Source organism: Agelaius tricolor, unplaced genomic scaffold (assembly GCF_023055355.1).
Source record: "Agelaius tricolor isolate 1412-34295 unplaced genomic scaffold, bAgeTri1.0.p SCAF_4, whole genome shotgun sequence".
Classification (NCBI taxonomy): Eukaryota; Metazoa; Chordata; class Aves; order Passeriformes; family Icteridae; genus Agelaius; species Agelaius tricolor.
The window spans coordinates 2,348,070-2,420,158 of record NW_027269264.1 but is presented as its reverse complement, the minus strand read 5'-3'; the positions used below and the strand labels follow the sequence as shown (position 1 = coordinate 2,420,158).

Sequence of the window (72,089 nt, the reverse complement as noted above, 5' to 3'; positions counted from 1 at the left end):
TTCCTTCAAGCACACATTATCAGTAAAAATTTTTCAAGCTGTTTTTAATTTTTTTCTCTCAGGGTTTGCTCTCTAGAGAAGTAAAGAGTTTGCTTGAAGTGAAAAAGAGCAAGAGTAAAGAAAGAAGTAAAGAGTTTGCTTGAAAAATAAAAAAAAAAAAGAGAGGAAAAAAAGAAGAGAGAAATATCTTCTATAAATTTAGGGGAAAATAATTTTAAATATCTCTATAAAATGGGCTGATTTGTGCAAGACTCCTCTCTTCAAGAACTCATTTTCATCTAAAAATATTTCAAGAGATGTTTCCTGCTTAGATCTAATTAATGAAGGAAAAAATTTTGAACATTTTTGTACTATAGATCATGACACTCTGTAGAGTTTAATGGCTGGTTCTTCTGTGCAAGCATTTGAGTAACATTGTTGATTTTAAAATCATTGCTTTACTATTTACCGTGGCTGGAAAAATAATTTTTCTCTATCAGTCTTGCATGGTCATATAACCTTAATTCACCCCAAGTTAAGTCCTAATGGAGGGAATGCATTGTGCACATGATATGTATTAGCAAGTTATACTGTAGATTATGGAAGAATTTTAAGCCAAGTGTGGCTTTTCTCTTCCCTCTCCTTTGTTTGCTGTCACCTTTCTAGCTTAGGATTTTCCTGTGTTAAATAAGGCTGCTGGTTAGCTCCCTTTCTGCCAACAGCCTAAGCACAAGGGCTCTTTGCCCATAAAATCCCATGGCAGTCCCATGGATACCTCAGTAAGTAGCGTGCTTCTAGATTGTCTTCAGATGTAAAAATTCCCAGATCTGCTTCCACCCCAGCAAAAAGCAGTACAGCTTCCTTTATATTATTGGCTCGTTATCTAAAACAATCCCGTGGTAATGATCCAGATGTTTGTCTCGGTTTTACCTTGTTTTCTGTTGTGATGTTTGCCATCATGGAAATCACACAATTCAGAACTTGCAGAAAAGAAAGGGAATCTGCATCAACCTCAATTTCTTTGTGCCTCAACTTGGTTTGTAGCCCTCTCACATTTGATTGTGTCATTAACAGCACAAGTAAAATCACAGAAACCAGCACAGATTACCAGGTTGAATTAGGAGATAAACCTGAATAAAACAGCACAGCGAATATATGTTGATATAGTAAAGACATTAAAAATTATCTTTCATTTCTATTACAGCAAATCTGAGGTGTCACTACACTGGATTTTTCTTCCTAATCCCTGCAGTTTTTACATGTGTAGTAAATTAATTGTCAAAGTACCCTGAGTGATGGCTTCATGTAAATTTTTTCTGGAGGGAGGGGAGCTGTTTTTCACAAAATGTTCAACCTATTCAACCTACTTAGTGAGGCTGAGATGATGCAATCTATCCTCAAATCTGTCACAACCATAGCTGTAGTCATTTAAAATAACCAATCCAATCATCCAGCTCTTGATTGTTTGATGTTCTTTCTGGCTTTACACTTTTGATTAAGAGGCTCAGCAAAGAGGTGAAGTTGCAGAATAGCAAAGGGTTCCTTGACCTAAAGAACTTGAAGTCAGCAGGTCACTTATAGTGACTGTGATTTATTGAACAATAAACACAGCCTCGCCAAATCTCTTTTCTTTCCTCACTGATCTATTTCTGTGGGCAACATATTCTTGTTCAGAGCACACATGCAGTGAACTTTCAGAAAAATTATTCAGCTTCAATTTAAAATAAAATGTACCTGTGATTCTGCCTAACTATAATCACGTATTTTAATAGATTCATCATCAGAATTAAATAAACTAATAATAATAGTCCATGCTACTGAAGAATGCAATTATTCTGTACTAAAACAAAGAAAAACACTAGATCTCATTACATTAAAAATAAAACTTCAACAACAAATCTGCTATGGAGAGAATAATGTTAAATTTTGGTCAGAGAATAAAGAACATTTTTTCTTGCATATATTTTTTGTTTAGGTCTTGTGCCTAGTACAAAACCAGGGATTTGCAATGAGAGAAGAGAAACATGCCTTTTGAAGCTAAAATATCTTGTGGTTTTTTTTTGTGGAGGGCATTAAAAAGAAAATAAAGGAAAGGAGGGAGAAAAGCAACAGGAAAAAGTCCTAATTGCATGCATCGTTTAATTTGTAACAATTTTAAGAGATAGGTTAAGCTAATCACACATAACTGAAGATCTAGGCCTGATTTAAGCCATGATTGTTTTATTCTTTTTTGCCTATCATGTTTTTCTTAGTAGGTGTCTCTAGTAGTCAGTAAGTAGTCAGTAAGTAATCTTACTCATCTGTGTAACTCATGGATGTCACACTCTCTTCCTTTTATGTATACAGGTACACATGCAGGCATTCACGCTCATTCTCCCTCTCTCTAATCTTTATTACTTCTTTCTTCTTTAAAGATTCAGACTTTTTAGAAGTGAAAAGAAAATGCAAAGGTAAGGGAATAAAGAGATAAAGTTGATATCTTGTAAAAACAAGAAAGAAAATTTCTACCAGGAAATCTTACTGCCTAACTTTAATAACCTTAACCAGAACATGCATGTGTCACATATAAAATTTTCATCAAATTTACTTTTGAAATAAGTGTTTAATTTGTTTCTGGCTTCACAAAACTGCATTTTGCCAGGCATTAAACCAAGGTAATCTTCCATATGATAGGTCATCTGACTGTTCTTACACACGGTAGTACTTGGGACTTTTTGACAATCTTTACCCTGCATTTAAAACTAAATGCACCATAAAGAAATGAAAAATAAGCTTATTTTAAGCAAAGCCTTTCCAGATGAGATGGATGACTGCTATTCTGCTTCAAGAGATTTCATCCAGCATATCCTGCCTTGGAGAGGGCGATTGCGCCCTCATTGCTCAGCTGCCCCACTCTGGGGTCTCTGTGAGCCCTGTGCAACTTCAGATCTCTAATAGGGTGAAAACCTGACTGTGAAACTTGCAGAGCAATTAAAAGCCCAAGAAGATGAAGACCACATTTTGTATTCCATTACTGACTTAACCATGATCAAAAAGGATGTATATATAAAAAGATAAACAAAGAATGTCTTTAAATATCAATTGTCTAATAAAGACAATCATGTTTTCAGCAAGGAACTTCAGGGTTAGAAGCTCAAGCTTTGTGTTTATTTGTTTACTTGCAATGGAGTTTTAAATGAGTACAGCCTGATGTCGAAAGCCAGTAACCCAGGGGCTGGCACCACATTTTGTCCAGGGCTTTTTTTTAATGTGCCCACACATGTCACTGCAGATCTGCAGTGCCTGAGAGGAAAGGTACCCAACACCGTGCTGGGACCATTTATGTGACATAATTTATGTTTTTAACGCTCTTCCATGGTACCCCTGTGTTTCCAAATGCTTAAAGCTACTAGAAGTAAATGATTTCTTTCCACTACAGCTCAAAGCGCCAGAAGGCAGGAGAAATTTAAACACAACTAAGATCAACATTGTGAGTTTACTTGGCTTCCACATCTAGCAACACAGTCATAAATTTCTTAGGCTTTTTATTTGAGAATTTAAAAGGTCTTTTAGATTCAGCAAGTTTTCTGTAACAAGGTTTCTCTATATGGCTTGTAATGTTGGAAATCCCAAGACTTGCACTGGCATTGTATTTGATCAGAGGGGTCACTATGCGGCCAACTACTTTCCCATTCAAGTGCTGCAATGGTGGCAACATCAAAATATTGAAAGCAACAAGGAATGGTGTCATTTCAGTTCCCAATCTGCTTCTTTCAGGTATTGTTCATGCTTAGTAGAAATAGCTTCTTTGTTTAAACATCAGAATTTTTGTCCTTGGAACTACTTTCATATGGTGCCCCTGTTGGGTACAGACATATCTAAGAGCCTTATGACTGACTTTGCAGTACTTAAAAACCCAGAGTACTCTAGAACAGGGACACTGTCATTGACAGGAAATAAGTGGGCATCATTTTTGGTAGGGTCTCTTGATGTGACGAGGATTATGAAAGATTCACATCACATTGATGGTGGCAAACACTGACTTGTATCTGTCTGTGTCAGTGAAGCACACAGCCATCCAAACACTGATGGTTACTTTGCAGTCACTGAACTGCAAATCAATGCAAGCTCTATTGCTGCACATCATATAACCAGAGATGCTGTTTTGTGGTGTCTGTGGTAACAGGCAGCTTTTGGATGGCCAGTAACACTGGTTTAATTCTATCAAAGAGCCCTTTATTATTGTAAGTCCATGCAAGCTCCTTTACCCCCAGTTAGACTACGTTTTCCTCCTTAAAAAAGATTCTGTTGTTGAAGTCAGTGAAGTGTTTCTCCCAATTTGTGTGTTAAGCAATATGGAAAGTATTTCTCAAAGGGTCCACTATTGTTTGCTGTGAGTGACTTAGCCTCCTAAGGAAAGACAATGCCAGGTTTTTGGGCAGCGTGAAGATTGCCTCAGCAGTACTGTCAAAAAATATGACAGTAATGATTCTTCCCTCCTGCCCTGGAAAAGGGGAAAGATATTCCAAATATAGATCAACCTTATGCCACTGAAAGTTTATAACTGCCTTAGATAATGTTACCTCAATTTCTGCTGGTCTACTGCTGTAAAGATCACAATTCTAGAGCTACTAGATCAGCATTACCTTGTTACCTAAGAAATAGAGAAGTTTTTAAAAATTCCTGAAATCCTTTGTACACCCCCTTTCCTCAGCCCCCTGCTCATTTACTGAGGTACAAGAAAACTGAGCCTTGGAGCTAATTTTTGTGATCACATCCCCAGGCTTCCTAAGGCCCAATGTGCAATGAAAAGGTTCAAACAACAGATACAGGAAAGCACAAAGATCATCCACCAGCATCCATTAATTTTGTTCACCCCAATGGCATTGACTTCACTCTCGGCTTCATGAGTCATCATTTATGATCTCAGTAATTTACTGCAGTGGGCATCAGATATACCACAAAATCAATGAAAATGAAGGCAAATTCAGAACTAAGATCAGGACCTGTAAGTCACTAATGTTCAAAAATGATGGAGTGAGAATTATTGCATGGATTCCTATCGGCCTCAACTGTCCATGGTATAACTTGCCTGAGTGCAGCAATGCACAGATTCTTTATTGTACAGGAATCAAGCTGCAGTCACTGCTGAACCACCTGGCCTCCTTAGCACTTAAAGATGTACTGCAAATCAATTATGAAAATAGAGTTTAGTCCATATTTATGGGCTGAATGTCCCTACTAGCCAGGCTCTAGGGGACATTCAGAACAGAAATACATTTCAGCTGCTCCTTTAAATAATTAGTTTTCCTCTGTGAAATCCTCTTGATAATGCTTGGTTCCCAGCAGATATGTCTGAATTCATCATCCTGTGGTACTGCAAGTACAACGAATTGCAGGGTAATACTGGTGACACTTAAATGTCTTCTATTCATGAAAAGTGTGACCAGAAAACAAAATTTCATTGTGCAAAGAAGGCACACACTATCTCTATTGGATAATTTTACTTGTCATTCCATAAGGCTATTCTCAAAAGACCTCATTCACTGCTTATATTTCTTTTTCAGATAGACTTAGCAGAATAAAGATGTTCTTCATAAATATTATGTTAGAATAATTTGCAAATATTTTTTAGAGCAAAGAAGTGATCAAATTAGGCAAGTTTTGGATATGGTATAAGAAATGGAAATTCATCAGCCATGAGGCCAAGGAACAGTATAGCTGCATCACTACAGTAGTGTTTGTCCTTGCCAGGAAAGCTGTTCCCAAATAACCCTACTCCTTAATGAGGTTACTTAGGAAGACAGAAGCAAAGGAATTATTTGAGAAGATATTTCCTAGAATTTTACAGTTTCTTCTGCTGCCGGAACAGAACAGAGCATGTTCAAATGCTATCCACAGTACAAAAGACTGGTCAGTCACTCTCTCCTCCTAATGCTAAGACCCACCTGGGGACCTCCTCATAGAACAGAACATGCCAGGAAAGAGGGCAAGGGGATCATGGTGAATCAGGTGCAGGACAGATGCTTGTTTCAGAAAGAAAGAAAGAAATGGGAAACAGATTAAGAAACAGAAATGGAAACAGCTTAAAGAGCACCTTTGAAAGGTGTAGGCAGTGGGTTGGAAGAAAGCTCTTCCATAGGTGGAAAGAGTGTACTGTTAGGAAATAATTTAAAAGATAATATGATGGAAGAAAATGTCTTAAAATCCAGTTCAAAGCCTTATTTAACTTAATAAAGCTTAAAATAGTCCTTCAGGTTGTGTCAGGGAGAGGTGCACTGCATGGCACATGCCACAGTTTTACCTCCATTTTTGATCTGGATCAGGGATGTGGCTGGAGTGTGCAGAGGCAGAAAACCCAAAAGAAGGGGCTGAAGTAGGGAAAAAGGGTCCAAAAGTTCCTGGACCCCACTGCATTTCAGAGTCAGATGGGACATCTCTCATGGGAACAGGGCCCTGTTAAAACATCTCCCAGGTTATATTGAGCCTTATCATTGGAAGGGCTTTGTTGATTCTTCCCCTGCAACGACAGTATATTAAGGAAAACAAATTTCAAATGAAAGCAACATAAGCACAGTACTTTAGGAAACAAACTCTTTTCTCTTTAATAATTTGGATGCCAGATATGTTACAGAAACTAATTAGATCCTTAAACCTGTTGTATTCTAAATAAAATTTAAAAAAAATAGACAATAGGAAAAAACTGAAAAGCAAGTCCAGAGTCAGTTATCAAAGGACATAGGACAGAAGGAACTGTCAGCTGTCAATTTCCCTTGCAGTTCCTCTTTCATGAGCAGGGAAAATCCCACTGACTTCATTGAGATTTTATGCTCTCAGGGTTATGCTGCTGCACTCATTTGTCTATAAGACAATAACATTTCCTGACTCAGTGCCTTCAGTCCATCTTATTGAAAGTCATCCACATGATTCACAAAGTCATTGTGATAACCCCAACAGCAAAATTAGGTTGGTTCATAATGCCACAGAACTGTAAGGGATGCTTCGATTTATATCCTGTGCCCTAACTGTAAGATCTCTGTCCAATATTTTGAGATTATTAAGGATTTTCATAAGGGAAAACAGGCATTGGCAAAATCACAGTGAGAATTATCCTTTTGCCTTCATTGAAGGCTACTTTTCATAGGAATTAGCTTGCTGCAGAAACAAAGAAAAAATAGAGAAAAGTACTCCTTGAATATTTTTCTTCCAAGTTCTGTTTTAAAAAAAAAAGATAAAAGGGAGTGGAAACAAATTATAATCAATATGTTTCATTTTGTACTGCAGAAAGGAAAATGACTGTTAAGAGCCTATGCATAACCTTAAGCAATACCAGATGTGGTACAGAGAGAAGTATTAACTACTACTCACAGTTTGGGGTTTCTTTCAAGACAGTTAAGAACAGGTAAATTTGATGGGTGAAAGTGTTATGCCAGAAGGAGCCAGTTAATGAAGCAGAGTCAGACCTGTCAAAAAGCAAATACAATACGGGGCTTATGCAATTTGTAAAGCATTATGTTAAACCTTGGACTGGCAATTTGAAACAAGATAAAAGTAGAGGTTATTTTTCTCAGTTTTAATCCAGCAATAGGGAAGTTTAATACAATGCTGTGAGGATATGATATAATCACCTTCTCAGCCCCAATCAGACCAGCAGTGTTCTGTTCTGTTCTGTGACCCATCCATTTGCCAGGAATGATCCAGAGGGCTGAGCCTATAAATTCCACATGGTGTGAAAAGGGGCCAGAAAAAATGCAGTGTAACCAGGCTCCCTAAAGTATTTTTACCACCTACAGCCCCCTTTTCTGGGTAAGCACTGTGGGAGCTTTCCTGAAGTGCATTCCCATGTGACCTAGAGGCAATCAAGACAGAAAGATCTGCAGGCATTTTGAAGGTTCTTTTAATTGTTTTGGTTCTTTGGGGGCTTTTCTTCCCCCTACCCCCCCCCGCCCCCCCCCCCCCCCCACTTTATGGGAGGTGAAAGATGTTGCTGTGTTAAAGTTGTATTGTGGTTTGGACACTGCTCATGTGTGATTCAATATTCTGAAGGACTGGAGAGTGCTACTACAGTGCAAATACTAAATTACAGCCTCTACTGTGATGCATTATTCACATGTCATGCAGTGAATAGTCCTTCATTTTCACCCAGGTGGAAATCAGCTCAGACAGTGGTTAACAGATTCTTCAGATCTGTCTGAAGCATGGGTTATCACAAAAATAAACAGCCATGCAAATCTTCTCCCATACCAAGGCACAGAGAGTTTCTAGACAACTGCATAAATTCTAGTGTGTATTCATCCAGACAAAATAAAACAGCAAAAACCAAAAATAAAAATCCAAACCAGGCCCTTCTCTTAAATAGCAGACTTCTCTGGACAAACTTTCCCCTTTTCACTAGTTCTAGATTGTGTTATGAAGTCTACAAAAACAGACTCTAGGGAACGATCCTTCACAGACAGTCAGCCAAACTAAATGAGGAAAGGTTTTTGCCAGCTGTAATTTTTCTGATCTGTGATCTGTGCAGTATATTCTAAAAAGCCAAAAATATCCACATACTCTCAGAGGATAGGTCAGATCTAGATGGAAGGCCAAGAAAACTCCAAAAATTTCAACTTCAGAGCTAGCCAAAATAGGGGCGTTCAAGTTTACTACATCTCCAGTTTTAACATTCAATTTCTTCAAAACCCCTGTCTGCAGCCCTCTCATCTTTTCTTCTCTCCCATCCTGAGTGAAACACTGAAGCTCCCACTGCTTTTAACAAATGGCAACCAAAATCAGGAAAACCTCTAACAGTGGCTGGGCATAGAAAGGGATGCAAAACTGCACAATAATGCAAAATTAGAGTAACTCAAATATGGCTAGAGAACAGCTTGTAAAACTTGCTAAATGACCTTCTGTAGGACAGCAGTCAGTGAGCACTTCTGTTCCACTCCCAGGGCTTTACTCACCCTTACTGGTGGTACAGCCTCAGAGACCTGCACCAACTGTGGACTTGGCTGTACATGCAAAGTCTTTTAAAGGCTCCTCTCATTTTTCCTCTGTAATTTAAAAAATGCACCCCAGTGCATTTTAATACTGTTGCAGTAGGTCAGCAGCCCAGCAAAACACACAGAATCCCACTAAATATAATGAATTGGAGTCATCATTGCCTTCATATATATTTGTGACAGGCCTGTATTTGTGTGGTCCTGCTTCTAGTCAGAGGAAAGTACTAAATAATTCCTGTGTATTCACATAACTTCACCACTGCCAGAGCTTGTTTACCCACTGACCACTCCCAGCATGTTACGTAGGTTATATTTCTTTCAAAAGGTTCATTTCCTATCTTTTACCTCATGTCTACATTTGAGAAGTGATTATTCTAAATCATGTCACTGAAGTTGTTATCATCCTCCCAAATTTTATTTAAAAAATTTTGGAGGTCTTTATACAGGAAATCGTATCTACATGCTATTCAAGATATTCAGCCTGAATCCTGTGGTCCTCATTCAATCTTTATCCTGGCACAGCTTTTACTGAGGTCAATGGGCTTATAGCCTGAATAAAGACTAAAAGCTGTGAGATGGGGCCCACTGGGCAAAATTACTAGAGATGGACAAATTAGTTTGGATAGACTAGCATTGAAACAAAATATATGTTCAAATTCTAGACTGAGCCGAAGCCAGTCCTTTGCATTTAGCTGTGTGTATAACTTTTGTGAATATTCATATTCACAGCTTGGGTCCCTACATCCTGGCCTCCAGAATGTGTGAATTGCTACAGCCATCCTTGCTTCCCACCATGGAGGCCCCATCGCAGGAGAAGGCTTCCTCCCCACAGGAGTTCAGCTCAGTAGACAGGCAGCTCCAGGGCATGAACAAGTCAGCCCTTACTGCAGGGTTTTGGGTTGGTCTTCTCCCTGCAAAAATGTTGTTTTAGAAAGCCTTAAAAAAACCCACTGTCTGGATTCCTACTAAAGAGGGATTGAAGTACACCTCTCCTAACATGGCTGCTGTGCTTGCTTCTCTTCCACATTCACACAGTTCTGCCACACCCCTAGAGATTCCAAGGCTGTCTTGGGAGGTCTCTTCATGCCTCTGCAGCTTGCAGCCTGAAGCAGGAAATTTGCTTTCTTCCAGGCCAGGGCACGGGAGGGAGCTCTTCCCTCCACAGCCAAGGCACAGAAGAGTCAGAAGAGTCTTGTTGAAGCACTACCAGGTTGTGCCAGTGTCAGGTGTCAAGAGATTTTTACTGGCTAAAGCAGCATGCACACACTGCTTTGTCTTTCATGGTTGTCATTTGTCTGTTGAAGAGGATATGTCTCTGCCTGCACACACTTGTCTTAACTTAGGATGGAGGGTTGAACCCTAAAGCCTTTATTCATGTACTCACCTTTGCACCCAGGAGTGGAGGTGAGACTACAAAATTCTTCTACTGCTGGTAGGACCTTCAAGACAGCCAGACCTCTTCACAAAAAACTAGGAAATTCAGATGAAGTCTGGCTGCTGTGAAAAGTCTATTTTGTGACCAAAATGTTTGGACAGGGTATAGGAAAACATCAGACCTGTGAATATGTTGAAAATCAGTACACACCATGGCCTGACTTTTGCCATTTTACTAAATGTTACACTACTCCATCTGTGGACTCTGTGGACAAAGATAGCCAGGGTTAATTTTCATGCTCTCTTGTTGGTGTGAAAGAGCATCAGATCATTTATGTAATTTCTAGTTGGAAAACTTTCTTTAAAAGTCTGATTTTGTGCTTGAGTGACTGGAAAACATTAATTAGTATTTTTGAAAATATTGGAGACAAGTACCATGGGTTGATTTTCAGATATTACAGATATCTGGTGATAAAATTTAAAAATAAATAATGAAGCATCTCCTCCAGATTATTTAAACTGCAAAGGCAAAGGTACCTGCTATATATTTACACTGTCAGCCACCTAGGCATTACAGTGGATTTTTAATGTGTTTCATCAAAACACTTAAAGGCACTTTTTAAAATATATGACCCACTAAATAAAAAAACATAGGACGTAATCTTCAAGGCACACTGATTAATGCAAAATTGACTTGAGCAAATGCAGCTTATGGCCATAGTCCAGGAAGCTCTCTTCATGCTAAAGAGTTTCATACAATAGTTTTCCATTTTCAAAATCACATCAATTTTTACTTACAACATTTTGAAAACGGGTACAGCAACTTTCAATCAACTGTCCAGCAATAATTTAAATCCCTTACTATTAAATTGCAAAAGTTTGAGTCATGGGAATAGGACAATGGTGTAGAGAACTGATTTCCTGACTGTCACCAACCGAGGCCTGTCAACTGCTGTGCAGTATTGCCTGTACAGAGTAGAGATGAAGCAAACCAAATTATTCACTGTGGATAAGTTACGTGATTAATTTTTCTCTTTTCCTTCTTTTTTTTTTCTGTGTTTCTGATTTCTTCAGATATTCTCATGACAGATAGACTAAAAGTATTTATGCTGTCAAAACTCATAGTAGGATTTGTGCTGAAATACCCATATGTCAACAAATGCTAAATGAGTATATTACAGTAATCAAATAATATGAGAGACCCTCTGCTTTACCTATGCAGCACCACCATGGGGAAAATAGCTGCAATTCTTTTCTATCATTATTTCCTGTAGTAATATTTGATTGTCAACAATTAAAAGCAGACACTCAACTGCTGGGTATAATGCAAGCAGGCATAAACACTGCCTTTCTCCCAAAAGAAAGACTTCAGTTTAAAAAAACCTTAACCACCATGCAAACACTGGGAAAACATAGCTAAATATTTCCTGAATACTGCCTTCATGCAATAAGAAAGCCACAATCAGGGTGCATGCACCCTGTGCCCAGTGCTGGGCCGTCAGGGCTGCCTGTGAAAACACCAGCAGCTCTGCAGGCTGCAGCATGAGGCTCAGCCAGGGGTGACAACTGGACAACTGTCTTCTAATTTCCACCTGTGAAGGGAAAATTAACTGAAATGGAAAAACACAGCACCTACTCTGTGTATTGGCTGGAGTGTCTTTTGATGATACTGGCACAAGCACTTCACAGAAAGAATGTTTTTCTTGCAAAGACATTTAGAAGGTCATTTAGTGTGTGCATTCTCACAATGTTTTTTCAAGAAGCCTTAAAAATGGTAGAGGAGTTGGTATTGCCATATTTCTCCCCACCTAATCTCATGTTCTTCCTCAGCTTTGGGTGATGCAGAGGGCTGAAGATATCTGTCAGCTTCCAAGAGGTCATGGCTGCCTGGTTGCTCCTGGTAGAAATCAGAGATAGGCAACATGGAGGTGTTATTTGAGGCACCTCACCCATAAGTGGATCAAAAAGCATTAAAGGTCTTATGAAAGCACTCACCACAGAGAAAGAAAAGAAAAACAGGAAATGAAAAGAGAAGCAGAGAAAATAAAATTTCACATGAAGTTTTCAGGGTTCCAGCATCAATATTCTTTTTATAAGACAAAAATGTTTGAGAGCTTTTTTTATGAAAAGGAAAGCCTGTTTTATTGACTGATGAAAGCTTTATGATAGCTCTATGATTTGGTCTATAATTTCTAAATTGTTCCTAAACTTTTCCCTTCAGAGAGTCTCTGATGGCAGCCTGGGGAACAGCCTCTAAGGCTAACAACATCCTTCTGAAAGATGGGTTGTGGTGTAAGCACAGCTGTGTCTTGCTCATTCAACCTGTACTGAACACATAACATAGGAAAAGATGTGGGCAGTGTGATGCTCAGTGTGGCCTTGCCAAACAGAAATGATGTTCCTCTTGGTAAGTGGAATTGCTGCAAGGTTTGGTTTGCCAACAATGTTTCCCATGCAAGAAAAGAGACTCACATTTTTCTCATGGTTTCTATGAGTGAAGAAAGATGGAAAAAGTTGAGGCCAGGGCAGGTGAACTCTTCTAAAATGAGGTTTGCAACGAGGCTTAAAAAATCATACAATCATAAAATATCCTGAGTTGACAGGGATCCATAAGGATCATCAAAATTGAGCTCCTGGCCCTGCATAGGACAACCCCAAGAATCACACACCATGTGACTGAGAATGTCGTCCAAATTCTTCTTGAGCTCTGTCAGGCTGATGCTGTGACCATTTCTATGGGGAGCCTGTTCCAGCGCCCACCACCCTCTGGGTGAAGAACTTTTCCCAATATCCAAACTAAACCTCCCCCGACACAGCTTCAGGTCATTCCCTCACATCCTGTCACTGCCACCACAGAGCAGAGATCAGTGCCTGCCCCTCCTCTTCCCCTCACAAGGAAGCTGTAACTGCAGTGGGGTCTCCCCTCAGTCTCCTCTTCTCCAGCCTGAACAGACCAAGTGACCTCAGCCACTCCTCACACGGCTTCACCCCAAGGTCCTTCATCATCCTCATGGCCTCCTTTGGACACTCTCTAACTGTGTTGCGGTGCCCAAAACTGCACACAATGCTGAATGTGAGGCCACACCAGTGCAGAGCAAGACAATCACCTCTTTCAGGAATTTTTCATTAACTACCAGAATAATCTTCTCTGTAATTTTACCAGCCACTAAAGTGAGTCTGACAGGCCTGTAGTCACCAGGGTCACCTCTCTTGCTCTTCTAGAAACAGCTAACATGCTCCATGACCAAAGCAACATCTATGCAGTTGGGAATAATCTGTTATCTTGTGAAATACAATCTGTGGCTATTTTTGAGAATGAAACTGGCTACTTTAAAACTGATGGAAGTATCTTATATGCAAGCAGCACGTACATTGGGAGTGTAGCAGCCTACAGGGTTGCCCTGTGTGGGGATCAGGAGAGCTTTGAAACCCTAAGTCTGTAATGAAGAACTTGCCCTCAGTGGGTCAGGCTTTTCAAAAAATCATGCATAATCATATTATGCTCCACAATGATTCACAACTGCCTCTGGCAGTCACTGAAATAGACTGGAAGAACGATCTTGACTATCACAGCCCAAGTAGTGGGTGGGAACCAGGGGTCATTCCATCAAAACCCCTTTCTCAGCTGTGCTGGATCACAAGAACTGAACACTGGAGTTGCGACAAGAGCTACAAAGATCCTCTTTGCATAAAATGTGTTTAGACCCCCTTACTGTCCTGCTACATGAACAATTCTGAAAAAATGGCATGAGACTTCTACATGGCTTCAGAAAATGAGAGGGGGAGAGAAGGCAGAGATAGTATATATTTTTTCATTTTCCACTGATAAGTTTCCAGTCCATGGGAAACCATCAGGATATTATTTTGTGCATGTGTGGTGTGAGAATAAAGACATCTTTCTTCACAATGAAAATGCTTTTTTTTTTTTTGGTACTGGCACAGTAATAGATGTGTCCTCCAATTTACCCCAGTACTGTAATCTTTTCCTCTGGTGATTTGTGTGTTCTTCGGGGTTTTGAACTTATGAAAAACTGGTAACGTTGAGCATATTCTACTCATTATTTTATACAGGGAGGTTAATGAGCGTATGCAACATGATAACTATGGCAGAGGACCTTTGTGGGCAGTTGCCAGCTCAAACACCAGTTGATCCAGACCAAATAAAGTTGTTCTTTAGCATCTTGAATTATATGATGCACTTAGGAAAAAAAAAAAACATTTCCCTTGCAGAAAGTAGTTTACAAAGGTTGTGAGATTTCCAGGAGCAACTGGGGACCCCTAGGGCATGGCTGATGCCTGGGTGCTGAAGCACAGCACAGATGAAGACTGAAAACTGCAGAGCAATAGAGTGTTTGGGTCCAAGGCTGCAGCCACAGAGGCTTCCTCCATCTCCACTGAGCAGGGAAGTGGTGGGCCTGTGCTGTGGAAAAAGGTCAGGGCTGTCTTTCTGCCTCCCTGCTGTGTATGCACAGCACTAGGCTCTGAGCACTGCTTTTGGCTCCTCTGAGTTCAGGGAGGAGAGCAGTTTTCAGCTAGTCAAGAGATTAGTTTTTTACCCCAAGGTCATTATTACCTTTCATCCAATAAACCAGTCTTCATTTCAATGTAGGACTACAAACAAGAATTAAAGACTCTTTGGTGCAGCTTGGTAAGTGCACAGGACGGTTCTTATGCTTAAGATAGCAGTCTTGAAGCTCTCTCTAAACGTGGCTTGGACTGCTGCTGAGACACCCTTATGTTCATTATTTCAATGGGGAAAAATGAGCTGGAAGTAGCTAAACTTATATAATGTTTTTCTTTCCTTCCCCTGCCCCCATTCTCTCCAAACCTTACATTCTTTTGTGTTGTTCAAGTTCCCCAGTGCTTTATATGAGGATTCAGAAGTCTGGTTCTCTGGAAACAATTGTTATGTCAGCTGACATTAACACAGCAAGCACTTTAACTATTTTTCCAACATATCCATCAAGTTCAATGGCCAAAACATTAATTCTCATTAAGCTTCAACAAAGTTTCTCATTTTCCTTTAATTCTGTCACCATACTGCCTCCATGCAAGACTGCTTTACAAATATATGCAGTCATTTAACTAAAAGAACTTATGAAAGCTTTTTTGAGTGACTTTATATAAGTCACTGAAAATAAAGCCCATATATTTGTGAGTGTTCTAGGCCATTTATGACACAAATTTGAGCCTCTCCTGTTCTAAGCTTTAAAAAAAGGCCTATATGTTTTAAATAAGCCAAAATAGTGAAACTATATATTGTTGTTACTAGCTTGGAAACCAGGCATACCCCTCCAGAATTATCAGAAAATATGAAGAAAAAATAAAGATTAACTCAGCTGCTGAAACATGGATCAAAACTTTCTTGTTGCCTGCAAGGGCAAGGACTACCCCTAAAGATTCATCAGCTGGCTTCAGAAGCCTTAGTTTTGGTTTTGTGCTTACTGGACAAAAGAAGACGTTGTTCAAGGATATTGAGCAAGGACATTGCTCATGAGAATACAAAAGATGGAGTGTTACTCTTTTTTTAGTCATTATTAAGCAGTTATAGATATGTATCTCTCAATAATGAAGATGGGCTACTCTAATGTCTCAGAGTTGTAACTGAGCTGGTCTAAGGCCATAACCTGTATGAAACCTATCCACTAATAAATAATAGAAATCCACTATAAGATATCATAGTTTCACAGTGGGCAGAGGCTAAAAAAATACTAATAATATCTCAGCTATTAGTATAACAAATGATAAATGTTCCCATTTTAGAAGTATAATGCAGTAAATGTATTAAGCAGTGTCTGTGTTTTCTTTTTAAATGAAGCATGCAGCCCCATCCCACTTACCAAACCACATTTTTACCTTCAAATATCACCCAAAAATGTGTGTAAGAACTATGGCTGGGGAAGCAAGATGCTGTTCTTGCCCCTAGAGAGAAGAATCACGACAGATTAACTCCCATGTCCTTTCTGGGTGTGCTGAAAATTTATAAAATAAATTCCCACTAACATTAAGAGAGGTTAGTATAGGCAATTGACCTTGTAAATCAAGAATAGAATAGGGCCTATAATGTATAATATTTTGAGGTATTTATCACCTTGCTGAGGCAGACAGGAATCGAGCATGTAAATCGTTGTAATGGTAACAGTAATTCTACATCCCAATGCCTGCACATCAGTGAGAGTTCCCCCAGGGCTGCAGGGAGGGTTTTCCCTCTGTACCCCTCACGCTGCCCCAGCATGGCTCAGACTTAGGGCTGGTGGTCCATGGAGACCAAAACAAACAGGACAAAGCTGTGCACTGAATTGCATCCTCTTTCTCATTACTTCTGCAAGTGCATCTCTAATTCTCTATGCCTTTTGATCTGCTCACCAGTTTTCTCCAGATTTTTTCCCAGCTCTGCAGGATTTTCTTTCCTAAGGAGAAGGTATATTTAGGTTATTCTCAGTTCAATCCCATATCATGATAGAAAAATTACATGAGCCATGGCTGCATATATATTCAAAAAATTTCAAAACATTTGAAGTGGGATAAAATAAATAATCCTGAGGCAAATGATATCTTGAAGTCTCCAATTCTTCTAATATATTCCAGAAATGCACATTACTTTAAGAATACATTGCAACCTTCAGATAATTGTTAATGCATGTAAGTGTTTTGCAGGAAAAACGACATTTTGTGTTATCTGCAAAAAGCCCTTTTGAGTAAGAGTCCATATCTCCAGGTATTTCTTTTAAAGGGGAACAGTTTAATAAAAATAACAAAGCTAGAAACCAAGAACATTAACTTTCACTTTGCCTAGCTACATGCTAGTACTCTTGCTGTAATTATAACACAGAGGTCATTCCAAAGGAATTACCAGCCTTCAAATGATATGAGACAATTATTCTCCAGGGAGTCGGACAAATTCGTAAGACAAATACAGTTGAAATTTCAGACATCAATCTCTTTTTTAACATAGCATGGGAACAAGGGAGCTGTGAAATGTAATTTTACCCTAAGGCCCAACAAATGATCGCATTAAAATGATTTAAAAAAAAGACTTCACATCTATTATACCTCAGAAGTGAATGTAGTGTTAGATTTTTCTAAGGCTTCCTGTGAATAACAGAATTTAATAGAATCAGTAAAGAGCCCTTTACAGATGCCCGTGTTTCTGCCTGGTGGGGCTGTTGCAGGAGGCAGCCCTGTGGCACGACGTGGGGAGCAGCGTGGTGCCACCAGCCTGCTCCCACTCCCCAGGCACGCTGGGCCCTGCCACACCACCTCCCTGCTGACACCTACTGCTTGGGGTAGCGCTGCACAAGAGCGGATCCCCCAGGTTAGCTCTTTTTGTCCTGCCCAAATGTTCCCCAAACACGAGGAAGCTGAGCTGGTCTCATGCACACCTGTGGCAAGAAGTTGTGCTGGGTGGGAGCCTCATTTCCCTGATACTGACAACCACAAGGGGAAATTTAAAGGGAAAAGTACTTACAGCCATCTTGAAGAGCTTTCACCCATTGTGAACCCCAAGGACACCCACTAAAGGTGCGCATTGCCTGGGAATGCAGGAGGGGTGATAGAAACCCAAAAGGCGACAGCTGTGGATCCACTGCTTTTTTTATACTTCAGTCCATCAGATTTACATTGCTTCCAATGAGCTTGGTTTATCTGGAACCCTGTATGGCTTGAGCCCATCTGGAAGACAAATCTGGAACTGGTACCACTTCCAATATTCATGTGCAGAAAGCATCAAACCCTTCTGTTCCTGCTTGTAAGGAGTCTCTCGAGCTGTCTTCTGCATTTGCACAGGGCTGGTCATGCCAGCATGGATTTGAGGGCTGCCTATTTGAGCTGGGCAGGATTTAGCCCAGTATGTGTGCCACAGCCAAAGTGTTGAAGTGGAAAATGGATATTAAGGAGCTGCTCTTTGGTTAGGGTTTGATTTACAGAAACCTATAACAGTCTCATTCTTCAGATAAGTGCATTTCTCCAACTGCTATTACTCAAGAAAACAGGCTCCTTAGAAATCTTTACAGCTGACACATTGCAATGTGACCTTGCACAACTTGGCAGTGAAGCTCTGCATGTTTTTATTGTATTTAAATAGCACCATTAGTTTTATTCATATGAGGAAGTTAAAGTTTAGCTTCAGTGACATTCTGGCACTGCACATGCACTGAGTCCATGTGTGCCCCTGTAGGGGCAGGGTTTCTGAGGAGCAGAGGAAAGAAGGGTTGTGTGAGGAAGAGTGCATAAGTTTGTGCACACACAAATGTGCATGAGTTTTTTTCCAAGGATGTATTCCTGTCCCTGTGACACTATATGGTCAACAGCTGCCTGAATGATCCTATTAGGCACAGCCTCTGCAAATATTTGTGAAAGAATGCTTCTCAAATGGAAGCTGACAAATTAATGAGAAATGCAGATGCATACTGGAATAAATGAGTGCAAAAGTAGAGCAGCACCTGTCTGTTTGATGAGGATGGTTGACAGGAGAGCTGTGCTGAGCTTCTGTGGTATTTAGGGTGAGGAAAGTGATCAAAACTTCACATTTCCATTTACCAGACCAAAATGTTTCATTCTACTCTCACAACAGTTTTCTAAGGTAAACTTTCCCAAGAGATATAGTGAATTGTAAGGAAAAAATTAGAACACTGGTACGATGAGGGATAGACATCTCAAAGCTGCCATATGATGTCTCACCAGCAAACACTTAGTCCACCTTATTGTGGGAACACTTTGAGTGTCTAGGCAAGTTCCCAGAAGAATACAAAGTTATGAGTCCCTTATGCTGCATAGTTTCCTAAGTTAGCTTTAAACTAACAGAGTATTGTATTATTAGTCAGGCAAAAATGAAGGGAGTAACACACACAAGTAAAAAAAAAAAAAATCCAGACATGCATATACATATTTCATACATACATATATCTTACCACATGACACAGGTGGCAAATCATTCATCGTTTGCCTCCTGTCAGCATTTTATTTTGAGGGCACAGAAAGTCCAGTGTACTGCCGTACACCCAGTAGCCTTGAAAGCTGGGAACAAAGAGTTCACCTTTCGTCCGTGAGAAGAACCAAATGAAAAGTGAATGTCACTGTATGGCAACAGCAGAACACATGGAGACACAAGAGTGAGGTATCACATGAGGCCCACAGATGATAAAATTTTGTGAAGACTTCTTTGTAGTAAATCCAAAACTAAGTTAGCTAATCTCACCAGGTTCTCTCGCCCATGACAAGTAAGCTTCAAGATCTAAATAAAAAACTGTCATGCCTCCTCACTGCTGATCAGGAGGACTATAGATGATATCTTTACTCTTTACTCTTCCCATCTTTATCTGATTCCTAAAGTATGTCTCCATTGCACACTCTCATTTGTTTCCATCACCTTTTGCTCTATTCACATCAAATACTTGTTTGCCATGAGAGGGACTGGGAAAGGGGAATTACCTGAAACACCATTCTTACAAGAGCCAGAGCCACATATGTCCATAAGAACTCCAGAATTCAACAGAAAGCAAAGCAGTTTAAATGAACAGATTTTATTATTTATTCTTATAGAAAAAGAGGAAAAACTGAAAAAAAAAAAAAAAGATTGAAAGACTGATTTCATTGTAAACCAGTACAAACAGATTCAAAAACTGCTGTACTTGGATCAAGGGTGTATCTAAACCATAGTCAACCCAACAGTTTAATTTTCAAAACTTGGCTTTTAACATTGGAGGCATGAGATCAAGCCAAGATACACTGCCAATAAAAGGCTGGAGCTCAAAGCCAGTGTTGAATTACAGAGCCCAGAAGGTTTACGGAAGTGTTTAGTGAAAATTGTTTGCAAATGGGTTTAGAAAAAATTTCTCCCTCCTGCTGGCTGTTTCAGGATTTGACCCTCTCAGACAAACTGAAGAATTCTCTTCCCATCAACCTGGCAGGGATACATAGGATTTACATGTGGGCAGGCAGGATGCTTAGTGCCTAAACCCATGTCCTCAGATTAAGCTAGAGAATGTTTCTGGAAGATATGGTTAAGTCAATGCAAGTATTCTCCAGCCAAAGGGACCACTGGGCCCTATCCAAGTACAGCTAGATTAAATACAAAGCCCCCTGATAAACAAAAATGAGGTTGCATGATCTAATGGTCCCTTCTGAACTGAAATATTCTACCAAGACGGGAGTATTTAGGACTTTTTTTCCCATTTATCCGATGCATTGTTAATTGGAATAGTTCTACAAGGCATAGGAATAAACTATGAACACAGAATTTTGCCCTGAGCAACAAAGATTTGTATTTGATGTCACAACTTTGTTTTTGTACCTGATATCCATTAAAAAAAAAAATCATGGGGCCTGCAGGAATTGTGCTAATCAATGGACAGTAAATTTCTACTTTTAAAAAGCTTTGTTGTCTCTGTACCCAGTGCAGTCATCCCATACATCAGGACTTGCACAGAAATGCATTTGACAGTACCTCTGCTCTAGAAGAGCCATGGAATGAGGTTGCTATTGTTAAATGCAGAACCCCAGCTCTTTTTAGGGCAGATGAGAATAGAGATACACAGCAAGATAAACAGCTCTTAGGGGTCACAGGGAAACATATTTTCATCTCACTGAGATACAGTGATTTCTATTCCTTTGGTCAGTAGTTCAGGAAGGTGCCTTTTAGTAAAATTAAATATGTTTGGCTTGTAAAAGCATCTACAGATTCCTGATTGCTTCCCTCTGGTTTCTAGTGAGTTTTTTGTTCTGTTTTGTGGTTGTTCTGTTGTTTTGGTTGTGTGGGGGTTTTTCACCTGGAATTTTGTTTTTGAGATTTTTCGCTCTCTTTATACTTACTGAGCTCATGTATTTAATTTAAACTTGGAGAAATACACTAAAAACCCAACCTGCTCCTGCCCTCTAATGAAAGCCCCAAGTTTGGTGCTGTGTCTAACATTCATAAGAGCCCATTCACTGTGCTGTGAAGATAGAGACCTTATTAACCATGCGTGAGGTAGCTTCTGCCAAGAGTCCTTAGGGAGTCTCTCAGAAGTGCTGACATAGCTCAGATCAAGGGTTCTCTATGAGAATTTTTTAAAATAACTCTGGGGATTCTCTGAAGTATTCAGCTGGTTGAGGAGGTACTATTGTTTACTGCTTATTTCTCTGTATTTGTTCTGCTAGGACTGTTAAGAACCCATTTGTTTCTCAATATAAATTCCCTAGGATCCAAATTAATAGAGTAGGACATTGCTGTCCTACTCTAATAGCAATAATGCAATAGGATTTCTAAGTTTCTCCAGTTAAAGCATGGCTGGTCCCAGATATGCAAAATTCATTCTTACTTGTGTCCTTGTATATCCTATAGGGAGATGTGTTTCCAGCACTCTGCCAGTGTGAATTACCAGTCTGATCTGATTCTTTCCTCATTTTTCGTGAAATTCTCCACTTGGCACCAAATGAGCAAGGAGTGTCTAAGTTACCGATATTTGTACTTCTTAAGCCAGACAAAGTGCTAACTAGGCTGGTAGCACTGAACAATCAGCCTGGCATCTGTCATCAGCCACCTCTGCATTACTTTGAGGGATGGAAACCACTGAACATCTTGTTTCATTCTTAGCCAGGTGTGCAAAACAGGGTCTGTAAACTCTGTGGTTTTCACCCAAGGTGTCACCAAAGTATCTTGGGTTTTTCACACTGACCACAATCTAAAGGGTCCTCCTAGGAACTCAAGTGAGAGTTTGGAGGGATGAGAGGTGAGCACTAGAGCTGCAGACTTCTGCTGCAATCCAAGAAAAGTCATATGACTATTAAATCTCACTAAAAGTCACAAAAACTTCACCCTCCTCTGACCCTGGACAGGATGAAAAATACATCAGAGACGACTTGTGCACAAGCAACAGTAGCAGGCTTTGAAAGGCAAACATCACCTGGAGCCACAAAGCTGAAATACATCCTGATGATCACTGCGTGGTGGCACCGGTCTCACCACATCCTTCACCTTGCCTGTGTGACACTCAGATCACTTCGGTAGCAGGCTCAGCCTCCTTCTCCAGGAAACCAGTCCTCACTGAAAAGAAAATCCCAAGTCAAGAACACTCTTGAAAGTGAGTAATCAATGCTGAGCTGTGCCGGGCAATCTCTTAAGCTGAAACCTTTTAGTCTAACAAAGAGTAAATGAGACTGTCCCAACAACACTCCATCTGTTTAAAGCCAGGTGTGCACCTAAGTACTTTCCTAAATAATGGATCTTAAGGAGACTGATAATGGTTGAAAGAGCCACACACTGATCACAAGCATGTTCTGCTAACACAGCATTTATTCTCTCCTTGAGTAAAGGAATGCTTGTTATTAAATGAAGGTTATGTTTAAACTTCAGCAATGGGCTGGCTGAGCAGCTATTGCTGTTTTACACTGGAAAACACATTCCATGCTTACCTGCAGTTCTGTTCTCTCTAATTGATTCTTTCCTAAAGGTATTTCCCACTACTCCACCTCCTTCCTTTGCTCTGATTAACAATTGTAGCATGATCTCATCAGCCCTCGACAAGTATTGATGGGCCACAGTATCATGAGGCTAATAAAGTGTGTTACCCAGTATTTTCTGGTGACACATAAAAACTCCCTTATGAAAGACACAGGAGACAGAATATGATATAAATGCTTTTCTAGTAACAGCAGAGTACTGTGGGCTGTGCAGTGCTGGGTATGAGCACGTTTTGAACAGAGCTCTATGTGGCAGCACTGCCCAATCACATGATGGGGGGAGGCAGGGGTGAGGGTAATAGGGACCCCACTTTGATGTAGCCAGGACAGAGGAGATGAGGTCAGGCAGAACCCAGAGAGCTTTGTGCAAAAGCAAAACCCCCAGGCACCCTCCCTGAGTGCTGCCCCAGCACCTGAGCAAAGCCTCTGAGGAGAGCAGACCTCTATGATGTTGTGTGCACTACCTCCTCTTGTGTTCCTGTTTTCTTTCTTGTGTTGCCCTTTTTATCCACATTGCTCTATTAATTAAATAACATCATTAGAGCACGGTATTAAACATTTGCTGTGCAAGACCATTCCTTCAAAAAGGGTGGAAACAAAAATGACCGGTTTTGCTCCTCCTCCTATTTACAATTACTCCCTGAGCATCTGTCAAACATTAAACAATAAGGGTAAAAAAGGCCAAATTATTTTCCTCTCTCTGCCATGACACAAGTGTCAAGCCCAACAAAGCCACATGACATGAGCACAACTTTGTCAGTTCAAGGCCAAAGCCAAGCCTTATTCTCACCTCTCTCCTCACCTGCTGACCACTCTGGAGTCTCAGCTGCACTGGGGCTGGTGGATGCTGGGGAAGCATCCACCATGGGAAAGGGTGATGAGACAGCCCTCCCAAAGACTGGGTGAGTACCTGGCATCTCTACATATACCCTGTTTGCTCCAGTCTCCCAGGGGCACTGTGCTTGGCAGTGGTGTACTCATGGAGTTCTGAGGGAAACTGGGCTGAGCCACTCTCCCCACACTCCCAGTTCAGGATGAGCCTCACAGACACACTTTGCAAGTAACTCCCAGACTCAGCTTTCCCCTGTCTTCATTTGCCAGTGAAATGATGGCTTCTTATTTTTAAAAAAGTGTAGATCCTGAAATTCTCATTATTGAGTGTAGGGCAGAGGAGTGTCACAAGGTTAGCAAATCTGGGGCTTGCCAGGGCCATTCTTTTAATGGAAGAAAAGAGAAAGAAAAAAATCCAGCAAGTGGTACAGCAACAAAGAAAATCCCTTTTTGATCTATCAAGCCTCTTTCTCCAGCGTCTGTGAATGCCTCACCTCCTGCACAGTCTCTGAATATAAACTTTGCCCGGCACACTCAGGGTAATCTTTTCACATCATAAAACTTATAATCCTCTTAAAGTGGTTTCGTAGGGTTTGAGGTATGATGCACTTATCAAATAACTGAAACAAATAAATCAGCTTATTTAGGCTATGGTCAGTGTGTGTGTAGCTCTGTGTGCGCAGGGAGGAAGCCAGTGCCATACCAGCATTTGTATACATTAGCAACAAAGCTGTCTGTGACAAGCTGTCCTCTGCACAACTAAATATTTAGTTGCATATCATAAGTAACTTCTTAAGTGATTAAAGAGAGAGGGTGCTCTCTGTCCGTGCTGGCGCGGGGCGAGCAGCCGGCAGGCGCGGCTTTGCCGAGGGAGGCAGGGAGGGAGGAGGGAGCGAGGCTGCCCGGGCACACCCGCGCTCCCTCCCCGCAGGTTCGCCACGTGGGGACAGCCCCGGCTCCGGCCAGGGGGGCACGGCCTCAGACGCGCTCTTCTGTCACCCTTCTCTGCCCAGAAACTGGCTCTAAACAGGCTCCAAGCTGATTTCTTGCATATTTGTACAGGGTTCAAGTTTTCAAATATTTCTTGCTAGGTTTTATTGGTGTTAGGGCAAGGTTTATTTTTAACGTGCCTGTATTTATGGATTCCTGAGCTTGCATATTTCTTGCATGTGCAAAATTGAATTAATAAAACTATTTCATGTTGAAGAAATATAGAATAGGTGTGTCCTGTTTGATATAAAGACATTGTGGAAAAATATTTGTAAATTCAAAATAATTCCTTTGTACAATTTAACTTCAATCAACAAGCTAGAAAACCCACCCAAAATTTGCTCCCAGTATGTTTTCCAATGTGTACAATAAATGCTTTCTTCAGATGTCTCAAGAACCATCACAGCAGCCCTCACTTAAAATGTTGTCGTTGTTGGAATATAGACACATGCTTAACAGAATATCTTTAATTTGCTATTTCAGCTAGGGAGAAAGAGAAGAAAGCCAGCCTGTTGTAGGGACGAGGGCTGAGTTTTTCTGTGTGGGATCTCTCCTCTTCCTGCTGCATCCTGTCCATTCTCTGCTCCTCCTCCCTAGAAGATATTCCAGCTTCTACTTACTCTAAAGAAGAATACTCCAGAGGCAATTTAAACTATTTTTAGGATTTTGGATGCCTCTTCTGTTTCAGTATGTGCCATGTGCAAGAAAAGGGCATACCATGATCAGGCCATTATCCCATGGGGATGAAGTTTTGGGTCTGATGGTGACAATGTCCTGCATCCCTCAGGATATGGGAGCACCTGCTGTGTCCAACACATTTTATTTTGTCTCCCAGCTGCTCTTTGCTGTCCCATCCCTCCCTCAGGTGCCTTGGCCACAAAGGATGCTCCAGCTCTGCCAGAGCTGTCCTGGGTGTCTGGGCAAGAGATGCTGCAGGGTTTGGGAGTAGCTCTCATGGGGAGAGCAGTGGCCCAGCCCTCCCTATTTCTTGTAGAGATGTTTGTTTATAATCAGATGCTGAAAATACAAGACAGTTTTAGCTACCAAAAAAACCTACAAGAGTTTGCTGTGTTGTTGATGACATAGAGAATTTTTAAGACCTTGTTTCCACAAAACACTTCTCAGAGATTTTGTTACTTGCATCTGGGAGAGCGGCACAAGGACAGAAGCATCAACATCCTCTTTTCTAGTACATGTTGGGTTAATAGGAAAATTAAAGCTCAAGTAAATATTCACCAGAAAGTAATTTCAGTCTGTCATGAAAATAATCTACATTTATAAGTTATCTAAAGTAAAGTGAGCCATATTAGCCTCCAGCAGCTCTGAAACCATTATGAATTATTGAATAAGTAATCTTTTTTTTTATAGTTATTGACATAATAAATATATTTGCTTGAAAACATCTGGAGCTGCATAGGCATAGAAGTATTTATGAGCCTGTGCTCTTTACAGCACTGTTTTACAGGGTACTGTCAGCTGTGGAGGGGAAACAGGAGGAAGAAGGTTTCACCTCTGATGTTCTTGTCAGCAGATACAGTGTTTCAGTCAGCCCCATCTCTGCAGGCCATCATCTCCATGGACCAGGAAATAAATAAAAATATCTAGGTGAAAATGGTGTAACTTGATTTCCGTTTTTTTTTTTTGATGATTCTTTAGTGTCTGACAAATAGACCTGAAGTCCTCCATACTGCTAGAGTAACAAAGAGCAGCTTAGTTAACATTAATTTAGTAACAGAGAGCCTTAAATTAACATTAATTTGGTATCAGAGAGCAAGCTTTAAATTGCCACCAGATCATTTCTGGAGGAAATGAAAAAATTATAGAGTTTCAGGCCCAATTGCACTGTCAAAGTGATGGGAGATGTGTCAGGCAGAGTTTAAAATCTTTGCATGCAGCAGAGAGGAGCAGTGGCTGCAGTCTCATCACAAGCTGCCACTGCCGAAGACACTTTGCCAAGGGTTGGGTGGGACCTACTGTTCCACAGAACACAGAATCTTCTCAGCTGAGGGAGATCTGCTGGGACAACACTGAGATGCAAAGCAAAAGGTGCTGTGTTGGGAACTGTGGTGTGCCAGAGCGTGCCCACGCACCGTGGGAGGTGCAGCAGTCCTGGGGGCACGGCCAAACCCTGCCCTGGAACCTCATGGCTGCTTGGGCACCCCTGGGGCCAAGCACTGACATCTTCTGGAACACTCCAGAAGATGCCAGTGCTTGGCCCCAGGGGTGGGAAAAATCTCTTTCTGCAGTAACAGCTGCATTATATTTTTTGCCTGTCTCCTTTAGGCAGTAAAAGTATCATCAGTGGCTCTTAAATTTCCTGAAGTAAAAAAATTAGCAATTACTAGCCATGAAATCACAGAAGTGCTTGCTCCTGTGAGAGGTAAAAAAAAAACCAAAAAACAAACAAAACAGCAAACCATTTTAAAGAGCTCTTGTCCCTGGAATGCAAGGCCAGACAAAGATTTAGCCTCCTTTTTAAAAATTTAAGTCTGGTAGAACATCATGTGAAACCTCAGACACTCACAACAAATCAGTCTTTATTCAAATGTGAAAATTTAGGCATAAATTGCTGGCTGCTTAGCTCTCAAAACAATGTAACGTTACAAGAAATGTGATATTTTGAAGAGAAACAGGAAAAAATTTATCAAAGTTTTTGTTATTATTGCATTATCCTCCCGCTTGATCTACTAGCTATAGATACTTGGTGTCTGCTTAAGTGCTTTCCATTCTTCCCATAAGCAAATTCTGGTTGAAGACTATATATCATTTTACTCTTGATCACTGCTAGTCTCAGTACCTCATTACAGCAGACCACTTTTTGAAACTGAGCTATAGCCCAGATAAATGATTGTATAAAGTTTTAAATAAACATACAACATTTATGTTATGTTGTTTCTCAGGGATGATTTATAGTCATTTTCTTCATCCAGTCCTGAGCTCTGGACATAAAAGACACTGAGCTCTCTGCTGTTTATCCAAGCTAAATCCTCTGTTTGTTCTGCATAAGCGTTCTTGATTCTATAATATATTGCAGGCTTTAGCTTCAGGTTTATTCCCTCTGGGATGGTGGAATTAGATACATTAACTGACAAAGATAAGGTAGGGACATTGTAGCTTAATAGCCATTAAAATAGATACTGGGATAATAAAAATGGAGTTAGAAAAGGGAGTTGAGGTTGTGATATTTTAAAAATATGTATTGATAAGACTTACATGAATAAATGCAAGATTTGAGAAATCCCTGTAGAAAACCCCCAAATGATGGTTGAATTTGGTTTGGTTGGGGTTTTTTTCATAAGAAGAGAATTAGAAATGGAAGATATTGTGAACCAGATTCCAGGTTGCCTCCTGTGTCCCCAAAGAGATTTTTTTCTTATTAAAATGACTTTATGTATTCTTGTTGCTGAGCCATTGAAGTACTGCTCTGTGCTACAGAAGAAAAATCAAGAAAGCACCATGAGATAAAGCAAGTCTCTCTGCCTTAAAAAAAACCCACAACCAGCCTGTGTGGATTCTTTTTATAATGTTCCTTCTTTTATCAGCATATTTAAACACATATACACACACACGTATATATATATATAGACCTTTGTTCAAACCACATAGGGTAGTCCATTTCCTTTATACTGATATTCCTCATTACAGTCCTTGCTCCTCTGTTAAAAAAGCAGACAACACTAAATGCCTACTTTCTCCTCTTGTGAGCATAGAAAAAATTTTGAGCTAAGCCCACTAAAAGTTTCTTTGTATTTTGTCTCTGTTTTAATTCTTACATTTTTGTATAAAAAAGGGCTAGCATTTAAAGACCTAATGCCTAAAACAGCGGGAAGATTTTAAGAATTATAGTATTTAATGTGACATACTCTAAATCATCTCTTAGCACAGTATAAAAGTTAGCTAAGGTTTTAAAAGCCCTAGATGGACATTCACTTTTTTCTAGGTCAGGATTAACTTGTGTATAAGTAACAGACTAGGTGCTTTCACTGCCAAAAATTATCTAACTTAAAGTTTGAATCTTGTAGCACAAACAGCAGTCCTGCCTGTACTCATACAAGCTTGTTATTTTGTGGTACACAAGTTAGTTTGCTGTCTGTGCTCTGTAAAAAATTGCATTCCATAAAGCATGAAAAGCCTTTTTATCTGAAACTTGTGTGGAAAAATAAGCAGCAATCAAATTAAACACATGGGCAGGCTTTTCTCTCTTCGTTGTTATTGTTGTTTTATTCTACAAGCATTTATTTTAGTTAAGATATTATAGAGTTGTGAGACACTTCCAGGAATAATGGTGCAGATGATGTGAATGACTTACTCAATGAGCAGAAAAGGAAAGGAGAAGGAAGGAAAAAATAGAACTCATGAAAACCTTCCAATCTTTGTGAAAGATTGCCTGAGTAAGCATAAAAATTATCTTTAAAAGCAAACAAACTTATTTTATGCATATTTTATGCAAGGTTTCTTGATCAAATACAATAATAAAGTAGCACATAATTTCTCTGCAGGTTTAATTATCAAAATTTTCTATTATTCACTATAAAGAAACATTTCAATTAACTTGTTTGCTAGTGAAATCTGCTATTCTTATCATCATGATTACATTTGATAGTAGGAAAAGGAGAGAGAGAAAAAAATGTGTGTGCGTAAAAGTCCACTCTGGCAAAGAAGTGGGAATCTCTTGCCATAGTGGGCAAGGCTAAGGTTTTGTGAGCTGCAGTAAAAGTATCTTTTCCATGTGATGGAAAATCCAGTGATGCAAAGTCACCTCCTCCTCCCACTGTGGCCCAATCTGTGGCCCAGCGTCCCCTGAGTTTTTGTACTGAGCTCCAGATCAGAATAGAGAGTTTGTGACCATCTCATGGGCACAGTCATGTTTGGCGTGTGGGCAGTGGGCTGCTGGTTTCACAGCATTTGAGAATTACTTAGATAGGAGTTGGCCTCCCCCACCTTCAAGATTAATTTCCAGAAGTATATGTCACATTTGTTAGGATAATAGGGATTTGCTTTTATTAGTATTTCAATACTAATAAGTCATTAAATGATTTTCCTATAAAAGTTTTCACTAAAATCCTTGCAATTACTTATTTACTCAATAGATGGGATATGGCAAAAATGCTTGACCTTTTCTTTATCAAATAGCTGTAACAACCAAGCATTAACTAGCTATTCATCAAAGTATCAGTATAATGAGGAATCACCTTCATCTTACCAAGAGAGAAACAAAGTAAGTAGTACTACCCCATAGCAGTAAAAAAATCTTGTTTGGGGCAGACCCAAAACTTAAAAAAAAAATTTGTCTTTTCTCCTGCTCTCATAAAATATGTTTATTTAATTAATTTCTTAATAAAAAGATTACCCTAACCTTTCATGGAAGGCTGCAGCCTTAGGCTCCCTTAACTTCCCTAGAAGTATTGAAGTAATTTTTGCTTTTTTCTAAAGGTTTCAGATGAATTGCTAATTAGCAAGAAGAATGAAAGAATGTACTGACTTATCTACTATAAAAGAGCAAAGTAAATAGCTCATACTAATTCACTGAAGAAGCATCTCAGTAGAAGCCAGTAGCTATCCCTTTAAGGGCATTAAGACAACTGCAAACAACACAAATAGCTGGAGTTTAAAGCAGTTTGTGAACCACTTACACAGAAAAGCTCTTCCCACATTATTCTCATTTTGCTGATAGGAAGTGAAAGCCTAGAGCCCTGTTTAAGATCACTCAACACCCCTATAAGCAGGACGAGCAGAGAAACCACAGACTTGGCGTCCAACCCCTCAGCCTACCAGTGGGATCACCTTCATGAGCAACTCAGGAGAGATGTTGCTATGTTGCACAAAGTACTGCAACACAAGCTATTGGGCAGGATGGCAAACCATTCCTAGTCCCTTACACAGTGTTTGAGAGATAATGGCTTTTAAGATGCCCTCCTGCTAAGCCTACCTATTTCTAATTAGGCAGTTACAAGCTGACTGCATTGATGATGATATAGATAAATTAAATGGGATCAGTAGCATAAAAATGTGTATCCTCAGATAAAACTTCAGGGCCATTTTGATGATTTACTGTATACATGCAGCAAGACAATAGACAGTGAGCCAAAAAAAAAAAAAAAAGCCACATGTTCTGCAAGATGTGTTAGTATGGGACAGGAGGTAAAACTCACTTAAGAGACACTAAATCATATTGCTGAGGTGTGCAACTTTTTCCACAAATAGCAGTGCCTTCTTAGAGAGATGTACCTACAAATTCCCTAGGGTACTGGTGTGTTCTTGCTTCTGATATTCTATCTTAGGAGGTTTTTTTCTTCCTTTTACTTTGGGTTATTAGCTCCATTTATTCAGTCAAATTTTTTATTATCAGAGAGTCAGGACAAACCAGTAAGTTAGAGTATTTAAACCATTGCATCCACATTCAGAAAAACTGCAGTAAAAACCATTATTGCTATGGAAACATAAAACGTTATCTAGACTGAGCATGCCCTATACCTGGACTGAAGGGCTCCTGGAGCAGCAGGCAGGTTCTGCAGTTTGCCCCAAATACACGTGGGTATTCATGGCACCATACCCACAGTCCTGGCTCTGACAGAATACTAAACTCTGTTATTCATTCAGATGAGAAGCATCGTGTCCACTTCATATCTGTCATGAATGGGATACAACTTTGGCTGTGCCCACGCCTAATTATAAAGCAAATAGCAGCTCATGGTGCTTTCCACCCCTGATCTGGATGACCTATTGTATTACAGTATTAATCTTGTTGTTAAAAATAGCCTTTTCAGGCAAACATACTGATGGTTTGGTGTCTGTATAATGAACATCTCTTAACATGAGATCAATAAAATTATTTTCTCTACCTGCAGATCAGAAAACCAAACCAAAGAAACACCCTCACTTATGCTATCAAGCGAATACACAAATGTTGGAGATTTACCATTACCTCTTAAACTTAAATTTTACCAAAAAATGTATTAGCATGATTACCTGCTCCTCAAACCCTGGTGATTTAATTTTGCTGCTCTATTTACATTTGCCTTTGTAAACCAAATTATATGATATTCACAGTACATAACAAATTTCAAATTTTAACAGCTTTTTGCACAGTACATTTAAAGCTATGAGCAATGTACAGTAACCGCTGAAAGAGTATTAGGCTGTGTAGTGTTCTCCTAAACTCCATCTGCCCCAGTAAACCCACTCTAATGTTTGATGCCATATTATTTTGTCATTGCAGTTATATGTCAATAACGGCATTAAAACCTTTTGCTCAAACACTCAGTGACACTACACTTCCATAACTATCAACTCAATACATGTGTCGTCAGAACAAAACTTTTTGTAGTAATACATAAATTTTTAAAATGCTGTCAAACTACCACAAGTTTTACAATTGGAAAAAAGAGTACTGGACTACAAAGCAAGGGACATCACTTTTCCAGCAGCATTATTAATGGGGACTATTTTAGTCTTCAGTGATGGGGAACGACAGGCCGTAGCATTTTTTCAAGTTCAGAATAGAAAATAACCATACTTGCAAGAATTCAATTACTCTGCATTAAAGCTGCCATGGGGTTACAGTACATTTATATATCAGAAAGTCAGTAAATTATTTTTCTATAAATTAATCTCTCAAAGATGATTTTTTTCCCCTTTCTGTTCTGAATGCCAAACTCCTGACTGCTTCTCCACTACAGGGACTTCATATCTGGATAGCCGACATCTGTAAAAACATTTCTAATGAAAACACTACTAATACAACCCCCTGGAGAAACAAATGAAATGAGATCTAAGCATGCAGCCGCCTTTCTACAGCTCTGTCTTTAACAATAGTGAGGCTAGTGCTTCCCATCCAAGCCTTGACACAGGTCACGATCATTTAGGCACAGTAGTAGCAAAATAAATAATTGTGTAAATATGCAATAACCGGTATAAATACTCCAGTAGCACTTAGAAGATATGATAAAGCCCTTCTGTTTTTAGCCGTGCATTAAGGTTTATCTCAGTGGATGGAAGGGAGAAGCATTTAAACTGCAATGAAGGAGAACTGCAGATTGAATACTTAAAGGTCAGTGCCAGATATAACAATGCTTCTTTTCCATAACAGCAATTCAGAAAGTGTATTAGTGTTAGAAGTGTTGGATCACTGCTGAAATATTATAGAAACAGTGCTTAGAGATTCACTCCAAAATAAAAAAATACTATAAAGATCAGTAATGTAACTATACACTTAAATAATTCAGATTCAAAGCAAAACTGCACTATTTCTAAATAATTGGACATTTTTTTCACAAATGCAAATAAGAATTTAGACCAAATTTTTCTGTGAAACAATCTAATAATTATCAGGGGAAAAAGGTCTATTTGTTTGTAAGATTTCCCAACTTAGCAAATGCTCCATATCAATCAAACACTAGATCCAGGTTTCCAGCCCTACATTTAAACCTGTAGTAAGTAATTTGAGGCAACAGCAAGTCCTCACCACTGGAAGAAAAATTACCACAAAAAGACACAGGGAGGGATCATCTGCCTGAAGATCACAATGAAAAAACAACAGTGCTTCTAATGCCCTAATTTCAAAATGGACCAGTGCTTTTGCTAGACTAGACTGTACAAGTGCAGGTGATAATCAAAGTTTCCTTATGCAAGGTGAACTGCAAGTTCTGGGCCCAAATCCTAAGGCAGATGAAGCTGGAACTGACACCCCTGCCATCTGGGTTCACAGAAACATATCAGCAAGGGTACTTGGTTTGAAATAATGCCATCAGCTTCCCTAGTGAAACCTGGGTGCAATAAAATCAATAGCACTTTGCCAGAATTCTAGGAGGGTCTAGCAGTTGGTCCTCTTCCCACCACATTTTCTCTGGGCTATGGAACCAAGACTGAACCTGTAAACACAAGTCTCACTTCCAACAGCCTTTATTTATTGGGTAAATTAAAATGGGCTTCTTATTCCATGCATCTGTTTGAAACGGCGTGACTCATGCAATGAAGAGAGATTAAGATACAAATTTTGAGACATTTCTGATTAAAAAAGTGGTGTTTGGTCTTTCCACTGAGTAACTCTAAGCTCTAAAATGGCTTAGAGGTAACAAAAAGGCAAATGGAACTCAACATAATTTTCTTTGAAAGACAGTAATATTGAGCTCATGTCTGCTATACATATCTACTACAAACATATATTTTGCTTCTGGACTAGTTCAGACTGAAGCAGAGACAAATTGTGCTGGAAAAAATTAAATTAAAACATGCAGCTTTGATTATCCATAATTTCCTCATTCTAATACAAACAATGAACACTAAGAGTAATGATTATAAAACAAAATATATTCTATGTAAGTTGTTTTAATAATCACAAAATTTATGCTTTGCACCTTGTAAGCTGTGATCTTTCAAGTGGCTAAATGGACCCAAAATAGCTTAAATGATGAAGTTTATAAATGTTTTTAAAAACAAGCATTTCATGTTTCATTTTACTCAGTACTTTGATTTGCAAGAAAGAAGACCCAAGTTGCTTTTTAAAACATACAGCAACATGATTGTAATTTTTTTACATGCCACAGAAGAGAGTCAATTAAAAAAATTAATTATTAAAAAAACCAAAAAGTGACAATTAACTTTCATTAACAAGTTTATTATTTTATAGATTCAAGCACTAAAGACTGTCATATGACTGGAAATAGTAAACAAAATTTGCTCAAATTCATAGTTAAAAAATCAACGCAAAGTCCTTAATATTTTCATTTTATTTTATTTTCATTTTACTTCATAAAATAATACACCTGAAAAGTCATAAAATACCACTTCAAAAAGGAACCAGTAATGAAAATTTAGTCAACACTGTCTTTGCAATATTTAAGTCTCAGGCACCCTCCAGTGTCTAGAGAAGAAATTACACAAGTGAGCAAGCATTTGAAGAAAAAAAGCCATGAACAAGTTTTCCTGTCAAGATAGAAGCCAACTGCATCATTTATAATAATTGCATATAACCCTGCATCAGTGATACCACACTGCACAATGTAAAAACTATTGTGAAATTGCATTTCATGGATTTCTATGGGACTTAAGAGGGTGGTATTTTCTTTGCTAGTGGAGAGGCATCTCCAAGCACACTACTTAGAAAAATACATTTACAACGGCATTTCTTATGAAGTCTGGTATTGATAAGTATTCAAGTATTCCTCATGGAATATGATCTCAATGTTTATACAGCTTGTTTATAACTTTTCTAAGGAGTCTAAATGAATAGTTTATTTAGCAGGACCTACACTCATAGTAAGGAGGAGGACAAACAATGCACGGAGAGCTAAAGCCGGATACAAATACCCCTCCTCCCACTTTATAATTAATGCCACACAAAACAGGAAGGTCGCATGTATACAAGCCTCTCCATGAAAGTTCACTGATTTTATGCAAAAAACCTAAACCACTATTTTTTCCATTGGTATCTTTGTTCATTCTAAAAGTAATAAATCACAAGATGATTTTTGTACTTGACATTCAAATGGAAACAGTTGTGACTACAGGACAGAGAAGAATGCTTATTGAATGGACAGTGTTGTAAGTTACTGTTACTAGGTAGATCCACACAAACCTAACAGAAATGGAATGAAAACTGGAAAACAAAAGTTTTTCAATTGTGATTATGGACAAACTAACATTAATTATGGATTTCTCCTTTGCACGCTGTTTGTACTTCCACAACAAAACAAAAACTTTACATACAATTTAAGTGGTAATGAGTTAACATGTTTTGAAACACATATTAAGTAACTTGGAAGTGGTTACATCCTGATTAAAGAAAACATCTTAGAGAAGATCTTTTTTTATGTTTGTGTTCAGAATTATGGCTTCAGGTATCTTTCCTCATTAGGGATTGATATAAGAATGCAAGTATATTTCTGAATAAGGTCTTCACTCTCCTGGGTGTAGCCTTACCAGGACATGTGCAAAACTGCTAGGGCAACCCTGGGCAATCAGGCTCGTTAATGACTGATTCGGCTTCAGTCTCATAAGGTTTGATTTTTCCCCCTCACACTCAAAATCTTGTCTCTTATTTATTACATAACTTAGTTATGTTAACTGCAGTCAGAGAAGCAAAAGTTTATTATTTGTCAGTTAGTAAAAAACTAACACTGGGTCAGTGCTTTAGTTCAGCTCAGAATTAAGAATTTCGTCAGAGAAAACAGCTGATGTCATTTTGCCCTAGTATAGCTGAAGAGATATTTTTAAAAATTAAATGAAATCATAACAACATTGACTAAAAACCTCTTATAGTCAATATTAAAAATATTACAAATAAACCTATTAAGGGTGATCCAAAAAGAGGTAGGAAACATTTAAGAAGAGGGTACACAAGATAAATATATTTACATACACACAATTATATATATACACACATGAGTATAAAAACATTAACAAACAGTCGTTGCCCCCATAAAACTTACAACTGTGCTTAACTTGACACGTTGCAAGTATTTACATTGAATTCAAAGAGAGCTGACCATAATGTGCAAAACAAAGCATGATGTTACATATTTCCCAAAGTACTATAGGCTTATAAAAGTCATTCTATTCAGATTTTGGCTCTTTCTAAAACTTTTTGCATGCTTTTAAATAGTGATGTTCCTTTTTGCAATAGCTTCTCTGATTTGACGATCAAGTTCACTTACAATATGGTCTTCATGATTATAGACTCCTGTTCTCAGCAGGGTATCCCTCTCCTCTATCAGACGAGAGAGGTAATCATCTGTATTCTCATTTATTTTTCTACAATGAAGACTATCCACTCTACCAGAAGAATTATCTCTGGCATCCTGCAATTTCTTTCTCTCCTCTTCTTGTTGTTTTAGCCTGATATAGATAAAATAGAAATAGAGAATATTAATCCTCACTTTGATTATCTTTGTATTTAGTCTTTAGTTTAGCTACTGAACTACAAAGTAAAATAAAGAAATCTGTGAAAGGTAAAAAAATTATTCTGTCTCTGGGAAAAATAACTACAACTGAAAAGAAATGTAATACTGAAAAATTAACAAAACCTTCTGTATGTGCATATGTAACTATACTTGCTATCAAGGCTTTTTATTTATTTTCTGCTTGGTAATGTAATTTGTACTCAAATTAAAAGGGTTCAACATACAAAACTAGTGCAGACAGCTTTTGGAGGACAACATTAGATAAATTTAAAATTTTAATGTATTAATAATCAGAATAAAATATGACTTGTTCTTAACACAGCAGCTATGCTTAGAACTTATGATTTAAAATAGACAAAAAGCTTGGTGCTGTACATCTGTGGCCTTAACAAAAAATAAACCACATGGTGTTAAACATTGATTTTTCTACACTGCTGTACTGTTGCATTTTACAAATATGCAATCTTTACCTAAGGGACACTAAATCGTGTTCTTTCACTGAACTGACAGCAAATTATAATCTTGATTTAACTGAATCTTCTCCTGTTTTGAGACTCACAGCAAAAAAATAGAAGGAAAGGCAACAGCTGGGGAGGAATCTTATAAATACTTTTTATACCTGTTAAGTTCATTTCTGATATCCTCCAGCTCTTGTCGGTCTGTTTTCTCCAGCTCTTTTTCTTCTGCTGCCAAATAGCGCAACCTCATGTGCTCGAGCTCTTGTTGCTGCTTTTTAAGGTGAGCCATTGCATTTTCTTGTTCACGCTGTATGGGAAAGGGTGAAGACATAACTCAGTTGACTGCATGATTACGTGTAAAAGTGCTAATTATAGCAACAGAGCAGAACTTTAGGAATGAAGTCATGACAATTACATCTCCAGGAGTTTTAGAAATGTAGGAGTTAACACAATGTCTTAGCTAGTGATATCTATAATGCAGTAAGACCACTGACTATCATCATCACAGTAAACCTGTCCAGGTTGGATCAACTGCAGCCTAGAGATTTCTTCCCATTAACAAAACAGCAAAATTATTAACAAATCCTCTTACTAACTCTAGCTTAAGTTGGTAGACATAAAACTTACACTTCTGGAACTGCTCAAGCTACTGAGATTTATTCCTTCACTATATGGTATATGAAATTTTTTTTAGAAAATAAAATCTAAATAGCTGCAGGAAACTTCCATCATCAGCCCCATAGTGACTAGTATCAAAGCTTTAAGAACTGCTTTTAGAAATTACAACTTGTGGTTAAAAAATAAGTCTTGGCAAGGTGCCCTTTTGCAATTGTATAGTACTATGTAAAATGTTAGGTAACTTACTTTGTGGTTTTAATGAAATCAGTCTATCCATTCTAAAAGTTTGCTTGGCTCTAATTTTTAAGCTCTGTACAGATACTAAAAAAACAAAGGCTTGAATCCACTTCATGACATTAAGGTGGTTTAGTAAACATGGTCCTCTCTTCACTTATTTTTCTCCCTGTCATTTTCCATATGACCTCTTGCACTAACTGTGTAGTCAGTCTTACACCCAGAATAAGGCAGAAGACCTCAGGTAGTTACAAAAGACAGGAGTTACACAAATATCCTGGATCTAGGCATATTGTGAAGTGCAAGTTTATCTTTGAAATTCTGACATTGCTTTCATCTGGTGTGTTTGATTATTAATACAATCCATATTATATTTATTATGCAGGTTAAAAAAAGGTAATTTCTTTGCTTGATATGTGTAAGCATATTATTTACACAGTCAACCTCATATTATTTGAAAGATTTTAATAAGGTAGTTTCCTGAATTCCAGCTGCTAGCATTTTAAACACTCCCTGCTGATGATCAATAGTGAGCAAGAAGATCTGAATTTCAAAAGGAATTGGTATTAAAAAAGGCTTCAACTGTTAATGTGAATCGACAACACAACAGAGAAGTACTCAACAAGAAATCAACCCTAAAGAATTTAAAAACTTTGTTTTTATACTAAAAATACTAAATATACACCAGCCAGCCAAATTAAATGTTAAAACTTCAGTGAGACAGGTTATAAATCATGAAGAACATCTTGCTAAAGAGATACATACTAATAAAAAACCAGAAGCAGGAATCCTGCCAGAGTCTGCAGCTGATAGATGACTGAAGCATAGAAAAAGCACTCAGTGAAGATAAGGCCATAGTCCTTCCTTCTCCATCAAGAATTCATTGCAGAAGGATATTCCCATGTGAGAGAGATCCTTTTTTATGTGGGAAAGGGTTGAAGAATGCTGTAATAAAACCTATTCTGCCTTGGGCTGAGAATAATCTACAAATACATACAGTATATGTATGCATTTGTAGATTAAACAAGGTACATGAAACAGGTTACTACAGACTGCTGGTATTTAGAATTTTCAAGAGTTATAAGGAAATCCAAACAAAAAGTTGTGACACTGACTGGAGGTTAGTCTTAATCCATCACCAACACTGGTGTTTACACCACAGGAATAACTATTTTTCCATTTTTTATTTTATTCTTTATTTAAATAGAGGCCTTAGAAATACCCAGAAAGTACCAGCAGAATTTAACTTCCATAGTGACCAAACTGGTTGAAATCATAACTAAACCCAAAATTAAGAGGTCATAGGGGTACACCAGGAAAAATTAATCTAGCTTTTATAGAAAAGTCACTCTTCCCACCAGTCTTAAAAAACCCAACCAAACACCACACTAAGGAAACCTCCTACCAAACACACAACTAAGCAGTCACAGCAAAAAGCCCTCTCAGCTGACTCGGGGTTTAGAACACCAGAAAAAGGACAGCAATTGATCATCTCCACAACAGCAAAAAGGTCAAAGTGGAATTCCACAAGAATCTACCCTTCAACATATTCATTAATGAAGAAATCACTATGGAAGTTTGCTTCTATTACAATGTAATTCAGCAGGGAAAAAGTGGATGTGTAAGGAGTGGGATACTATGGAGATAAAAATGAAAAGGAAACAGTTTGAAAAGGAAACAGATAAATAAAGAATACATTCACTTATGTCCATTAAGTACAATAGCCAGAATGCACCTGCTGGCTCAGAATGTACTTAACTGACTGAGGGCTGCTGGAGGCTATTCAGATATCCAAGCTGCATTTCTAGATCTTGTGCACCTACTGCTGGCCTCTGTATGGACCAGACTGATATTTCACATAATATCAACTAGTTGGGTCTTTCTCACCCAATGAAGAGTATGGCTGAAACTCAAAACTAGGTATGTTTCAAACGAGAGACATAATTCAAGTCATTAAAAGAATGGAAGTTAATCACTTAAGCAATATACTTGAGCACACAAGGAGGTTTTTGACCACAGAAAGTTTTGAAAGAAGATAGATATTTATGCTTGAAAAAAAAAACAACCCCTACATATAAAGCAGTACTGTTGAAGTATTTGATGCAAGAGGCAGAGAGTGGGTATTACTCCAAGTCTGTAAAATTGGTGTATCTCAATAATTCTGTGAGAAAATTAATTTTGAAGGTACTTTGTGCAAAAATTGACCAAAAACTAAATACTAGAAAACTGATGCAAAAAAGAGTAGCACTTGGTACTAGGACAGCAATGCTTTCACTTAAACACAAACGATCACATAGCTGTGACTACACTGAGTAGAAGCCTTCTAATCCAGTCCTTCAGTTTGTGAAATATATTACTCTGATCTATGAGGGAAAATTTTGAAAGTGCTCTTCCACCTGCACTGCAGAAGAAAAGCATAACTGAAGCAGCCTGTGGGACCACAGGTTTCATGACATACTGATGCGTTACTATTTGAGGCAGGGAAGTTCAATGATCCATACATTTCTGCTGCCCAGCAACATGCTCACAACGGCAACCTGAGAGCAAAAAAGGCATTTTAGACTAGCTTAAAGAAGTGGTATATAGACGAAGTACATATTCTTAATGTTAATAGAACAATGCCTATTTTAAACTGTATCTATCAGACCACAAAGAGGACACACTACTCCCAATGCTTTCATATTCATCAGATCATTATTTGATATATTGGTCCCTTATGCCCTCACTGAATGAATTCATTTGAGAACTGTAAATTTTAAATAAATATCTTTAATAATGTTTAATTAAACCAAGAAAGAGACAACAGAGAATGATGAAGAAGCCAAGGAGAGAGGAAAGAAAAGCGGGCCTTTTCTGCAGAATCCTTTGTTCAGTTCCTGTTCCTTTTGATATTTTTCTCTGGAGAAAAATTCTATCAATACTAGGGATAATGGTCCTAGATTTCTAGGGAAGCAAGATTAAATATAGCGCATACTAAATTCTTGTTTACTCAATGAAGGAGAGAAACACCTTTATCAGTACATTTTGTCTCCAAGCTAATGTTGGGTAGGAATTCCTTTCAGATAAATGTGATTTGGTATCTAATTTGATTACTAATAAAATTATGATGTAAACATAGCAAATATTTGGCACTTATTTGGGGTGTAAAGGGAAGAAGTCCAGATTAATTGAAGTCACTGAAAGTCAAGAATTTTAGAGGTGTGCCATGTTATGGCCCTGAATAGCAACATTTAAGCAAAATCATATTAAATTAAAAAAATAAAAATCAACATTTGCTGAAGCAAGATTTTCCTACCATTCAGTTCATGACAGTCCAGCTTGGAAAACAGACACTAAAACAAGTGAGAAGGGATTCTTTCATGATTGATCTTGTGTGTAATTTACATTACACACTTCATATTCTGTGCTTTTTTAATGTCTTTCCCAACATTAGTCTTTGACTCCTTTAAAAAGTCTGTCATAACAGTTTGTAGGGTGCATAACAGAAAACTTGTTCTATGTATACCATTCATAGCAGAGCACGAGAAGCCCATTTCCTAATAATCCATCAATACAAGAAGATGGCAAAGGATTTACAACAGTTTGATAAGAAGGGAGGCATGCTCACTTTAAATTAATTTATATACAATTTTGTTATGATCTGTTCAGGGGCCATAAAAAGACTGTATTTTGTTATAGTGAGAGAGAAGGAAGGATTTTTTACTCATATCAGTGATGAAACTGGTGTCACTTTATCAGACACTCAGGTATTAAATCCACTTTTTCCATGACAATGTAAAAATCCACTGAGCAACACGCACTCTTCTTTTTTAAATACGGAAGGAACAGAGCTCTACTGTATAGCAGGACTTGAAATGTAGCAGAATTTATTGTGAGATGTTTCAAAGCAAAAATTCAATTAATAGAACACTTCTGCACATTTACTTTATGCATAAAATTAAGTCCAACATTTCTAAATCCCTTTGCTGAAACAACAATCTTCATTTTATTCTGTGTATACTGAAAAATTGAGTTATAGGTGAATACTTGGTATTCTTCAAGTGTACTTCAGTGCACACAAGTGCATACATGCTGCATGCTGAAAACTCTCAGTCAAGACTTTCTGGCTAACTTTCCAAACTTTACTCCTATAATATATCCTAAAATAAGGAATATTTTAGATTTATTCCCAACTGCTTATTCTATACAGTCAGGCTATTTCAAATATCAATAAGAAGTACTACTATTTTTGTTCCTAACCTTTTGTATTTTTAAATCATACCTAAGGGAACACTCCAGAATCATCAGCTGCTGGACTAAAGACAACTTTGTGAACAGAATATAAAACCCAGAAACTCAGAACACTGGGAAATATATTATACTTGCACCATCACCCAATCATCAGCTACTATCCCACAGTAAGGCAGCAAGAGATTAATCAAGAATATCATATGTAAGAACATCAAGAATTATCTCTGCAATATGTATTAGTTGGTGCAGACACCTTCTCCTGCGCTACTTTCTTAGCACTTCTAATCCTCCTACTCCTCTTGCTCCTTTTCCTTCAGCCCCTCACTCACCTCCTTAAATTATACTCATCGACAATTTTCCTTATTAATTTCACATTTTTCCATTTTCCTCCACAAACAAAATAAATCCATACCAAACAAGTCTGCATTCTAGTTATCAGATAACATATTTCAAGATTTTACTGATTTTCTTCACCAGTTTTCATCTCTAATGTAGTGCTTGAGGAATGCAATACTGTTTTAGAAGCTTGTATGGTGGAAATCTCAATCACGTTTTGAAACTTATGATACTACAGAAATATCAGCATTTAACGAAAATTAACCGATAATAAAAAAAACCATCAAAATTTGAATTATAATCAGATCATTAAAGAACCCCTGTATGCCACCAGGTGCTTTAGTTAAGAGGCTCTTCAATCAAGGAAGCACAATCTTTATTTTGCCATAGCTGCCTATAAATCCAAAAGGGAGATGTAAACATACATACACTAGACTAAACAATGGCTAAATAGCAGCCACTATTCACTCTCCCACTCATACATACCATGCAAGTCTGTGGGAAAAACTTACGATTGAAGCTAAGGAACTCAAGTAAAGTTTTCTGAAAATAACCCAGAGCTGACAAGTCAGTAGGAGGGCCTGGATGGTTTCAAGACACAGTTTTTAACCAAGATTTAGACTTTCAACTGTGGGGTTTTTTTGTGTGTGAGTGTGTGCCTTTTTGTTTTTTTAACAAAGATTTACATCCTATCCTTGGCTAAATTACTTATAAATTAATCAAATTAATTACTGAGTGGATAAGCAGGATACTGGACAAGACAGAATGAATTGTCAGCCAGCTAATATGGTCTATGCTGTTTAAAACAAATACCTCAGTGCTGGTTCTAACAGGTCCGTAGGACACAAACACATTAGAAAATTTATAAAAATACTTCTTCCAGAACAGTGGATGCATGTACATTTTGAAATTTTGGCTATTTAAAGTAAATCTAACTGAGATAATCAACTTCTGAAAATGACATTTCTGCCAATTTTGATTCCTGTCTTGATAAAATGTTTCTTACCTGTTTCAGACAGGTAGTAAATTTGATATCTAAGTTCTGTGTAAACATGGATGCAATTTCACGTAAATAGTGATGATTCCTCTGAGAAATAATGTTCACATAAAAAAAAAAAAAGGAAATCTCATTTGTGTAGTACTTAGGTCATCCAATCACCAAACATTGAAAGAGTTTTTGAAATCTCCAGAAATGTTAACATTTACCTGGGTGCACAGATTATGTAGTTAATTTGATGACATTTTTGTCTCCCTAAAAGTTGAACAGGGCTATAACAATTGAAACATTAATACAGACTTCTACTGAGTAAAAGAGAAAAGAAAAGTAAGCTGGGTGAAGTCTATTGTCACTCAATTTTACAAGCCAATTTAAATTTAACTAACTTCTGTATTTTCTAAGTACATAAATAAATATGTATGTGTGCCTTTGTGTACTTCAATAAAACTGGCACTGTGTTTAGCATTCAAAGTCCTACCCATGGAGAAACTTAGATCATATTCTATTAACAGTCCCATACTTTAAGTTATGTGTAGTGTCTCTCATATTCTGCAAAATATAAAACTATCCCAGATGTGTGCTAAGAACTAGTTCCAAAGTAAAAGAAAACTTTTTAATTAAGGAAACATTGACTTTTATGGTTGCAAATCAGAAGAGCATTTTACTAAATGCTTAGCCTGTAGATTATGCTTCTTTAATTCACAAATTGACTGCACCAGGTCACCTTTAAGTAATGGAAATCTCTGTTTAAACATTTTTTTGGCAATGGGCACAAAGCATTAGATCTCATTTCCAAGACTTACCAGCTGGGTTTTGTCATTAACATTTATTAACAATCTAAGATACGGCTTTCAGCGTCTAATCCTCACTACACAAATGTTTTGTGTAGTTCTCTAGAGAGCTTTGGTGTGACAAATTACTGGCACAGATTACAGCCCTGTGGCTATTCACCAGAGGCAACACAAAATTAACATGGTACTAATCCAATTCAAACAAGAAATTGGTTAGACTATGCACAATTGCACAAATCATCTGAACTAAAGCAAATCTAGAATTCCTTAAGCTACAGTTTCCAAATTTATATTTAAACACAGTAAGTTTTTTAAATCAGATTTGCTTCAACTTTTATTTGGCTCTTTAAAGTCACTTAGTCTATTGATAAAGGTTTTAAGTATAGATGAAGCACAGGAGTATAAAAACCACAAGGAACTGCATTGAAAGGGTTTGTTCTGTTGTAAAAGTTTTAGGCAGCATAATCCACTGCACATGCCAACTTGTTTCATGGTTCAGACTTTCATCAAGAGGTTCAGTTGAAACCATCAACACATATTAATGAAATCAGTTCACCAGGTCTTTGGTGATGAAATTTGTAACAAGAACCTGATAGTGATATACATTAGTGTTAGTGTGGCAAGTGATAATCTTTGCTTTTAATCCATGGGAAATTTTAAAATATGGCAAGAAAAAATAAGCTGGATATTTCATGACTGCTGAAGAAATCTTAATCAGAGGGATAAGATTTATATTCCTCCTATCACCTTCTCAAGCATAGCTGTTTCACAAATTGTAGATGACTCCTTTTATCACTAGGCAAAAAAGGTACAATTTGAAGACTGCAAATGAAGGTTAGTTTTGACTTACTAACTAAAAACCATTGCGGTGTGCATTGACTCTCTTCAAACATAAATACAGACTAAAGAAGTACTATAAACTAGAAGAACACGGGCTTAACTTCTTATTCTCCAAAACCTGAATATTCTATCAGTAGAAATGAAGCAGGTACCATAATCTTTAAGAAAACCCAACACTGTTCCTCAAGCTGGAAGTAGGTGTGAATACAGGCAATAAAAACCTTTTACTAAATGTGAATACTGAAGGTCTGTGCTCATGTCAAGGTTTGTTCATGAATCAATTGGGATTAATGATCTACTAATTTGTCAGGACTAATGGAAATGCTAGCCATTCTTAAGCACTTTGTTTAGCTAATATTTACTGGAATTCATGAAAGACAGATGATGACAAAACACAACACGTAATAGAGATTCAACAAGGATGAAACTGCTACTACTGCATGTTTAAACAGAGTAACTTCAAGTCAAAACTATGTAACTGTACCTATATAGATGCCCACAGACACATTAGAGCTCTGTTAAAACCTAGAAGTAAAATAGCATATTACATTAGTATGAGGTTAGAATTTCCAAAAGCAGAGAAAAATTTCACATCCAGTGTAAGTTAAGTTTTCTTCATTTTATGCATCATCAAAACTTAAACCCTTATTTCTAAAAGTGAAGGATTTGTTTCTCATCTTTACCCTTCATTCATTATACAAATAAAATACAAAACAGTTATTATGTAACTGACCAAGATGGTTGGGATTGTGGCAAAATATTTTCCTGGAAGAGCTGATGCAGAATTATTTGGAATAAAATTAAACCTTTTATTTTTCTAATCATGTCTGCTTTTAAATAGTTCAGCCTTCTTTGCAGGTCTGAGCCTTGGTCCTTCCTGAGTTCAAAGTCAAACAAAAGCCAGTTTTGCTGTTCTCATTTTTGTTAAAAGCACAGCTGAGAGCTTTACTTTGCAAAAACAAACAAAACACTAATAACATGAAAACAGTAGTTAACAGTAATCCCAGCAGCTTCCAACATGACGATAACTTGGTTGTCTCATATGAGCAATGAAAACCTGCATACCTGTTTTAACCTTGCAAGTTCTTTCAAAGCCCTCGTCCATTGTTGTTTGTAGTGAAGCTTTGACTTGGTAGCTGACTCTAACTTTCTTTCAAGTTCAACCTAAAAGCAATTAAAATCATATCAGCTGAAGCAATAACAGCAGTAACAATCACTGAAAGATGTATATATACAAAGGGTCTGGTTTAAGAAAAGTGTTTATGTAGCTTAATATACAACATCATCTAAAGCTGTTATACACTATAACATAAATATTATGGCACAAGAACATTTTCTTGTTTAAAATATAACCTTATTTTTATTGGATGGCCGTCTATACAAAGAAAAAGATTAGTTTTTAGCACTAAATCTGCTGATGTAACCTTAAATTTAAGATTCTCAGATCAGCCATCCCTTCATCCTTTTTTTATTCAAAGTGAGGTTATAAACACTAATTTAATGAAAATGCTGATGGATAAATCTCTCTTAAAAAGGTACATAGATTTTTTTTTTCTTTAGTTTGCTGATGGAATATATGGCCTACATAATTTTCTCTGAAATACCCATCTGCTCCAGACATTCTTTAAAATCTCTGTATCTACTAGTGTGAACCTATGATATTACCAACTAAATACATCTTTAAAAGTTGTTACCACTAAAAAATTAATTTCATTTATTTGTGCAAAAAATTTTGTATTAAAAGACAAATGAAAATATTTATAAACACAATTAAAAATTAAGTATTTTTCACATCTCTGAGGAAGTACTTTTTTTGAATCTGACAAAAATTATTTTCATTAAACTTGTGAAGATCTTAAAGAACTGGTTTGTTTAGTTCATCTAACAAAAAAAAGAAAATCTAAAAATATTTAATGTAAGAGCTTAAAAAGTCTGTAGAAACACAAATATTTTGCATCAGTTGCTTGCATTATTAGAAGTTATTAAAGCACATTACTGCTTCCTCTATAGAAATAAGGCGACTGTTGATGTTATTTGTGTCTGAATATTTAAACTCTGAAGAAATTACTGGAAAAAGTAAACCAAAATGGACAAATTAACACTTCATCCCACAGTAGTATTCTACATCCCTTTTATCAGTGAACACACCACTGTGACAATTTTTAAGTACTAGAAATACCTTTTCTAAAGTGAGAAGATTTATTTCTGATTGTAGCTGGATTTCTGGTTTGCTACTTTGCTGTTCTTTGTATTGCTGGAATTCCTTCTCTAAAGTCTTATGCTTATTTTCTGCTTCAAAAAGCTACATTAAAGAAAACAAAATGCAAGTTAGCAGAAAAGCCCATTCACAGACAAATAATTAGATGACAGAATTTAAGTTACTTCTTAGTCCTTGGAACAAACATTTTACTGTCAATTATCTGATATAAAACAGACACTGAAAGTTACACATTCATAATTAATGATTTCTTGAAGATGGCACACAGCAATGTTTTAATAGGAAGAGTTTTAAGGAGGATCTGTGCTCAGTACTGGAAAGAAAAAAACAAGTCTGTCCTCATAAGCATAAGATCAAGATTTATGCACATTTTTGTTCACATTTCTAAAACAACTTGCAGAAGAAATATAGAAAGCATAATACTAAGATTTACACATCTTTTGAAGAAAGCCAGTGTTATCTACTATATGAAGTTTTATTACTTACTCAATTTCACAGCATAACTTTTTTAGGAATGTCTGCAAAAGGAAACGACTAATACTTTGTACAGGCAAATGATTTAGAAGAAAGCCTAAAGTAGAAAGGCTTCTAATGTAAAAGTAGAAAGTGACTAATGACTTAATGCTGAGTACCTCTGCCCTCACACTGTATTTCCACAGTTTCAAGAAGAGTTTTATAACGAGAGTGCTTTGCTTTTTACATACAATGGGTAATTTGAAAAATGATGCCAATACACAATTACTTGCTACAGAGAAAGTAATGAAGTCAAATGTTTAACAGCATTTTTTATAATATATTAAAAATACTAAGAACTTTTTGTGAGGTTTTCTTCTTCTGTTAAATATTACTCAACTATAAATACCTTAATACACCTGACGGAACTGAACTATTCCATACTAGAAAATGATCCCATGTGTTGATCTTGTATTTATGTCCAAATAGATAATGCAAGTATTTCCATGAATTCTATCCCACAGTTTAAATACTGGGTGAAAATGCTTTAGAGAACTCATTTGTGTTTCAAAGCTAACAATTTCTACTAGTACAATAATAGTTAATTCTTTGGATCTTCTAATTGGGTCAGCTTTACTTTTCTCCCAGATATCTGCTTTTTGCATTTATAATTGTTATGGAATGGATGTAAGAAAGCAAAGATATTTCCTAGGGAGTGATACAAAACCAGAGTTTGCTGTCATTGTTTTTCTCACAGAACTACAATAACCTATTGAACTTGAACAAAAGATACTGCTGTTTAACACCTTTCATTTTTACCTATTTACTTTTAAATCAGACAGAGACATAATGCCAAAGACAATAACCAATTTCTTTAGCTATTAGAAATATCAGCTCTCCCTGGAACTTCTAAAACAATGTTTAATTTCTTGTTTTGTTCTAGAAACGCTTTCAAAGACTGAATATCTTATGAGACCTCAGAATTGTAGACATGAGGAAACTATAAAAATACCACAAATAAAGAACAACTTCCTTATCCAGAAAGTAAGGGTGATGTTCCTCAAGGTGGATGCTTCAAGGATCTCCTCTTGTATATAGTGGGGCTTACCTCAAAACAGGTTGAATTCTAGAGATCTCTAAGTGTCTAAGTGTGGAAACTGTGTATTGACAAGTCCCTTTAAAAGGTATGGAATAAGACTACTTATTCCAGAACATTTAACATGTGTTAAAAAACCCAAAAAAGTCACACAGACAAAAAAACTCCACATCCAAAAAGGTCTTAAAAGAAGAGACTCATCTGGTAGCAACAGAAACTTTCTGCTTGTGCACATCACAAAGAGCAGGGCCCTAGAGTGAAACTCCAAAGTAGGCAAACAAAATCTCACCCCCAACAAAGCAAAAGAAAAAAGCCTGTCTCATGCACAATATGTGGCAACAACCATCACATATTGAAGCATAGCAGGAACAGCACAGAGGAAGACAGCCAGGATGCTCTGGAAAAAATGGCCATAGTACAAAACAAGAGAAAACATAGTGGGGCTTGTGTTTGGAAGCAAAACAGTACGACAGCCACCTATGTAATCAGGAACGGTATGTTGCACAGGCACTAAAGGCGCCTTCATAATTAGTAAGAAATGTGCTTAAAATTAACAAAAAGAAGTTTTTAAATATAAAAGACATAATTCAATTTCAAAACTCACTGCCATAGGATGTTGCAATACTAAATACTTTTTTAAAGGAATCATATGAGATCATGAAGAAAACTTTCACTGGCGGCTACTGGGTTTGAAACTGATTCTGGCAAAGAGTACATATAACCCTTGATGGTATTGCTGGATATACCAAAACTGCATTTTTTTCAGAGTCTCGCTTCCTTATCCTCTAAATCCAGCCATTGCTGCACCATAGTACTGAGCTAAATGATCTTTGGTCTGACAATTGTATGTCTGTTCTAAATAGGAAAAATAAAGTGATTCTGATTTTATTTTATTTAGATTCTATTTTATTTAGAAAAGGTCTGTTGAAGCTAAAAATGGTCAGTGGGAGCTGAAAGAAGGAATAATTAGTAATACTAGCTGGTGGCATTTGGCCGCTTGAACAAGAGCTACTAGCAGCTGCCAACAACACATAAAATGCAAAAGTGATCCACTTATCACTTTGAACAGGACTGCATTCTGCAGTTTCTTCATCTCAATTCAGTGAGTGCTCTGAAGTAGAATAGTCAAAGTAACTATCTTCAAGGTTAGCAACATTTTTGTATTAGCTACATTTTAAAAAATTTCATTGTACTGTGGTTAACATATGCTAACAAATAAAGAAGTAGGTTAATAACAGTATTTATTACAGAACTGAAAAACTCACAAAAATCTATTACAACTCTTGTAAGTACAAAAATATGGTTTTGGCTGACACAGTTTTTCAAACAGTGAAAGCTAATATTGGATTATCACTCTCACATATCAGACACAAAAAACACTAAAGCAAGTAATTAATCTACATAAACAAAATACTTTTCACAACACTTAGGCATTTGTGAGATTTAATCTACTTAATAACAAATTATGTGTCTAATGCTATAACAGCTAAAAAAATAAGTACTAACGTTTACAGTTTACTTTAACAGTCAGGCGAAATGTCTAGACTATCCTTGTTATTAGTGCCAAAGTTGGCTTACAGGACAACAGAACATGGTCTAAATTTTCTGTTTAGAAAGTACTACTCAGAATAGAAGACTGCAATAACAAGAGAGTTGCCCCTTCTGTCCCAATAAGGATAACAGAAATACTCTTTTGCAATAGAAAAATAAAACTAACTGCATGGTCAAACTACTTAGATGTTAATGACCAATAATTATTTAAGTTACTGAAATGTACACTGCTGTTCAGGCTCTTCATGTAATGTAAGCTTTTAAATGAAACTTGATTTTCAATGTTGAAAAAATAATCACAAGCACCACACTGCAAACTGGCCATACAACTGAGCAAGACTGACACAGATGTATCTCAGCACAGAAATCCCAAATTTTAATAAAATGTTTGTTACAAAGTTGCCAGAATACAATTGCCTCCAAACCACTAAGAATACTGAACTTGGTATTCTTAGAAAAATGCTCACTTTTATTGTGTACATACCTGCTGATGTAAACGAAGCTTGTCTTCTTCCAGTTGTTTGATTTTTGACCTTTCTAGCTCTAGCTGGTGCGCACATTCCTCCCTGGCTCGACGCACAGAATCCTGAAGCACCTGCAGATTTCGTTCATGCTCTGCTTGCAGCTCCTTCTTTACTCTTTGAAGCTTAAAAAGAGACACATATTTACATTAATCCATACTAGTGAGAGCTTCACTTGAAAAGTCTTACAACTGTTACTGCTATTCATGACAGAAAAATTGTTATTAATTTTTGAAATTAAACAATAAAATTGTCCAACTGCTCACTATATATGTTCTTACTGAATTTCAGTTTAACTACCAATCTGCCAATTATTGTATTTGGGCTACAAATATACTCTTGCTTGACTACTGTAAAAACAAAGGTCTCGGGAGCTCTTCTGTCCGATCTAAAAGATTCTACATGATTGCTCAAGGCAGGTTTCACTTCCACCTTCCTACTACAAAGTGAAAAGCTAAATACTCCAATTCACTGCAGAGAGCATTAAAGTCACAGCTACAGCCAAGAAGTCTTTAGGTCAGTGAGACTGCACTGTTCAAACTGAGCATATTGAGATAATTTCTCATCAAGATAAACTGAAGAAGAATCCTTGACACGTTTGAACTTTCTAGGAAGATGCTACTGTCCCAGATGACTGCTAGCTGAATGGAAACTTCTCCAATGTCCCATTTCTCAAACTGGAATCTGCTAACTGAACACTACATCATTTTGACCAGATGTTTTTTGAATCCACTGATTTTTATCATCTCTAGCTCTCAGGTCAGAATCTTACTAAACTTTGAGAAAGCTTTTAGAAAAATCTACATAAGATTCAAAATAACTACTTCTACTCAGACTGAAATGCACTTGGCCAAACCTGAGCACCAGATTTTGTTGCACAGATGCGGAGGTCAAAACATTATTTACAGCACAAACTGCATCTTGAGGTACAGGCAGCCTGGGAACTGAACAGAACACTGGCTCAGCCAGTGAATTTCTGTGTTGGGAATTATCAATTTTGTTGCAAGCACAGAAGGCATTAGTAGGCTAGAAAAATTAATCTGAGTTACAAAGAGGAAAGATAAAGTTTAGCTGTTTGGACAGCTAAAACACCACAGTATTTTACCTACATAATTTTGAGTTTGTTCTGAAATACAAGAATAGGCAGTTTATTTTCTCTTTTCATATGACTAGCACCCCTGAAGTCACACACACTTTGCCAGATTGGGGGTGTTCAGTACAGTGGTAGTTACGGTTTCTCCTGCATCCTCTTTCACCCTGTCACTATTGGAAAAAAATAAACAGAAGTAGGAACTCTGAAAACGTTGGATAACAAAACCTGAAGTTTCTCCCAGATCTTCTTGTCACCTTCTCCTATTTCAACAAACAATCTAGCAATTACTTTTTGAAGTGAGGCACTCTTGTGTATGTGTACAACAGTCACTTGACAGTGCTAAATTTAAAACAGAGATATGCTAATGTTACACAAATGTCTGCACTGACATTAATTCTGTCAAGAATAGAAGGTTTACAGTTCTGTAATCCTAGCAACCCATTTAAAAGTTCACCGAATTTCTATTTCGGTAAAAAAGTGTAGCTGTAACAAAACTTGGCATAATTACTAGTGTTCCTCTACATATCACTATGAATGTGTCTAGTTAGTATCTTATACACAAAGCACAGTTGTCACTATGCTTATAGAAGTAGCTAATGCAATCACATTGTTTAATACAACCAGCTTTTACCTCTGATTCAGCGTTAAAAAGCTGTCTCTCTCGCTTATCCAGATCTCTCAGGGTTTTCTGAAGCTGTCCTTCCAAAACATTATATTCTGCTACCTAAACAAAGGAGAGAAAAAGTATAAAATATTGATAGCTTTTATTTAGAAATTTCCATATAAAACAAACATCTAGCTCTTAAGAACTTGCAAAGTAGAGTACTTACTTCTTACTCATAGGCCATAGAAGGGCTTTTTGATCAGGCAAGTAAAATGCAATCAAACAGCTACCATATACAGCAAAACTAATCTAAGGAAATTTCCAACAAATATTCTATGATTAAAGGCTACTTTTAATTCTTTTGCACTGCTATAGACTAGCTGCATGCATATCAGTAGCTGCAAAGGTTAATTACAGACCCTTTGATACATGTTACCAAATGCCTTGTTAGATTTATAACAATTTAGACTTTCTGCAAATATAAGGAGGAATTTCCTTACCTTTTTCTTCACTAATGCCTCTCTCTCTCTGTCTCTTTTCTTCCATTCCTCTGCAAGTGCTTGCATATGGACCATTTCCTTCTTTTTAAGCTTTTAGAGGAAAAAAAAAAAGAAAGAAAATCCCAAACCAGATCAAAATTGCTGAAAGTGCACCTTTAGAGAGTACTGGCAGACCTAAGTCTTGAAGCAAAAGTGTTTAGTATGCCGACTTGTATAGCTCAAGATATGATTGTGATAGTGAAAGACATCTTAAACTGAAGTACAAAATGCAAAGTAAATGCATGTTTGAGAAAAATATCCAAAGAACAACTAGATTTTCACTACCTTTTCAAAAGAAGTAAACAAGAACACATAGAACAACCTCAAGAGTAGACAGCAATGAGATATGCAACTAACAGAATACAGAATTAATATTTAACATCAATAGTCTGAATCTTGAATCTATTGTACTTTATAAAGAGTAATGGAAAATTGTCAAGATGGTATTCTGCAGTTCAAACCCAGCACTTTCTTCACTTACTTAAGAATTAACCTTCTTCCTTAAGTAAGAGCATGGAATTTGTGAATGGAGTAGTTTACATCTGAAATTTTAATATTCTGTATAAGTAAAATTTATTTCTTACTTGAAATACTAAAATAAAATATAATTAAGGTTATTATCTGTACCAATTCTACTAAAACTTCTCTGGCAATCACATAATTTAGGTAATAAAAAAGAGAGCAAAAACCTGATTTTCAAAAATGTCCTCTTGCATTTCCTTCCACATTTCTAACTCCAGTGCTGCTTTGTATTCCAGAGTTTCTCGAGGTTCTGGATGGTCTTCTGGGGCACGGCAAAGCTGAGTGTGAGGGACATGCTGTTGCTGACCAGCACCTACATCCTGATATAATAAGAGTGGATTTTTCATTGGAACCTCAAGTTGTCAAAGACATGTTCAAAGGAAAAAGAAAAGATTTATATAAAATTTACTTGAGAAGAATCTGACACCATAACTTCTTGCACTTTGACAAGTCCGTAGTCTTCCAAGGTGATGGCGTACGAAAGCTCTGCTATTCTGGTGCCTGACCTATAAATAGCATTAGAATGTTATTTTAATTAAAACTGCCTAAAGATACAGAAAAAGAACTGTAAGACAACACCCAAAACAGCAAAGCCGAAGTTGTTCTGTGCAAGCTCAGAATCTCTAAACAGTTGCCCATGTGAGAGCTCAAACATGCTCTCCTATATATATTGTTAAGTTAGGGCCCAGATTATGAATTAATGGCAAGCCTTCTGACTTAAACCGGCCATTGGAAACCTATTTAACTAACAAATTACTATAATCAATACATCCCTGCAATGAGGGAATAATCCAAAATTGTACCTACAGTCCTAAATCTTTCTAATGATGTAACTGTTCACATACAGGCCCTGCTGCTGACTTCAACTTAAAATACTCATGAAACTTCCTTAACTTTCCTTGTTTAGATTTTAACAGTAACCTTCTAGTTATCCACAATATAAGAAACTAAGCATTTAATTTGTGGTAAAACATCCTTGGATTTCTATAAACACATTTCTGGAAGCTTCAGCATAGGGAACTGGCAACTTCAAATCACAAAGAGGTTAAAATATCTACCTGCTCTTGCACAGTGAAACAGTACCTACATAACAGATATTTTAATAAATTAATGTGAAAGTAGTTGTGGTTTCTGCTTAAGAACAGTTTGTTTCCAACTGTCTCATCTCGAATGACAAATTGTAGGAAACAAAGCTAGTCCTTTGCACAGAAAGGTATTAAGAGAAGGAACAGAAAATCATGTAACTGGAAATGACCAAAAGTCTCATGTGAAAGTACACTGAATTGTAGACCTTGGTCAAAACAAAACCTCTCATTTCAGTGATAATCACTCAGAAAGGCAAATTACACAATCACTTGTCACCTGGAAGCTGCAGAACATATCAAGCAACAAGATGCTGAAAGAATTAACCACAGCTGTAGTTTTCACAGAAATTCACTTTCAGCAAATATAGGTTAGATGACACTAAAATGCTTTTTACAAGGGTGCAGGCTTCTACACTATACTCCTATTTGCAAAGGAAAAAATCCAATAAATGCTTGTATTTCAGTTAAAATAAATTGCTGCATTAAATTCTTACAACTTTCCATCGGTTACTGACTAAAAAAGAAAACAAGATTTGCATTAGTCGACCTCAGAAATCCAAGTAAATGATTCAACAAGTCTGTTGAACATACCAGTGTAAAAAGAAGTTTACGCCAACAAGAGCAAGGATAAGAAGGGGTCAGCACAGGAAAACACAGACCTGATTATATTTTGAGAATGCCATCTAGTGGTTACGTTTTGTGCAAAACCAGTTTTCATTTAACTAACGGTAAAAGTATAAAGCTTAATGTATAGTGAGACCTTAAAGTAACTCTTCACAGAATCAGGCCATGCCAGCTTTCCCACAGAAGTTTAAGCAAAGCCAGAGTTAATTTCTTATTAAGTTGGGAGGAGAGGAGACACCCATTCACTAACATGAAATTTCCTGTGAGTTGAATATAAAATGCATTTTCTACAATCTGTTGCATTAGCTGTTTAAAACTGACCTCAGTCTTAATAGTGATGATTATTTTTAAGGGCATAATCAAATTCCACCATTACAAAGAAAAAAGGAGGGTCTAGACACTGATTGTAAACACTAATCATCTTCAACAAGGACACAGGACAGAAGTAACTACCAATCAAAAAGAAAAATACACACACACACACACATATATATATATAAAACCCCAGCACTGCTCTATGTAAATGAACATTTGTCTTCAGACAGAGTATGAGCTAATACTGCTCCTTCTGATGTACACAAGCTGAAACCCCTGCTACTATCGTGAAACAGGAGACATCTCCATTCTCTGGGTGCATCTGTCCTCCTAACTTTCACCAAAGTCAGTTAGTTGTATCTAAAAGCATACTATGGACAAAAAATGTTAAATATATTATGGACTATCCACTTTTATATAATTAAGTAACTTACTTTTGGAAGTGCCTCAGAACCTTTTTTTCAATTGTTTATTTCTTAATCTGTCTGTGAAGTTTAACTTACCCAGGATCATGATTACATAAAGGTTTATTACAATGACTTTGATAGTCGTGTATACACTGCTCAATATGAAGAGGCAATTTAGCTTTTCGTCTCTTGGATGCCTATTCCCCCCTCTGCATACTGCAGTACTCTGCAGCCTGTTTACCTATTCAAAAAGCTAAGCAGGAAAAGCTGTTTTTCAGAGAAACACTAAACAAACAACTCTAGAAAACTTGCTACAGAGCTAAGTATTTTTTAAATAGTTTTACCCTTGTGCTGCAGTGAAACTGACTGTTTCATTACAAGTCTGACGCCAGCATTGTTCACCATTCCCACCCAAGAAGCGGGTCTTTTCTGAAGCCAAAACATTTGAAAGCTGAAGCCTTGCCATTCCTAGAAGTAAGTCTTTGGCTGTTTTATCCTTGTGCCACAATTCAACCAGCAGGGGCAATCTGAAACAAAGAAGTGATCTTTGTGTCAGGCACCAAAACGAAAGAGGAGGTATTCTTATTCGGAAGAACCTCCTGTTCTAGAAGTAACTTCTTAAATCAGTGATGGTTATAAAAGTCAAAACATGAGTTGGTTTTATTGCCTTTCACTTAGAGGAATGAGACTGACTGACTTTGTATCTTCTCAATCACTTGGTTCAGATTATCATTCCTTTCTTCAACTGGGGACTAACAATGTTACAGTGAGTGATATACAGAATAGTGCTAACACAGCTTGATCATCTTAATTTATAAATACTTACAAAAGAATTTTAGCCATTGTCACTCAAAATACAGCACCCCTGGCGCTACTTTAAAAATACTGCTATTTTGATGATTTTTTTTACATCTTAATCATTTCTTGAAATCCGGTGGAACTACTAGGAGAACTGTTTTACAGCCCTCAACACTGCAAACTCTTTTCCAGATACCTGCTGTATTTTTAAAGATATCATATAGACATTGCATATTAAAAAGAAAAGATTTTCACATTTCAATAAGTACTTTGTCAAAAACGATGCTATCAAGCTTTACTTTTAAAATTTATGGCAATTGTACTTGTTTCTGTAAGCAACAATACCTAAGTATGCAAGAAAGAAAATCAAGAACTGTAGAATTTCTGACTTTAAATGATAATAGAGAAACTGGAAGAGTAAGCTATTTAGTATTTATTTGCATTAGTCCTTGAATTGTTTACTAAATTCTAGCACTGATAATCTTAATGTGACTGCATTTACAAGAAAAACTAGAAAAGTGTAATTAAGATTAAAAAATTGCAAATTACCACCTGAAGAATGTATCTTGAAGCTGATGAGGCATAGTTGCAAAGTCAAATGCACAATATGACTTTGGAAGAAAGACTTCCATGTTCTTTCTAACTTCTACAGGTGGACTTGTCATAATAGGTGCTGCACTGCCAAAAAATGGGTATGAGTACCTAATAAAAACAATAACAAAAATGATAATTCTATAAATAGATAACTTTTTTGTACCTCTGCAACAGGAAAACCAGTTTACACATCATTAAGTAAAGCACGACTTGCATCAAAGTTTGAGAAATTTATACTAGTACATTCAACAATAGAACTTAGCTCTCAAGTATTTACATTGTCATTTACTTCAGGAACAATCCAGCTTCTTTATATTGGCTGTTGCTTTGACAAAGGAAGTTTTAATAATCTGTTTGTTCACAACCAGATGAACTCATATTTTACTAGAACTCTGCAATTATTACATAAACTGAGCAGACAAACAGAAGAAAAATTTATACTCACGTGTAGATTGTTCCTTGAGAACATCTGTAACTGTACTTCACATTCAGACTAGACTAACATGCAATAACTGATAACTAGGTATACATATACACAGTGTCAGAATCATTAGAAATTTCATTAGCTTTATCATTTCCACAGTTTAACAGACTGAAAGGCAAGTCAAATCATTTTACCAATATGACATAAAATGTGGCCTGAAACTACTCTACTAGCACATTTCAGTGTATGATAAACTGTAACAAAGGGAAGGTCATGAGCCTCTTAAACTTCATTTTGTTCAAACTGATGATGCCAGCTGTCAGCTAAGCTCCTAATAAAATCAAATGATGCTTCTATATATAAAAATTGCACTCTCCACCTTTCGTGAAGGGCTGTTGGAAGAGCTTGTTTAGACTGGAATAAAATAATGCTTCCAATCTACAGTGAAAACACAATTTTTTACCCTGCAACTTTTCTTAATGTCCATGTATCTGGATGTTTCTCCTCTTCAGCTTCCTTCCACGTTCATCACTGACTATAAAAATTCAAGCGCATAAAACAAAAAAACCCTATGTGTTGTTATTGTTCTGAAAAAAATTAACTATTCAAATGTTACATAAAATATTTTATGTGGCAAAATTCCATCTATTGTAGGTTGCTTTCAGCATACTATTTACTAATGTAGCCAATATGGAAAGACATTAATGATGCACGCTATAGTAGCCATATTTTAAAATATTCTAGCCCTACATCTCATCCACACCTTTTCAACCTAGTTCTGACAAAATCTAAACCCCATGATCCACCACCACAACTAGACTTCCCAGTGACTAGTTAAAACTGTATGAATCAAGCTCTGCCAGAAAAGAGGTAGAGCAAATGGAGAGGCAATTCCCCGGTCAGAAATACTCAGAAATTTGACTGAATCACCATTTAAAGTACATTTCATCACAAACAGCAAAAGCACCCTGATGGAAATGAGAATACAAATTGTAAAAACTATTATTAATCACTCACTTCAAATACACCATCAATAATTGCTATAATGAAAGTAGAATTTCTTTTTTTAAACCATCAAAATCATCCCTGTATTTACAATTCTCTCAGAAATGCATTTAACTACACTGATTCTTCATTAAAACTAGAATGGATTTCCTTTGGATTCATGCACAAACTAGTGATCTGTCTCTTACTAAAACACTGTAAAGAGTTCTTGGTGGAATGTGCAAAACTACAAAAAAAAAAAAACAACAACCAACATCCCACAAAAAAACAAACCAAAAAAAAAAAAAAAAAAACCAAAATGAAGAAAAAAGAAAAATCACTTCATTGATAAGGTGGAAATGTAGCCAGAAAGATTTACTACCAATTACAGCAAAAGGCAACAATCTTTAATGCTCAGTTTAGTGATAAGCCAGATGAACATTCTAAAGTATTTTGCTACTGAAAATCAGCTACATTTTAAAAGACATGAAGAAGCAGAGAGGCACTATGCCACCAGCAATCACTCAGATTATGAAGGCTTTGTATTTTCCAAGAATAACAAAAAAAATTGTACCTTAAAATGCAATTTATTGGAAAACCAACTTCCAGACCACGTATACTTCTTAAGTCTATTGAAAAGCAAAAATGGTGAGAGGCTGCTGGAATGACAATCTTCTGTGCTGACACAGGCTCAGAAGAACTGGACACACCCACAGGGTTAGGCTGAGATATTGCTACTGGACCACCAGCTGCGTTATCAGCTGAAAACACAAAAGAGAATTCATGAGCATTTTCTATAATTTGTTCTACCCAAAATAACAAAATATATCAAAGAGTAGTGCCACATTTTAAATGCAAGTTAGAGCGGTTGCTTTCCTAAGAGATTTCTATTCCTTGTAAAATAAATGAATACTGTAAAAAATAACCACTCCTTCTGTAAGTTACTGCTTCCAAAGGAAAAAACACCAAAAACTCAATATACTTTAAATCTTCTTACTAGGACTGTAATATTTTTCCTTTCTTTATTAATCTTTGAAGCTATGTAAGGTTTAACTCACCTATAAAAGTTTACAATAAGATCAAAGAAATTAAATTCTTCAGAAAGATGTAAGACCCCAGTTTATACTAATTTTTCATAGTCAACTTGAGGGCATGAATAGGAGAAGAAATAATTTTAGAATTTTAGTGCTTTTTAAAATTAATTAACTTCTTTAGGGGAATTACAAAGACAATCAGATTAACAGGTCAATTGTGCTGATGTAAGGCAGCATCACCCCTCAGCCCCAAGCTTTTAGTTTGGCCCCACATTCCAGTTTGAAGCAAACTAAAATGTGCAAAGCACATCTGCTTCTGGTCACAGAACCCATGTACTGTGGCATCCATTTTATAATTTAGAAAGCAGAAGCAACATTGAGTGCCTGCCCAATTGCATCCAGGCTTCTCATATCCTTATAATGAGACCCAATATTGCCTTCAGAGAGTAAAACATCAAACTACAAGTCCCACAGAGAGGTCTCCAAAAGGCATTCTTGAAAAATGTTCAAGACATTTTGTTTAAGACTTTAAGGGCTATTTAGGCTACCAAGCCCCTACAAAATGAAGGAATGAAAATATCAGATAAGAACGCGATGGCCTTTTGTACGTGCTACTTGTTCTGATACTGCCTTCATAATTGCTTAAACCATTTTCGCTTTTGTAATTTTTAAAGAAATATATCATTACTAGCATTGACTTTATTCTTTCCTCCTTTATCCTAAGTGTTTTGCTTGCATTAATAGTAATATTACAGAAAAGAAAAAAGCTGTAATATTTCAACATCGGTTAGTTAACACAATGTATGAATGAAACTATTTTAAGTGATTCAGGTAGAATGTCAGTAGATTACTTGGTGTAAAGAATTAGCTGAATGGAATTTAAAGGTCATACAGCTTTTAAGTACATACAGCTTACTGTTAAAATCCATTTAAGTTGGTCATATAGTCAAATTTCATTTAATGTACTAAATTTAATAAATTTTGCCTTACTGGGATTTTGCAGATCTATCAGAGGTGACTTTGCTCTGCTCTGTGATTTCAAAGTTGGAAGCTCTTCAAAACACTGTTTGCTAACCTCTTGAGGGCAGCCAGCCACCAGTCCTGAAAGACAAATGTGAAATGACATGTTTTACATCTTAGCAAAACAGAATTATAATATTACTATTACTATTAATAAAAAAGCACAATCCTGGATTTCCTAACCAGAGATTCAAACCAGCTGCTGGGTTCACAATACTTTCTTTTTACATTCCATATAAAGGACTTAATCCTTGCTTAGATAAGATCAGTTAGGATTAAAAGAAAATTTGTCTGAATTAGCAGACAAATCCTGAGAGCCCATTGTAGGACACAGAATTTCCTCTACAGAACTGTCTTTAGGACAAAGCTCAAGAGACCAGCAATACAAATATCATCAGAAAAACAATAATTCCACTTTATTAATGAACCACCTCTTAAGAAGATTCCTGTTCAGTAACATTTAGCAAAACAACATTTTTGCAATTTATTTGGTTCTCATGGTATTTCTTATCTCTGTTCCTCTTCCACTTTTCCACTTCCAAGTTCTCAAATTGGAAACAAGTCTTCCTAGGGCTTGGGCTACCAAGTCCAAACAAAAGGATCATGTAAAAACAAACAAAACAACCCAGTTGCTTGGTTTTGTCCAGGAATCTGTACTATATGAACATTTGTCTTCACAAATTATAATCCACATAGTAAATTCCTTAGAAAACTCAAAAACCCCACATTATCCCTGCTTTTCTATTGAGTAAATTAACACTAGACAATTTCATCTCATTGAGCAAGTCAGTTTCTTCATAGGCATCACACTAAACCTTCTCATTCACAACTCCAGGAAATTCCAAAAACTTTTGTTATGATTTTTCAAGCTTATGACCACCCACCTCACTTGTAATCTATGCACCCCCAAATCTCCAGTCTGGCTCTTGCAAGTGTACTTAACAATAATCATGGTCAAATCACAACATTTATCCCCCTTCTGTTACTTGTTTACGCAAATGATTCTGACTTGCCTGAAATTTATTACCAGGAGTTAGTACTACTTCATGAATATACTAGAAAGGAGTAGTATATGATCCAAGACCACACTTAGCAACTGGGCAAAGAAATTATATACCACATACCCCTTTTCCTTGGTTTTGTGCCTTTTTCAAACTTAAGACTTTCCACTTCACTCTCTGTTGCTACATCTTCTTTTGAAGAACACTGTTCAGCTTGAGATGGGAGATTTTGGGATCTCTGTTGCTGGCTCTCTGTTTTTCCACTAACAGGTGAAAGAACTTTCTCCAGTGGCTGTTTGGGTTCAGTTGCAGCATTTAAGGGAATCAAAGGCTAAATGAAATTATAGTTTTCTTATTGACCATAGCTTGCATTGAAAAATTCTGTCTATGACATTTCATAGTATGAGATTATTCTTCTGACACAGAAAAATGCCAATGAAAGAGTTATTCATATAAAGCAATTAATTCTTTAAGGTTTGTTTTTTTTTTTTTTTTTTTTTTGTTTAACACAAATCCCAGTCCAATATGATTAAGAAACACCAATAATTTAACATTAAACTGTGTCTAAACCAACAATGAACAGGTAGGACATACCTCCCTTTGAAGAACTACAGATACACCAACAGTAGGAGCCAGATCCAGAGGCAGTTGTGGCAGTTTCTGTTTAGCTCTATTTGGTGGAACAAGAACAAATGGTCCTTCTATTGCCACAGGGTGTTGGTCAATCTCCATATTTCCTCTCTTCAGCAGTCCTGACAGGGGAACTTCAGTACTTCCAAGAGAGTGGTCCCCACAGCAAAGATGGATCTGCGCACACACAAAGGTGTTAGAAAGTAACTGGTATGTGTAATTTGCACTGGAACCATCTGTGCACCCTCCACTAAAGGTAGCATAAATAAAAGAAGTTATCATCCCTAGTGTAGTCCCTGCATGCTGAGAATAAGAACAGCTATGAAATGTCAGTTTTGAGCAGGTGGGATTTGTTCACTGATAGGGCAGCAGCAAATCACTGCACTGCTCTTCTGAGGACCTGTCATATCATTCCTTCTGTAGAATAAATTCAGTACTCTGTGGCTTTTAAACACTGCACAGATCCTCGCCCTTCATGCATAGGCATATAAAATGAATGACTGCAAAGTAATGAAAAAGATTACTTGAAGGCTTTGGGCATATATTTAGAAACCACTTAACGGGCAAGGATTTTTGGAATTAACTGTGGTTTTAATTCCTGGTAAATATAATCATTTGAAAACTTGATTCAGCTGTATATTCCTTACAGAGTTTAATATTTATACCTACCAGTGAAAGATTGATCTCAAAAAAAAAAAACCAAACAACACAAAGGTATTCTATTTTCCTCAAAGTTACTCTTTGAAACTCAAATACTAACTTGCTTTTCCCAAAGAAAGCATCACTTCATTTTTGATTTAGCAGATCAGAACACTGTATTCCCATCCTTAATATTTATTGTACTTAACTGTTAATTTATTGTACTTCAACTGTTGTGCTGAAAGGTGGGAGCTGCCAGTACACATATCTAGGTGCACATATATACGTACATACATATAAATACAGTCATACAATACATACATACACACACTCTAGTCTGGCAACTAGCACCTTTTACAACCAAAGTCTACATTTTTGGAAATATATGTTAAAATTAAGAATCAGAACACAGTGCTCTGATCCTGTATCCTAAGATGTAAGATGGTGAGTGAGAACTCAAAGGAAGAAAACTGCAAATCAAAATGTGGATCTGACCACAAAAGAACTTTTGTTCAAAAAATTGATCTTTACCTATGATGCAAACATGCATAATTCTGCACATATGTATCATATATGTTTTAAGACTGTTTTAGACTAAGAATAAATTCCAAACACACCAGTGCATGTTGCTCCAAAAATACTTAAACTTGAGGCAAAAAAAAAAAATTGAAACAATACAAGATTTGAACAAAAGCACTCTTAAACCACCCTGCATAAAAACCCTAGAATGGTATGTATAAACTTAAAGAAAATAACTTTAAAAGGGTCCAGATCCACATATTACTTTGTATAACTAATTCTGTCTTACTTACCAGCTACATTATCAGAAACCCTATACCATCCTCACTCAACAAAGCAGACTCTTGTTTTGTAATCTTGTAATTAGATTGAGACATGCACAGATTGCCATAAATACTCTAATACTACCTGATGTTTAGAATCATAGATTCACTTAGTTCAGAAAAGACCCTTAAGTCTACCAAGTCCAGCTGTTAACCTAACGCTGCCAACTCATCACTGTCCTCCATTTAAAGGAAAGGCTAAAAAAGATAAGCAATATCCCATAACAGCCCAAAAATGTATATTTAGAAACAGCATTTGTCTACAGAGCAGGTAAAAAAGACAGACCTTCCTCATAATTCACACAAAGTGTGCTGAGGACAGTGATTTTAGAACTGAGGCAAGAGTGACCTGAGCAGCTGGTATGGGATTACCATAGGTAGCACAAAGCAGGACTCTGGGTTGCAGATGGTTTGATTGCAGTGCAGACCCCAAAGCTCAGAGCTCTTCAGAGAGCCACATTAGCTCTTTGGGAAGATCATATTTCAGCAACAGTTTTTATCATGGCATGCAAACCACCTTGCAGTAACAGCAACTAATTAAAAAGACAGCACTCCACCTAGCTAGGAAACTTGCTGCTATGGTTTCCATCACATCAGCAAGATGATCAACTTATATTTGAGCCAAAATACTATAATACCACCTTAGTTTTGGAAACAGAAGTGCTTCACAGATACAACCTGAGACACACTCTACTTCTTTAATTTTAATTATTTATTTTCATTCACATTTGAAATTAAACAGCTTACCTGCAATTTTGACTGTGCACAAAGATAAAGTTGAAGAACATCTACTGTACTACGTATTCGAACTGAAGCTCTTTCCGGCTCAAAGTTTGGATTAATTAAATCAGTGAAAGGTTCATTTGTGACATCATTTCCCAGTAACGAATAGTAGAAAAAAAACTCAGGTTGTCGATCAGGGAGCTTCATAGTACTAGGAACTAACTGAAAGATCAGAAGAGAATTATGTATCTCTTTCCTTGATGCAGAGTTACAGTAATTCTGAAGCACTAGTTTTGAAATCAAAACTTAAAGCCTGACCAGCTGACCTAAATCAAAGCTTGCACTCCACATGTAACTTATTATATTAATACCCAAATTAAAAATGTTTTACTTTAAGTAAAAAAGAGCAAGACTTGTCAACACCAAAGGCTGTAACTGACATGTATTTACTAACATCAAGTACCTCACAAATACTCAGAAATAAGCCATGCCTTCATAAAATATGTCCAATTATTAAATAATGCAGAAATTAAACAGCTTACTGTTATCTAATCTAATGCAGTATCTAATCTAATGCAGATTAGATACTGTTATAAAATTTATGTGATTAAATAAAAGACTGAAACAGATGAACTTCATCCTATAGGCAACTGTGAGTTCAATGCCTAAAGAGGCACAAGCCACAAGCACGATTGCTGTAAATTTTGCTTCTCAAGGTCCTACAATTCTGACATGGAAAACTATTTTCCCTGAAAAAAAGAAACATGACAAGACTGAGCAGAGTTTATCACACACCATGAGTTCTAGACCAATTAAAACAATGCTGTCAGTACAGCAAAAACACAGCAGCTAAGGTCTAAAGCTGAAACAACCATTAGCATGCCACTTCATCCAAGCTAGTAAGTCCTTCCCTCAGGCAATATATGAGCTCTGTCTTACATATTTGAAAAGCATTTTACCTTGTTTGAACTCCAGTGCATGGGCACCACACTGTAGACTGGTGTTATCCACACACAAACTTCTTACACAATATTGCAGTAGAAAAGTATGCATTTCATAAGAATGCATCATTTGAAGTAAATACAGCTTTAATACTTCAGAAGAATTATATTTCATCTGCAGTCTGAGATATTAAGAACTTCATAAAGTTTTAAAATTAATATAAATTCACTTTGGGACAAGGTTATTTCTTGAAATAAGCTCAAAAAAACATTAAAATTAATTAGAAATGAGGAATGGGAAGGTGAAAATACTAACGTGGGATAACTAACACTTAAAAACAACACATAGCAAGGAAACAGACCTGTTCCAACTGTGTGGCAAATGCAATGGTTACAGACAAAACAAAGTGATCCTTGCAATACTCTGCTGGTCCAATTTGATGATAGCCCTCTTCTTCATTCAAGACTGGCACAATAATTTTAGGGTCCAGTCCACGAAAAAGGGTTAGTACTAGGAGAGAAGAAATAAACATGAGTAACTAGTGGCCTTTGTAATTGCTTTGACATATTTTAAGCATTACACATGGCAATTACATGTGGAAAGAAAAATTACAAATAAAGATCTTGATGTCTGCTACCAAAGTTTTGCAAAACACGAAGAAGTCTCTAGGTATACTTCAAAACAGCTACAAAAAATTCTGAAATTAACTTTTGTTCACAACTGTTACATTGAACACTATGCTAAACAGAATTCTAGTTCCTATTTTTATTTTGTGTTACAATGAGAAAGATTACACTGACTGGAAGTTTATTTCACTAGGCTAGAGTGTACCATGCTATTTCTTTACTTTGCTCATTGAAGAAAATGCCAGACAGTAACTGCATATTGCAATTTATTGGAACAAGGATGCTGTGCCATTCCACAGATCTTTAGAATACTTCATTTAAAGATTTTTCATCTCAAGTCCTCAGTGCATAAGTTTGCTAGTTTTTGTTCTATAGTGCCATTAATTCAACACATTCAGCCCTCAGGTTACACGAAATAGAAATAATGACATAGCATTTTGTGAACAAAAAAGCTCTGTTTCAAATACTAAAAGTCTTAGACAACTTAAGTCAGTAAAGACAGAAAAGAGTGTATGAATACTAAATAGAAAAGTATCTGACCAGACTAGAACTGGGTAATACAGCTTTGTTATAGCCAGTACCTGGAACATTAGCTTTACAACTGTGAAAACCCAGAAGTTAGTTTTTCCCCGTCACATAAATATGATATTGACTAATTTTGACATGATGCAAAAAAGGAAAAAGCTGGCAAACTTGTTTGTAGCAATTATTCCACAGAAAGGGAAACAGTGCTGAGTAAAGGCAGGAAGATTTTTTTTTTTTGCCAGTGTCATGAGAGATAGGAGAACTTGCAGGTACGAAGACCACATGGGAAGTGCAGACTAAGGAATCATTTAGAGTAGTTTTTTGCCTCCTTTACAGATGTTACAATATGGAAATTCCCTCTGTTTTGCTGTAATCCTGAAAGAATGGAGTAAGCTATCTTACACTGAAACTTAAATCCTGTCTTAACCAATCTTGAAATGCAGACAAGTCAGTGAATTCTGGGCCAGAAGCTTTTAAAACATTTACTGCCACTGACCACTCTACTTCTACAAAATTACAGCCACAGATCATCAGCAGATAGATGATGGATTTAGAATTAGAGAAAACGTACCTTCAGGGCAAGAACACAAGTATTGTAAGGTATGGAGGAGAAAATCCACTAGTTTTACCAAAAGGCTCATTTTTCAATAGTTAAGTAGATAGGCATTTGGGTGAGAGGACAGGGCAAGATGGAAATATGTTTTTGTTTTGGGGCTCTTCAAATCAAGTTTCTAAAATCTTGGTTTTGTTTTTTTAACAGCTACTAATTTGCATTAAGAAGAAAACCAAAACACACAATGAAAAAGTGACTTGAAGGCGTAGCACAGAAAGGCACCAAATGTTAACATTTGAGGTCCAATAGATTTTTGACACATTTCACTGATTTCCTTCAAGAAAAATAAACAAGAGAATCCAGAATTGGAATGAGTCCCAGCAGTAAGCAGATGTTACTACAAAAAATCTTAACAATAGTACATAATTTAAGTACCTAAAGATTAGAAGAAGGACCGACCAAAAAAGAAGCAAGTCTACCCAGCAAATGAGACATTTTGCTGCTTTACAGTTCCAAGCCCAAACTATTGAAACTTCACCTTCTATAAAGGTAAAGCTCCTTTCCTATTTCTTTCATAACTTTCCAAAGCACATAAATACAAGTTAAATACTGAAGGGAGTTAACTATGAGCCCCTGATTCTCATTTTAAATACCAGTTGGTTTGCAACTTGTCCACCTAAAAGTCACACAATTATCACAGTAAAGAATCCTTGAAAAACTTACTATCACAAGGTACCTTAATCAGCTGCAAAGGGTTTGCACTGAAACTGCCGTGATATTAAAATTCTCTTGAGACTTAACAGATTTTCAACAAGTGATATGTCATCTGGCACAGGAAGACTTTTAATTCAAAGTGAGCGATGTCATGTTACTTACACTTGCCTTCTCTTGGGGGTGCCTCCTTTGCTTTAAAATCATCAACCAGTGCTTTTGAGTCCATCTCCAATGCAACACCAATTTGTATTTCAGGTTTAAACTTAGGGTACTTGTTACTAAGCAAAGGATACCATTTAGGTGCCTACAGAGTAAAAAACAAAAATAAGACCCCAAAGTGTTTAAATACAACAGAAAAAAATAGTATAATACTATTACAGGAAACTCAGTCTTAATCTAGCACTTCTACTTTATCATCTACAGAAATACACTTTGGTTTTTATTCCTAAAAATTTGGTCTATTTAGTACAGTATTGTACTAAAATATTCTATAGAATGGTTACTGGATGACTACCTGAACGTATTGGTTTTTTTCGACTGACTTGTACAGTGACAAGGTTAGATATAGAAATTTAACATAAATCTTTATTTAGAAAACCTTCAAGTCCTTGAGTGCACAGTAAGTCATATGCATTGAAAATGCTCTAGAAGAATGATGCCAGAATAGGACAGCAGGCTCCTCGTATGACCCATATCAAAGTTATTTTGATCAAGCTTGATACAAGGGAGTTGGCTAATTAAGTTTATATAAACAATTATATTGTGCTTACTCTATGTTGTATTAAAGAGCTAGAAACAATCACCTAACGCATCATCTTCCATGGAGGTCCACTATAAAAAAACAACTTAAGACTTGATTTCATGATGGAGACTCAATTCAATTGCTCCATATCTATTGCTTAGATAAAACTTTCCAGTTGATTAAATAATGAAATTGTGTAGATTAATTGGTTGCTAGTGATCCTATTATTCATTCAGAAGTATGCAAGATTAGTACCAACTGTATTTTTTTCATTTGTGCATGTTCTCAGAATCAAGATGTCTCCCCTCTTAAGAAAAGCAACAAAATCCCCCATATATGATTAGTTATACTCCAAAACGAGATCCAAAAGTTTAGCCTATGCTTTAATTCAAATTATATTATCTGTAACAGCATTGTTGTCAAAACAAAATTTTAAATCTTGATATCCCATAATGTACCTGTTTCTTTTCTGGGGCAGCCCTTAGATCCAGCACAATATAGCCTATATTCTCTTTAGCTGAAGATACCGGATCCAACGCAAAACATTGGAGTTTGATAGGTGTACGCTGCAGTCTGAAAAAGTAACTCAGTTGAAATATTAAATATAAAATGTATACCTGCAATTAGTTCTCAAAGATAGTTCATAAGTTTCCAGCAAGTGAATGATACAAAACTCATTCCATAACTAGTTTCATTAGGTCAGAAACTGAACTTATATTGAACATACAAAAGTCATCAGTAAGTGAGAGAATGAATGAGTGGTTTAATTCTTGAAGAAGAGTGCATTGGAGCCCCAGTCTCAAGTGCTATTAAAAACACATTAGCAACAAATAAACACTTCACTCACATAAAAGAAAAAAGTACAGAGCCTCACACAAAATTTGAATTTCACCTGGAGGGGCATCTTAAAAACAGGACTTGTGGATAAGATTTTTTGGGTAAAGCACCTGTCTACTGCAAGGCACATATAAGACATCTAGCACATGGCAAATGTAGGCATCTTTCTCTGTCAAATAAAAATTATACAGCTTTTTTAAACTTCTTTGATGATATGGTCATAATATTACAACCTGTAAGTTGTAAGATTTATGAAATGAAATAACAGTTATGAAAACATTCAATTTCTCAGCTTATCTCTTTGAAATTTTCAAAAACTATTTACACAGGCTTTTCAGACTTGAAATTAAGTTAATTTTGTGCCACAGTATACAAAAGAAAGCTTGACTGCAATGTTTGAATTACAGAATCATTAGTTTGCTCTAAGAGCCTGCGGGGTGTTTTTTAGTAGTGTGAAAATATACCCTTTAGAATTTTTAAACATCACTTACCTTGCCACACATTACCTTTTTTTGTACATTAGTACATTTTTCCATAACAATATTGTAGATAAAATAAATTTTCTAAAGAACAATTCAGATTACAGTAAACCAAAAATTGCATTTCACCAACTGTAAAGACAGGAAAATGAAATTTTATCTGCATATTAGACTTCACTTTTTAACATTACCTGTGCTGATGAAGTGCTTTCCTATCAAGTTCCCAGGCCAATTCTGTAGCAAATTCTGGCTGATCAGTATGCTCCACAGGGTCAGTAGCCAACTGTTCACCATCTAACTTGGCTTCAACTATAAGCATGTGCTTGGGTCGTTTTGGGAAACAGCGCCCTGTAAAAGAGTGGCATTGCATGTGCCATCACTAAAAGAGATGCAAGAGCTCAGATTGATGCCATAAATCAGTTATGTGAAATTAATTTCCCATGTCACCTTCCCTGCTCTGATCTTGAAAGAAAAAGTTTGCACTATACAGAAATATGAAAGAATGTAACATGAAACAGACTATTTGTGAAGAAACAGGAAACTAAGTAACAAAGCAAAGTAGCAAGCAATTAGAATTATTTGAGAAATCTATGATTGGCAATAGGTAAAGGAGTAGGCATGAGAAAGAGAGTGAATGTTTTACTTCAAGTGAAAAGGTTATGAACTGTCTGACATCCAAACAGAAAAACATGATCTTGTAAAAGTATTGAATGGTGTTTCTCCTGCCACTTGCTGAAAAAAAAAAAAAATTATTGCCAGACTAGGAGAGTGCCAAAAACTCTATAGGATTGGTCCTGGGCTCAGGATCATCCAGTATTCTGATTTGAGATGACAAAAAGAAGTAAAACATTACTCATATCACAGTGTGGGCAGACATTACTACAAGCATATCAGACGACAGGATCTTATTTGTAAGCTCCTTTGGCAAACTACATAAATGGACAGAGAAATAATAGGATTTACTTGACAAAAGGAAAGCATTCAGCCAAAACAAACCAAACCCCCAAACCAATCTCCAAGACAGCCCAAAAGAGAAAAAGACATCCTAACAAATAACTCACTCACGAACACACACTCTAATTAGACTACAGAAACTATAACTGTGAAAATTCAAGATGACCAACTGGATATACGTTTGAGTCAACACTTAAGGCTGATTGCTACGAAGGGATAAAAACACTAGAATAATACTTTTTAAAAAACAAAACCAAAACCAAACCAACAAAACCCAGATCCTCGGGGAACGACTGTTACTTTTCTCATTCACTTAACACATTGCGTAAATACCTCCAAAACCTAACAGAGGGTAGCCAACCCTGGCCTTAAGATACGTACGTCCAAAGCTTTATTAATAACATCGGTTTACTCAACGCTGCTCAGCTTGCCCCGCTCACCTCGGAGGGAAAGCCAGCCCTCATCTTCCCCTCGGGACAGAGGGGACGCGCAGCAACCGGGAGGCCACGACCCTCCCGCCTACCTTCCAGCACGGAGACGACGATCAGCAGCCGATCGGCGGCTCTGGAGACCATCTCCCCGCTCCGCCCGGGCGCTGCCGGGGCTGGGAAGCGCGGCCACTCCCGAGGCGGAGCGGAGAGAGCCGGGAGCTCTCGGGCCCGCCTTACCGCCACCCGCCGCCCTTTTGCCGCCGCGGAGCCTTTAAACACCAACCGCCGCCGCTTCCGCCCGGCAACGCTGGCCCCGCCGCTTCCGCCGCCGGCCCCGCCCCGGCACCGCTCCGGGGCCCCGGCACCGCCCCGGCACCGCCCCGGCACCGCCCCGGCACCGCCCCGGCACCGCCCCGGCACCGCCCCGGCACCGCCCCGGCACCGCCTCGCACCGCCTCGCACCGCCGGTCCTGGGCCCCGGCACCGCCCCGACACCGCCCCCGCACTGACCTATGGCCTGAGGGTGAGCGGCATTGCCGTGGCGCGGAACCGTAGTCGAAAATCTCACAAATAAAGGTATAAAATGTTTT

At 37.1% G+C, this 72,089-nt stretch overlaps 1 protein-coding gene across 4 annotated transcripts; it reads right to left on the bottom strand.

Moving 5' to 3' along the window:
* Positions 1-34,292: 34,292 nt before the first annotated feature.
* On the bottom strand, positions 34,293-71,804 carry CEP120 (centrosomal protein 120). 4 transcript variants are annotated; one of them, XM_071424358.1, is made up of 21 exons: positions 71,592-71,804; positions 70,306-70,462; positions 69,257-69,371; positions 68,219-68,360; positions 66,000-66,148; positions 64,721-64,918; positions 62,457-62,669; positions 61,986-62,193; positions 60,832-60,942; positions 59,382-59,568; positions 57,358-57,507; positions 56,352-56,534; positions 53,986-54,082; positions 53,744-53,896; positions 53,016-53,105; positions 52,543-52,635; positions 50,782-50,943; positions 47,159-47,281; positions 46,045-46,143; positions 37,095-37,240; positions 34,293-36,410 (listed from the first exon to the last, which is right to left on the bottom strand). In XM_071424358.1, exons 1-21 carry the CDS (start codon positions 71,641-71,643, stop codon positions 36,170-36,172), a joined length of 3,069 nt encoding a protein of 1,022 aa, XP_071280459.1. In that variant the 5' UTR covers positions 71,644-71,804; the 3' UTR covers positions 34,293-36,169. The 4 variants fall into 4 exon arrangements, with proteins under 4 accessions (XP_071280459.1, XP_071280460.1, XP_071280461.1 ...); XM_071424359.1 differs by having other exon boundaries at positions 57,358-57,483; XM_071424360.1 differs by having other exon boundaries at positions 61,986-62,154.
* Positions 71,805-72,089: the final 285 nt, after the last annotated feature.

Bases quoted from the DNA above. Each gene is read 5' to 3' on its own strand.
- CEP120 (XM_071424358.1), bottom strand. From the start codon at position 71,643: ATGGTCTCCAGAGCCGCCGATCGGCTGCTGATCGTCGTCTCCGTGCTG. The intron at 53,897-53,985 runs GTAAATTTTATA...TTATTATATCAG, and splicing joins TGGTGTCAGATTCTTCTCAA to GATGTAGGTGCTGGTCAGCA. The intron at 50,944-52,542 runs GTAAAAGCTGGT...TCTCTTTTTAAG, and splicing joins TTTTTAACGCTGAATCAGAG to CTTCAAAGAGTAAAGAAGGA.